This window comes from Molothrus aeneus, chromosome 22 (assembly GCF_037042795.1).
Source record: "Molothrus aeneus isolate 106 chromosome 22, BPBGC_Maene_1.0, whole genome shotgun sequence".
Classification (NCBI taxonomy): Eukaryota; Metazoa; Chordata; class Aves; order Passeriformes; family Icteridae; genus Molothrus; species Molothrus aeneus.
The window spans coordinates 6,689,878-6,747,234 of record NC_089667.1 but is presented as its reverse complement, the minus strand read 5'-3'; the positions used below and the strand labels follow the sequence as shown (position 1 = coordinate 6,747,234).

Here is a 57,357-nt window from a genome sequence, read left to right as displayed (position 1 = left end):
CGCGCTGGGGGCGGCCGAGCCCCTCCAGCCCCCCCGGCCCCGGCCCCGCGCTCCGCCCGGCGCTGTCCCGGAGCCGGGGCCGCATCCCCGGGGCTGGAGCCGCCCATCCCCGCCGGGGTGAGTCCGTGGGATTCGGGGGAGGAAACTTCGCCCCCTCCCCTCCCCTTCCCTCCCCTCCCCGCAGCAGCGGCAGCGGCAGCGGCGGGCGAGGCAGAGGGGGAAGCGCTGCGGGAATTCGCATCCCGCGGCCGGAGAAGGGAGCCGGAGTGGAAACAGGTTGTTGGGATCTGTCCGTGGGAGGAAGGGGCGGCTCTGCTCAGCCGCTAGCCAAGCCTGGGCTCCGGGAGATGGAGCCGGAGCTGCTGCCTCGCCAGCCGGCCGTGTGCTGAAGGGGATGGACAGCGAATTGCTGCGGGGGAGCCTGGCCCCGGGGAGCTGAGGCGCTTCCCAGGGGGCTGAGGAGCTTCCCAGGGGGCTGAGGAGCTTCCCAGAGAGCTGAGACGCTTCCCGAGCTCCCGAAGTTCCAGCAGTGCCCAGGCCGGGTTACCCACGGCGAGTTCCACCCGCCCCGCTCCCGGCTGGCAGGGGTCAGGCAGGTGATTGCCTTTCTTTTTGCTCCTCTGCTTTTTGTGTGAATGCTGAACAGCGAGAAATCTGCCTGAAAGCCTGGGAGAGCTTAGGAAAAGCCACGGTGGAGAGTTGTGGTGTTTTGGATTTACTTGGCACAAAGTACTCGCACCTCTGCTCGAGGGATTCGTATGGCTTGAAGGTAAGAGATTGGTGTTGTGCTTTTCTTCCAGAAACAGAGATGTCGTGAATATCCTGGTGAGGGAGCACAGACGGCAGTGGCTGCTGCGATCACCACTGCCTAGAGATGTAAATAAAGGCAGGAGAAAAGGGAAAATATTTGTCATTACACCAAAAGGATCCATTAAGCTGCTCCCTTCCGCGAGACAAGGAGGCGAGAGCGGGTTTTCAAACTGGAATTCAGGCTGTCTCATTTCTCCATCTAAACCATTCACTGCAAAGCAACAAACAATTGTTATTGTATGCTAAAGAGGCATTTGGAGTTGCTGAGAAGCTCTGCTCGTTTTTAGAAGTTTGATGTTTAACGTTGCTCTCACGCAGACACAATGGAGAGAGAGTGACAGGGAGAAGAGGAGGAGGAGGATGTGTGCAGAGGATATAATGTGGGTACATTCCAGCTCCCCAAGGAACAAGAGTGTTCAGTCAGATTATTTGAGGGAAAACACTCTTTTTTCCTCTTGCCACACTCATTCTTTCATATCTGGTAAGGCAGAACTGGCATCCTGTCAGACTTCGTGCTCAGCACCAGTCCTGACGCAGAACAATCCTCCCCAGTGGAGAACAGGGGATCCGCCACCCTTTCCTGAAGAACCCCTGGAAGGGAACCTCTCAGAAATTCTTCCCTGAATGCTGCAAGCAGATTTTGTGTTTACAATCACCTTTGTCTCGACCTTAATTCTTTTTTTTCCGTTCCCCCCAGTTCTAAGTTCCATCCAGCCTTTTGAAACCAGTGCAAAGTGTGGCTTTAGGGCAGGGAACCAAACTCCAGGCTGGCGCTGGGTCCTGCTCAGCCCTGGAGTATTTTTGGTCCAAGCTGTTGCCTGTGGGTTGTTTCTACCCCAGATCACGCTTCCCCACTCTGTAATTCTCAAGTCTCTCTCCCATCCCAGCTTTCCCACATGCCAGACGTGGAGCTGCACAGCTCCCAGCATGTGTGTGGAGCATGAATCACTGCTGCTCGAGTGGAGCTCCAAACTGAAAAGGAAAACAGCCTGGTTTGTTTTATAAATAAGCAGGTTATGGCAGGGCTGGTCAGATAGGTTACACACGCTAAACAGCGTGGGCTGGGTCTCCTACGTGCTCAGGCTTTCGTGGCGTTATTGTTCTTTACACACACTGTGGTATTAAAAATTCCAAGCCCTGGTTTTTATCTCTTTTGAAGTAATAGCTTGTAGTAATCTAGGAAAAAAACTCTTGGCAATATTTCTGACTCCATCAAGTAAAGACTGCTGTAGTTCTTGTTATTCCCCCCCTTAACTTCTATTCCATGCTGCAGAAATTCTGTGACGTTCAAGGCTTCCTTCCTTACTTCTGAACAGAGTTTTGTAAAAGAGTTTTCTACCGATTTATGAACCCCAGTGTAAAATCTGCTGTGCTTTCCACACTTCCACCTAACTTCCATGGGCACACACACACACTGTGTGTGGAAATGAGCTTCACTGCCACACTGGAGAAGAAAATGTGCAAGCTTCAGGCTTTAGAGAGAAGCCTGTGACCCCACAAAAGCGAGGAGCAGTCAGTGTGGGTATATTTAAGAGCTCCTTCCCTGTGAGATTCTGCCCCTGTGTCACTGCTACCCTGCAGGAAAGGCTTGGCCAGGGTCTGGGTGGGTCCAGGGGCCACACAGTGTCCCCCGTGCCCATCCTGACACTGCTCCCACGCCCCAAATCACCCTGAGCTGAGGGGGATCCCCCCTGAGCCTGCCTCCAAATTTGAGGGATTTGTGCCCACAGAGGGGTCAGAGAGGCACAGGTGACCCCTCTGTGCCCCTGTGCCAGGCAGGAGGACACGGGGTGCCCTTGGCGTGCTCAGCTCTGCTCAGGAGCCACCCCTGCCTGGCAGGGACACAGCTCTGCCCTCCTGGCACCTCATGGGTGGGCCTGGCATTGTCCCCTGCCCTGCCCAGGCTGCTCAGGCATGGCCACACTTCACATTTCACACTTCACAGGGGCATAAATAAACCCACGGAGCTGCCTGGGGAAAGGTAATCACGGAGTCACCTGAATAAAACCCTCTGCAGCCTCTGCTGGGCATCCTCCTGCTTTTGGAGCTCCTTTAATTTATCCCAAATCTCTCTGCAGCCTCGGCTGTTTGGGTGTGCCAGGGTCTGCAGGCACTCAGGGGCTGACAAACGCACACAAAAATACAAATACTGGATCCTGCTCTCTGCCCCAGGCTGCTGCAGGCTGCAGGGACCAGGCAGGGTTCACAGCAGGGACAAACCTGCTGGGAAATGCATCTGCAGCAGCAGAAAAATCTCACTGGGCAGCTCAGGGCAGGCACTGAGCAGCTCAGGGCAGGCAGGACCTGTGACAGAGCTGTTCCCCCTCTGTGGCACAGGCCTGGCGCATAAGGGCCATTCCCTGGGTGTTCTCCTCCTCAATCCCATCCTTTGCTCTAATTCAGCAAATCTCCACCCTCCCTGCTCTGGGAACTTCAGCTCTGGAGCTGCAGGTGAAGCTGATGGAACCAGGAATATCCTGAGCTGGGAGGCACCCACAAGGTTCGTTCTGTAACAATCACCAGACACAAATTCCCTAAAACAGCAGCCAAAAAAAAACAAACCAACAAACCCTTTGGAAAACATTCATCTTCAAGGTTTGGTAGCTCTCCAGTTATGAAGAGGATGGGTTTGGCTCACACCCCTCACAATCCTTTCAGGATAACTCGTTTTCAACTTCACCCTCTGTGCACAAATTCCTCGTGAGCACGGAGGAAATCTGGGACTCGGCTTGGGAATTCCCACGTGCCCAGAGCTGACATTCCCTGCCAGGAGGTGCGGGACAGCGAACACTGGGCTGGGAACCCTGGCACTGGTGTCTGGGTGCAGAACGTTCCCAAGTGCTGGGGACCCCGGGGAATTGCAATTCTGGGGGAGAGAAGTCCACAGATTGTTAATGAATGCACAGCAAGCAGTTGGGTGATGGGGGAGTGTTTGCAGAAACATCACAAACATTTCTCCATTCTCACACTCCTGCCCAGGCAAAGGCAGAATTGGATAAAAAGATCCCAGACTGGTGGAACTTCTGCCTCCCAGGGGTATTTTTCTAAGGCTAAGAGAAAATACAGTGGCCTGAAGGTTAAAATGTATTGAGGCTTGGAATATAGGTTTGGAAAGCTTTGTCTGGGATCAAACTTTGCTGCCTTTGACAAACAAAAACTTTGAGCAGCTCCTGAGGAGCAGGGACACTGAGCAGTGAGTGCCAGGCTCCTGAGATCCTTTGGGGAAGGGGGAGGCAATTGTTTAAGTCCTGTCAGATGCATCATCCCCTGTGCTGTTACAAAACCAACCTATATTCAATCTGAAGTGATTGCTAATAACTATTAACTCCTCTCCCAATTGTTCTGCTTCAATCATGTTTTCTCTCGCTGTCCTTCACCTGGGTATTTTTAGCATTGTAATTTTTTTTCTTTTTTTTTTCTTTTTTTTTTTTGGAGATGTGACTGTGTGTTCAGTTGCTGCTTCTCTGTACATCCCTCCCAATTATCCCGGTGGGTATTTTTCTCTCAACCCCCCAGAATGGGTTTATTTCTGGTTTACTCTTCCCTGTTGGTTTCCATGTGGTTATGTGGGAGGCTGCACTTTCTTTATCAAAGCAGAGAGCCATGATTAGTCCATTCAGAAAATGTAAATGCAGCTTTATGTGTTCTGGAGCGCTGGGGAGAGGGAGAGGCTGCAAGGAGCAATAAAAGCTGGGATAACAGAGCACAGCACGGGCCCTGCAGGGAGCTCAGGCACGGCCACACTTCACACTTCACAGGGGCATAAATAAACCCACGGAGCTGCCTGGGGAAAGGTAATCACGGAGTCACCTGAATAAAACCCTCTGCAGCCTCTGCTGGGCATCCTCCTGCTTTTGGAGCTCCTTTAATTTATCCCAAATCTCTCTGCAGCCTCGGCTGTTCGGGCGTGCCAGGGTCTGCAGGCACTCAGGGGCTGACAAACGCACACAAAAATACAAATACTGGATCCTGCTCTCTGCCCCAGGCTGGGGATGGATCAGCAAAATCAAGGCCATTGAGAGTGCTCTGTGCAATCTGCAGCTCCAGGGAGAGAAATGAACCCTTCAGCAGCAGCTCAGGTTTTTCAATCAGCTCCCCTGAATGCTGCAGCTGACACACTCCAGCAGAGAACTTAGAGCTATTACCTAAAATATGGCACCTTGCAAATTACTTGTCTAAACCCCCTCCTATTTTGGTATCTCAGGCAATCTGGAGCTCCAGCAAATTAAGATTCTCTGCAACAAGCACTCTCTGACCCCCAGCCCCTTTGTATCTGCTTATTTCAAGCTTCTGCATATTTGTATGACAGCCGAGAAAAATGTGATTGTCTCTGGGATTACTGGAGTCTGGAATTAGGTGTCCAACACTTGATCTGTTTCCTCTGAACACCTTTTAGTCCCAGCCTTGTCTCCATCCTTGGAGGCCACCCCAGAGAGGGGCCAGGACACCTCCAGCCTCCTGCTCTCCCTGAGACGTCCCCACGCAGATCTGGGAGGTGAATTTCAGTCACCCGGCTTTGAAAAGCCACAATTATGAAGAACTTGCTAATTTCAAATCCCTTAAAAATAGAAACACCCCCCCACATTCACATACATATTGTTGAACAGGAAGAATCACTCATGTCCCAGTACATGAATCATTCATCATCCCCATGAGGTTATGGATGCTCTAAAAATGTGTTTGTGAGTACTAAAATGGGGATTATAATAAATACTACAAGAATATTTCAGCCCACCGTGTCCAGGCATGTGTAAAGCTCCTTATTTGCACTTTGATGGCAAAACTGTAAGAATTAGAGGGAGTCTAACAAGGGGGTCAAAAAGTCAACATCAGAATTTCCATGTGAGTGGAGTCCCACACGTTGGTTTATTTTTATTTGTATAGCAGGCTGTGACCCATGCCTGGGGCCTGTGCTGTAAAACAGGAGCTAATTAAAGCATGACAGTTATTATTATAAAGAACTCCCATTATTATTGTTATTATTGTTATTATTATTTTGAAATGGCACATCAGGCACCAGTGAGATCCAGGCTGCTGCTCATCTCTCCTCTCTAGAAAACCAGACTGAAAGAGGAGCCTTTCCCTCTAGTTCAGCAATAGGGTGCAGAGCAGGATTTGATATTTCCAAGGGTAGCACTGAGGGAACAGGTCAGGGATCCCTGGCCCTGGGTTTGTTTCCTGAGTGAATTCCAGCCCATTTGGCCACAGCAGCTCCCACCCACAGGGATTCCCACCCAGGGATTTCTCCAGGGCTCCCTCCTGTCCTTACAATAAAACCACGTGGACACTCAGCTTGCTAAGGTGAAAAAGAGAGAGTTTAATTTCTGATTCTAACATTTACAGATTTCCAAGAGTGACAGTGGGTTGGAGGGTGACAGGGCCACCTCTCCAATGACACTGCACAAACCAACAGCCCATCACATTTCTCCTCCTCCATAAAAGAATGCAAAACAAGGAGTTATTTACATAAAGAATGTCAACATCAGAAGGCTTAGGAAAAATTACCATGCCCTGGTGTGGTGGTGTGTGAGGGTCTCCAGGACAAGATGAGCATCTTGACTCCATGTTTCAGAAGGCTGATTTATTATTTTATGATATATATTATATTAAAGATGCTATACTAAAACTATACTAAAGAAAGAGAAAGGAGACATCAGAAAGCTGGAAAGGAATGAAAAATAAAATCTTGTGACTGACCAGAGAGTCCAACACAGTTGTACCATGATTGGTCATTAATTAAAACCAATCCACACGAAACCAATCAAAGTTGCACCTGTTGGTGAACAACCTCCAAACCACATTCCAAGCAATCAGATAATTATTGTTTCCATTTTGTTTCTGAGGCCTCTCAGCTTCTCGGGAGAAAAATCCTGAGATTTTTCAAAAGGATTTTTATAAAACATCGTGGGGACACCCTGGTCCCCAGCTATGCTCTCTGGAGCCCAGCCTGCATTTCTGTGAGATGTTCCCCTAATGAAAGCAGAAATCCATGTGCAGGAACCCAGTTCTGTGGGAGGATGTTTGTCTACGTGTGATGTCTGGTGCTCTGCACTTCCCTTTGTCATCCTTTCCAAGTGTTATTTTTATTTATCTCAAGATTTATTTTTTTTGTCTCTCTCGGTGTGAAGGAAGAATCAATTAGGAAATCACAACCCTAATGGAAAATGACAAGGATGGATGATAACAATAACAATAACAATAACAATAACATTAATAATAATAATAATAATAATAATAATAATAATAATAATAATAATAATAATAATAATAATAATAATGATGTCCAATTTCTTTGGGTCTACACTTTGCAATTTAATTTTTATGACTGAATTTCTGATTCAGGAGGCCTCAGAATCACAACCATCAAAATTTAGCTTAAGAGGATCGTTTGTAGAGAGAATAACACATGTTAGAAAAAATTAATGAAAAAAAGAATAACAGGCAGAGCAATTACCAAAGAGGGAGTTCAATAACTTGCACCTGTCCATCAGCTTGCAGTGCTCCCATAAAAATATGATATTTAATGGGTCAGGTGGGACAAGACAGTGACCACTACGAGTGGGAATGATTGCTGGTGGCACGGAGAAAACAAAGCCACAGGTGCCTGAACTGCAACAGAGAATGTTTATTGCAGGATGACCAAGAGCAGTGTCTGCAGGAGGCTTTTCTTGGGATTCTGTGCCTGTTTCACCCTCAGCGAGTTGGGCACCTCTCTTCAGATTATGATTTTAGTCCCTGCACCCTGTGATTTTTATTTGCTGATGAATTAAACAGGCTTTAGTCCTGCCTGAACTTGCACAATAACTCGCACCCAGCACCTTAATTAAAAACATTACAGCTCCTTGTAATGCTTCATCTGAAAGGAAATCTGCTCCCTGCCAAGCAGGGGAAAATATTCATGGCTTTGTGGAGCCCTGCTAATGACTTTGTGGATTAAAGGGAAATGGAAATCATGTGCAATTCACTGTCCCAGCCACTGGATTTAGGAATTGGGTTCATAATGGATGGAGTGTGCACTTCCCAGCAGGCTGGAAACTTTGCTGACTGTGCAAAAGTCAAATAAAATTCAGGAGAGCAGCAGCTGAGCATGTGCAGTGATCCCAGGGACAGAGAGAGAGAAATTCCTCCAATCAGCCAAAAAATGCAGCACTGAAGGTTCACGTTTTTTCCCCCTGGCTGGGGATTTGTCAGTGATGCTCCCAACAAGTTTTGTGGAATATGGGAAGAAATTGTTTGTCTGTCCAAATTGTTTTTTTGGGTATGATCAGCCCAAAACCATGAAGTGAGCAAGGGATGCTCTGTCAGGAGGTTGGAGACACCTGGAAAGTCCAATTTGTTCTTGGGCTGTGCTCCACACCTGAGCTGTGGCTCCACTGCAGCACCTCAGGGTGTTTGCCTGAATTTTAGTGAGGTTTCAATGGGAGAAGTTCAGTTTGGTGGCTCCTGCTGGTGAAAACAAGAGAAAAACTTAAACCACTTTTGTAACAGGCAAAAGGCAAAATAGCCACGATTTCACCTGAAAATAGCCATGATTTCACATTGAAAATAACCATGATTTCACCTTGAAATAGCCATGATTTCACATTGAAAATAACCATGATTTTACCTGGAAAATAGTCACGATTTCACCTTAAAATAGCCATGATTTCACATTGAAAATAGCCATGATTTCACCTGAAAATAGCCACAATTTGACCTCGAAAATAGCCATGATTTCATCTGAAAATAGTCAGAATTTCACCTTGAAAATAGTCACAATTTCACCTGGAAAACAGGTGGTACCACACCTGATGGAAGCAAAATCCTTCCACTACCAGAATTCACTAAACATGAGAGAATTTAAAATGTGGTGTGGGACCCCTCTGCTCCTGGGAAGTTGGATTGACCAGGAAAAGATTTCCAAAGGCCAGGCAGGGAAAAATATTCCCCCAAAACGCACAGAAACACCCCCAGGCCGCCCAGCTGAGCATCTTTCTTAGGGAACCTGAACACCCTGCCTGGGAGCGATGATTTTCCCAAAAATGTGAGTTTTGTGGCAAAAAAAAGGAGCAGCAAAGACGAGAATTGGTGGCTCTGCGGGTGGGGCAAGCCGAGCAGAGAGGGGACACGATGATGCAGCAGCAGCAGGGTGGGGAGACACGGCGGGGAGGGATGGAAAATGGCAGATATCAAAGGGAATGGACCTTTCTGTGCGTCTGGGGAAGGTCAGAGCAAGGAGGGCGGGCAAACACTTGTGCTGGAGAGGCCCCAGGGCAGAGCAGGAGCTCCCCAGGAGAACAGATGCTGCTTCCCAGAGCTGCTGATCCAGCACAATTCCTGCACGGCTCAGCGCCCACAGCAGCTGGGAAAGGACGGATCCAGAGGGAGAGGTGGCTCCTCCTTGCGAAAAACGCCAATCAGTTGGTTTTCAAATGGTAAAAGTTTAATAGTAATAAAAGGGTTATGAAAATAGCAATGTAATTAGGGGAATAATAATTTGGACAGTTAGGATTAGGACAATACAAGACAATGAAAACAAAGAGTTAGGGACGGTCTGGGTACCTCTTTCTGGGCAAAATAGGCCTGAAAAAGGGCCCACATGAACAGAGGATTAACCCTTAAAAGCAACAGCCTGTTGCATATTCATACAGCTCATCCATGGTGCAGAAATTCCATTCAAACACAGGATTCTGGCTGGGCAGGGTCAGCTTCTTCCTCTGAATCCTGACAGCTCTTCAGGCTGAGCAAGGCAGGCAGAAGTTCATTTCTTCTGATAAGGGAGCAATAAATTCCCTTTCTCTGAAAGATTCAGGTGTCCTGTGGCTGCTATCTCAGTGTGAGTACCTCATTCCTCTCTTTAAAAAAGTATCTTACACAGCATAGCTTCTATTGTAACATTATAACCTAAAACTATATATAACCTAAAACTTATAACCTAATAATACCCAATAACCTTATAACCTTGTAAGATTAACTTATAACATAACGTTATAACCTAAAACTGTATTTAACGCACTACTTAAGAAAATTAATACAGCATCACTTTCTAACATAGTACACATAATATTCATTTGAATATTATATATATACATATAATATTAATTTAATATTTGCGAAAAGCCAATAAGAAAATACTCATTTTTCACCTCCTCCTCTCCTTTTGCCTGCAGAGATGACAGAGTGGGTGCTGGAAGTCAGGATTTGAATAGCTGAGCCGGTGTAGCCCAGGGATGAAATGATTAAGGATCATTAGGATTTGAAATTTGAGGAGAGCTGGATGGAGCAATGCTGGGAGCCTTCCCTCTGAGATGGGAGCTGGCTCTGCTCCTTGGCCACGAGGGACAGGCAATAATTAATTGTGTTTTCTTGGGGTTTTAAATGCAGGGAGGAGGCACTTGGAGCAAGGGCTGTGCTGATTGACACATCCCCATCAAGCTGCTGCATGGGACTGGGGGCAAATCTTAGTCATGGATGGTCTGGGGCAAACTCCCAGAAATCTGAGGAGAAGAGGAGGGGAGGGAAAGGAGAAACAAAGAGCTGTGCTCTGGAACTCGCTGCTTTTGGCAAACATTTCTGCACACAAGCTCAGGGGGAGGAGTGGCAATGCAAAGAGCAGATGTTCAACGAGTGCTCCCTGACATAAGTGGAGGGCAAATATTTGATGGCTTCAATCTGAATTATTATTATTTACTTTTAATAAAGTGTGGCTGAAGGACTCGAGAGCTCGCAGTATCCCTGTGCCAGGTGCTGCATAAACAGGGGAAGCAAAAAGGGTTTATTCAGCCAAGGAATTAACACAACCTATTTCTGCAATTAAATTGTTTTACACTTCAAATGCCAAGTACCAAAATGTGAACATTAGACAGACAAAAACAAATAATGGAAAAAAAATACCCCTTAAATATCTGCCACGTTTTTTTGCCAGCAAGTGCTTTGCCAACACTTAAAGAAAGTATTTTGTTCAAATTTCAGCCACTTTTGTACATAACTAAGGGGGGTGGGAAGTGAAGAGATTCAACCTTTCCAATTCCTCAAAATTAATACAATTGGCTGTGTGACTGATCAAGAGTTATTTGCAGACATTGGTGGATGATCTCAAACACAGCACAGATTCTAGAGGAACACAGATCCCCAGCATTCATGAAGCTGGGAATTTATTAGATTAGTCAGAGGCTCAGATCTCGTCAGAGAGATTTGGCATTAGGATACAGATAAAGGAATTATGAGCAGAAAAAAAGAGCTTTTGTGGAGAACAGGATGTTGGGTCTATAGCAATGCAATGTTTAATAAGAACCAATATCTTGCAGGCTGAAGAGCTGCCCCTGACAGAGACCATCCCTATGTGAGAGCACAGGGGAGGAATAAATCCTTCCCTTTAGCCACTGAAAATCGAGATGTGCCCAGTATTTCTGGCTGCGTGTCCAAAGCTGAAAGCACAGAGTCAGAAGTGGTTTTAAAAAAGCCTTTTCTGCCCATCCTCTCCACCCAGCTGAGAAGGGCTCAAGTGGGCTGTGTCTGGAGCAACTCCAGCTTGAGAAATTCCTCTGCCAAATGTTGCAGAGATCAAAGCTTGCCCTGCACCCACAGATTCTTAAACAGCAGCAGGAGCCCAAGGCTCTGCAGGCAGGCAGGACCCAAAGCTCTCCAGAATTCCAGGTGGGCAGGGGCAGTGCTGGGCTTTTCTGGGAGGAGATGGTGGCTGGAGGGAGCTTTTATACCCCCAAATGGTCCTAAAATGATTATTTCATGACAAAAACCCCAAAGCAAACAACACGAGCCAATCCACTACGACCTCTCCTTGCTGAAGTTTAACATGTTGGAGTGAGAAAATGTTAAAATTGGAGCATTTCTGATAAAAGCATATTTGGCTGCAAGCCTTGAATGAAGGCGAGGCCTTAATCTTTAATTTTAACGATTCCTTTGAAAATGGAACCTGCTCTTTATTAGCAGAAGGACAGGTTAAAGGAAGGTACAGGAGCATTCCTCCCCCTCCAGGGAAGATATCCCTGAATTCTTCCCTTCCATGAGGACTTGCTAAGAAACCTGGAAGGATGAGATGTTCAGAGGGCCTGAAAGCAGCAGGCAGTGAATCCCCAGAGAAATTGAGCCTCAGGACATCCTTCTGCAGGGCTCCAGCCTGATGTGTGCCCTGCATTTCAGCTGGGAGGGCAGAGCACAGTCCTGGGGAAGGTTCTGCTCCATCACAGGCGTGAAGGACAAATGCTCTGGGATGAAACCTCTTCCCTTTCCTTCCTGCAATACAAATTCAGGCAAAAAAATTCCATAGGGAAAGAGGGACGCTTGAAGGAGCAGCACCACGGATGGAGAAGTGAGAAATCTGCCTTAAAACCAGGGCTCAGCCTGGAAATTCTGGAGCCACCAGGCGCTGGGATTGTCCTGCCACCCTCTCCAGAGGCAGGAAACCCTCGCCGTGCTCCAGAGGAGGCTCCTGAGGGTCTCTGCTGCCTGGGAGGGGGTGAATCACAGCCTGGAATTGGTGCAGGGAGCTCTGAGCAATGGGATTGTGATCATTGGGGTTGGGAACAGAAAGCGCCGTGGTGGCATCAGCAAGGGTGGGTGACTCAGAGGCCGTGGTGGCAGCGGGGTGGTGTCACCCACAGGGCCCTCTCAGAGCTCTGCTGAGCACGAGGCAAAGCTGGCACCAGGTGCTCAGGGGGACTCTGAGCACCTTCCAGCAGGAGCACCCAGTTAGGGATTGTCATGGGTGGCATTTTCTAGCAAGAGCACCCAATTAAATATTATCTGTGGTATTTTCAGGGTTCCCCGTGGCAGGAAGGAAGTGATGAATCTGACTCCATGTTCTTAGAAGGCTAATTTATTATGATATGATATGATATGATATGATATGATATTTGTATTGTATTGTATTACATTACATTGTATTATATATATTATATCACATTATATCACATTATATCACATTCTATTACATTATAGCACATTATATCACATTATATTATATTACATTACATTACATTACATCACATCACATCATATCATACCATATTAAAGAATGCTATACCAAACTATACTAAAGAATACAGAAAGGGTACAGACAGAAGGCTAGAAGATAAAAATTAAAAACTCCTGAGTCCTGACACAGCTTGGCACTGATTGGTCATTAACTCAAAAAAATTCACCTGTTGGATAAACAATCTCCAAACCACATTCCAAAGCAGCAAAACACAGGAGAAGCAAATGAGATAATTATTGTTTTCCTTTTCCTCTGAGGCAGCTCAGCTCCTCAGGAGAGAAATCCTGGGCAAAGAGGGTTTTTCAGAAGATGTGATGGTGACAATTATGCAGAACCAGGAATGTTTCTGAATCAGAAGTGAGCAATAGCTGCAATCAACAAACCCTTGATATCTTGGATAGCAAAGGATCAGGGGAACAGGGAGCCAGGAGAGAGGCAGAGGAGGAAGATTTTCCAGAGGCTTTTGGAAGGAGCTGATGGCAGAACTGTTGGCTTGATCGATATAAAGGCTGCAGTGTTGGCATTAGAATTCAGCCCCCTGAAAACCCAGCCTGGGCAGGATTTTTGCAGGAACAGGTCTCCAAGAGCTCATAGGACCTGGCTTGAGGAGATCCCTGTGTCAGATTTTTGTCCCTAATTCTGCCCCTGTGTGTGCAGAGGCGCCCAAACCTCCTGCTCATGACCGGTTCCTGCAGACAGGGAGGGCAGGGGCAGGGTGGAAAGCAGAGCTGTGCCTCCCCCAAGCCGTGCTCAGAAGCACTCAGGTGTAATTACTGCCAGGCCTCAGTCACGGCTGTCACCTCCCCTGTCACCTCCCTGCTGCATTTGCATCAGCCACAGGGTGCCTGGGGGAGCTGTGTTTATTTAAAGCCACCAGGACCGTGCTGGGTGACCCTGTGCCAGCTGCTCCTGAGGAGCCCAGGGCAGGGCTTGGGCATTTTCAGCAGCATCAGCAGAGCTCTCAGGTCAAGGCAGGATTTACAATGTTTGCCTCATTCCTGGCCTCTCCTCCTCCTCCTCAGAGCCTGCAGAGCTGCCCCCTGAGCAGAAATGAGTAGGAAAAGGTTCTCACTCCGTGCCTGCTGCTCCACACCTTCCCTGCTCTCCAGGGAACCACGACCTGGAATCCACAGCAATTCTGGGCTTGCATGCAAAAGAAAAAACAGTGAAACTACTGCAGAAGATACCTTTTTTCCCTCTCCACAAAACCACTGAACAGGGAAACAAAGCAGCTCCTCAAGCACATTTTCCCCCTTCCCTTTTCTTCCACTTTCTCTCTGCTCCAAAGAAATGCTGCTTTTTCATTCGACTGGAATATTTTTGTCGCATTCTCAGCGAACACCTTGAGGACAGAAAGGATGTCAGTTTGACAGCTTCCCATGGCCCATTGATTCCAGAATTCCAGAGCAAAGTGACAACATCCAGGGAGGCAGTGTTCTGTGCAAATTCCACTTAGACATTGATTTCTGTGCCAGATCTTTGGAGAGGTTCTGCCTGGGAGTGATGGGCAGCTCTGGGCAGCAAAATTAGCAGGAAATTTTAACCTGGCAACACCTGCAGGCCCAAATGCCTTGGGGACAGCGGGTGGGGCCTGTTCTGAGTGGGACAGGGCCCTTGGGGATGCTCTAGAATTAGAATTAGAATTCATGGCTTTGGCTGCTCTTTCCCTCTTGGGTGCACCCTGAGTTAGGGCCCAAAATAATTTCTGGAGTCTAGAGGAAAGCTTGGGCCCTGAAATCTCACCCTGAGCTCCAGATTTTCTCTTAAATGGGCCATGACTGAGGCAAAATCACAGAGGGTTCCATGCAGGAGCAAGGGCTAGCTGAAGTTCTGGTCCATGGCCCCAAACCTTTCCCAGGATCAGCTCTGCCAGGGTTTTATTCCTGGAAGGGTTTGCAAGCAGGATGAAAACCAAAAGGAGAGTTGCACCTTTGCTGTTTCTGAGAGGAAGAATGTTCCAGAAGCTGCCAGAGACACAAAGGGTTCTTCTGGGCTGTGAACACCCCACATTTACCCTCTCGTGCTCTTTGCCACAATCCTGGTTAGAGGATCCATCACGAGGAGCCCTGGGGAAATAATGGCACAGCAAATGAACATTTTTCAGTTTGATCTCTGGAAAAGCAGGGGGAGCTGCCAGCAGAGGAGGGCAAAGCCCTGGCTCTGCACTGCAGCCCCTTCCTGGCTGCCTTGTCCCTGGGCAAGCAGATTCCAGCCTGCTCTAACACACACAGGACTCGCGATTTCTCTAGCAGAAAAGCTGAATCTTTATCATATATCTTATATTTTTATAGGGATATCAGAGGGCACTGCGTTAAATCAAATTGACTATTGATTTTTTTGCTACTTAATTTATTGGTTAGAAAATGTCTCTGTGTGTGTATGTGTTAAGACTTTTCTTTACTTAGGTGTTCACATAATATTTTTTTTTTTTGCAGATTCCTACGGGAAAGACTTTTTGTTTTTAGAGGTGTGAATGGTTTTCATACTAGAATAGACAGTTGTGTTAACTGGTTTTTATTTTCATTATCCTTTTACATGGGAACTTACCAACTAGCTGCTAGCTCAGCCAGGGTAGCAGGGCTTAAACTGTATTTTTAAACTGTATTTTAAAAATAACTGTATAACTGTATTTTAAAACTGTATTTAAAAAAAATTAAAATCTTATATAAAAATAAAAATTAATTATAAATAATATAATAAAATAATTATTATAATGATATTAAAAAAGGCCTTTTAGAAGGCTTCTTTTGTATGGTATTATTGAGATGTCCCACCCTCCAGCTGCTGGAGAGCTGCTTGCAGGGATGTTTTTCTGGAGCAGGGAGGATGATGAGGATGAGGAGCAGCAGGTGCTGCTGCACTGCTGCCATCAAACACGAGGCTGCAACCTTGCAGCCCTGTCCTGCCCTTGACCCTGCAGCTAATCCACGGCTGGATCAGCTCAGCCACCCTGGAAAGCTCTGGGGTGGGAATTAGAGTGGCTTTGCTGCCCTTAATTCTAAATAAGGGAATTTGTTCCTTTCTGGGCTCTTTCTCCCCCAAACCAAGGCTCTGTTTTATCTCTGTGCAGGAACTTCAACCAGGCCAGAGCCGGGTGCTGTTTGTGCCTTTCCCCTGTGGTTTTTGATCCCTTTTCCCCAGGAAAGTGCAGCTTTTGGATAGGGCAGGGAAAAGCCCTCCCTCTCCCAGCCAGCTCTTTAAGTGCTTCTTTTCTTTATTTCTTCTTTCTTTCCTCTTGCTGAGGAACTGTCAGCACTAAAATCAAAATTGCTCCTCAAAGCAGGACTGAGAGACTCACAAACCTCCCTAATGGCCACCAAGAATGCTGCCAGCTCTGGGGCTGGGGATGGGAAAAGAACGTTCATTTTAGCACTGAAAACTCAACTGAAAGTTCTTTTTAGCACTGAAAACTCAAACTTTCCAAAGCTGGGGATTAACAGAATTGTCCATGTAAGTGTAGTTTGTACCACAAGGATGTGTACTGGATACAGCCTTTGATTGTGTGATCACACAGTTTTAATTTCTAGGTTTTGGTGTTTAAGTTTCCCTATTCCATGCAAAATATTTGGAACTTTTCTTCTCTTTCATTCTCCCAAATTAAAACTTTTTTTTTTTTTAATAGAAACACTGAATCTTTTCCTTTGTACAATATTCAAACATTAACTTTCCCCATGGTGCATATAACGGCAAAAATTATTACTGTGAAAATAGTTCTATTTAAAGAAAAAAAAAAAAAACCTCTTGAGGATATAGAGAAGGAAATGAAAGGAAATGTTGATTTCTTTATCCAGGGATTTTTTACACGCTCCCTAAGCACCATTGAGGAAATTCCTGATGAATGGACATGAGATGAGCTATAAATGCCTCCTCCAATCCAGCAGGGAGCTGGAACAGCCTGGGAAGGGCTGGGATTGCTGAGCCCATCTCCATCTGTGGCCTTTCCTTTTCAAAGCCAATTTTCTTCCTGCACTCAGAGCTCAGCAAAACCAGCCCAGGCCCAAGTGATCCTGCCCATCTCCAACCCTTTTACACCTCAAGGACACTTCTCCATGCCCCTGCTTTTTTTTTAATTTTTTTTTTTTTTGTCCCACCCTGCATTTTCTGCATGGTTCTGCCTCCTCGAGATAGTTTTGCATTATGAAAGGGCAACAGGAGAGGAGAAAAAACTGTTGCTGTATTTAGCATTGATTTTTCCCCTTCACTCTGAGTCACAGAAGCTAACATTTAATTAATTTCTGACACTTTGACAGCTCCTAAGAAGACATTTGTAGAGCTATCAAGTGCTGCTGATAGCACTGTCAGACAGACACTTTTTGAATTATCAGCTATTAAGGACCCATATGCAACAAATTTCCAAGGATTATTATCCAAATTGTTCTCTGAATGAGAAAAGCACACAAAAGCTCAGTGAAACATAAAGAAACCATTGTTCCCAGGTGAATTTGATATTTGCAAATGTTTTGCTATTTTGATCACTTACGTGGTTTAATAAATCGAAGTCACTTTGTCTTTTTATTAAGGAAATTAAGTGGCCTTGGTTTGGGGTGTCTGAGAGCAGGGCCAGACCTCCCAGTGTGGTCTTGGTGGAGATGCAGCTTGGGAAACGTGGAATATTTGGTCAAAACTGGAATATTTGATCCTTCCCTCAAACATGGAATATTTGATCCTTCCGTTAAACATGAATATTTTATCCTTCCATTAAACATGGAATTTTTGGTTCTTCCATTTAAACGTGGAATATTTGATCCTTCCATTAAACACAGAATATTTGATCCTTCCACCAAATGTGGAATATTTGACCATTCCATCAAATGGAATATTTGATCCTTCTACTAAACATGGAATATTTGATCCTTCCACCAAACATGGAATATTTGACTCTTCCCTCAAATGGAATATTTGACCTTTCTCTCAAACATGGAATATTTGATCCTTCCATTAAACATGGAATATTTGGTCCTTTGGAATTTAGGGGTTTTTCTTCCCCATTGTTTCTTTCATCTCTCAGTGTCTAATTTCATTTCTCAGCAAACCTACAGTTTATCTGTAAAATCAAATCTCTTTTTCCCTTCATCAATCAGTGGAATTCTTCCCATTGTTTCTTTTCTCTCCCAGTGCTGGTTTTACCCACCAGCAGCCCCACAGCTGGTTTGGAAAGACAAATCCACCGTTCCTCTCACCAGGAAATCGTGTTCCCGGTGCCAGGAGCTGCTGAGGGCTGTGGGGTGGCAGCAGTGCTGTCCCCACCGTGTCCCCTTCACTGTCACCTCACTGGGGCAATGGCAGAGGCAGCACAGCCCAGCCCCGGCTGCAAAAGCTGCTGCTGTCAACTTCCATCATTGTCACTATTCAGGGTTTAAAATTTATTTATTTCGCTGCTGGAGGAAATAAAAAAAAAACAACCAACTTATAAGGAAAAGAAAAAAGAAAAAAAAAAAAAAAAGAAAGGAATACAGCCCAAAGCCCCACGAAGCACATGGAGAATAAACAAAGTGGGTCATGGCACTTGTGCCCTGAACTGTGCACACCTAACAGGGAGCAGGGAATGGCAGGGACAGAACAGCCCAGGCACTCTGAACCAGCTGTAGCACAGAGGAGCTGCCACAGAAACCTGGGGCTGAGCTGGAAATAAAAACCAACTTCTGCAACCCCTGCCTGGGCCAGCAGCTCTGCATCCATCCCATCTCCAGCCAAACCTTTCACCAGGGTGGGGAGGACAGGCTCCAGGGAATTCACAGAATCACAGAATGACCAGGTTGGGAGAGAGCTCAAAGATTATCAAATCCAACCCCAACACCTCATCTAAACCCTGGCACCCAGAGCCACATCCAGGCTTTGTTAAACACACCCAGGGATGGGGACTCCACCATTCCCATTCCCTGGGAATTCCCAAAATTCACAGAATCACAGAATCACTGGGTTGGAAGAGACCTTCAAGACTGAGTCCAACCCAGCCCCAACACCTCATCTAAACCCTGAGCTTTGTTAAAGAGAGAGCTTTGTTAAACACCCCCAGGGATGGGGACTGCACCACCTCCCCGGGCAGACCACGAGCGAGGCAGCAAAACCTGATTTTCTTTTTTTTTTCCATTTTCATTTTTCCCCCACTGCCCCAAGGGCCTGTCCAACACCTGTGTGGCAGGGTGGAGCTGGCAGCTGGCACTCGGGCCCCCATGGATCCCCTCAACCTCTCGTGGTACGACGGGGACAGGAACTGGAGCAGGGCCCTGAACGCCTCGGAGGCGGCGCAGAAGCCACACTACAACTACTACGCCGTGCTGCTGGCCCTCCTCATCTTCATCATCGTCTTTGGCAACGTCCTGGTGTGCATGGCAGTGTCCAGGGAGAGGGCCCTGCAGACCACCACCAACTACCTGATCGTCAGCCTGGCCGTGGCGGACCTGCTGGTGGCCACGCTCTGCATGCCCTGGGTGGTCTACATGGAGGTAAGGGCAGCCAACAGGCCTGGGGGACGATGGGGAGGGTGTAGCAGCCTGGAAATCGGCCTCCTGAATTCCCCACAAGTGATTTGCACGCCCTAAATACAGGATTTTTCGTTCCCTGAAGTGCAGGTTTTTCATTCCCGAAATGGAATATTTTTTTCATTCCTGAAATTGCATTTTTTTTCCATTCCTGAAATTGTAGCTTTTTCATTCCCGAAATTGCATTTTTTTCCATTCCTGAAATTGTAGCTTCTTCATTCCCAAAATTCCTTTTTTTAACTGTTCCTGAAATTGTACCTTTCTCATCCCCAAAACTGCTGGTTTTTTTTTCCAGGAGAAAATGAGATGAGAGAGCAGGTAGTTTATAACCCCACTGCTGCTCAGAGTGCTAAATGACAGCCCAATGGCACCAGAAGTTCGGGGTCAAGAGGGAAAGAATCCCAATTTTGTGTTCAAAACTCCACCATGGGTATCACACTGAAACCACAGGAAATTTGTGGAGGTGGAAGGGACCCACAAGGATCATTGAATCCAGCAATCAAAAAAACCCCAAAAAACCCCCAAAAACCCAACAACAACAAAAAAATTTGCAATCAAGGCCCTGTTTCTGAAGGGCGGCAGGAAGGCAATTGTGGAAGTGGAAGCAGGATGGGAATCCACAGTTTTATGTCCCAATATAGGGGGAAAAATCACTTTTCACAGCTCAAACCGTACTGAGTTTCCAGGCACTCACCCATGGGAGGGATGATAACACAGGGAGGAGAGCAGGGGAAGGAGGGATCATCAATGCATCGATGAGCCCAGTGAGTCCTGATGCAAAGCAAAACAAAGCCAGCGATGTGGCACGGGCTGTGGGAGAGCACAGTGCTAATTATCACTGCGTTAATGATTGTTTTCGTGGCAATGCAGAAGCTCATTAAGTGGCCACGGGCTGGTGAAGGCAGGCTCTGCCTCTGGGGCTCCATCTTCTTCTCTTCTGCTCCTTCCTGTTCCACCAATCTGAAGCAGAGGCTGCTGCTGGGAGAAGCTCCTGCTCCCTCAGGTCCAGCCACAAGAACCTCTCAGACCCTTTTTAATTTTAAGGCAGAAGAATAAAGCACAAATGATGCAAAATTCTCTCCCTTGTCTGGGCTCACATGCAGGGGTTGGTCAGGAACCACGGCTGCCTGCACCTACCAGCTGGAACAGTTTCCTCCAGGTTTTGTGAGACAAACTTGGCCTAAAACTCAAAATGAAACACTTGAAAAAACCCCAGCCTTGGTGCACACAGATCTTTTACCCCCAAATTTTGGAGGTTTCTCCAGCACAAATGAAAACACCAAGAGAAAGAACTGCTGCAGTTCCCAGCTTCCCCCAAACCATGCCCGCAGGAAATCGGTTTCACAGAGGTTTGGATCTGGCTGGAAACCTTTGCCTTTGGGCAAATTCTCCTCAAAGTTCTTGATGTAACTGTCTCTTAAGTGCTTTTTTAATCACTGAGTATTCATCTGTCACTCAGGCTTCAATGCAGTCATTCTCCCTTCTTTATGCTGCCTATGGTTATGTATATCAGAGCAGAAATAACTGAAGAATAGATATCTTATTCATTCTATTTTCAAATGCAGTAGGGCTCTATTTTTGTTAGAGGGAAATATACTTTTTTTTCATCACATGTCAAACACAGCAGTCCGAATAATTGCTATTAAACTTAATTGGCAAAGTTCAGCTTCAACAGCAAGAGAAGTGAAGAGAAAAAAGGCTACTGGTGCCTGGAAGTGTTATCATTAGTTCTTTGTCTTTAGCACTTCCTGTGGAGTGTTAAAGGCTTTTCACTCTGAATTAAACTCATTTTGTTCACCAAAAATAAAAAAGATAAAGGTGAGGATTGCCTACCCCAATTTTTTTAACTAAGAAATGAAGGGAAGCTCTTGCTTGTCTGCTGCTGACCTTTGCTGGGTGCAATTGGAAAAACTGTCTGGGAAAAAGCTGTGAGTAAAATTAGAGGTGCTTGGGAGTGAAAATGAATGTGTGTCCCCCCTCATTCTGCCTTGAAATCCTTCAAGGAGATGTTTAAACTCCTTTATCTTCCCTTGTGAGCCCAGGTTTGTGCTGGGGCTGCCCAAACCCACAGAGAGCAGCGGGGTGGAAGCACAGCAGCCCCTTGGAAGGGGCAGAGCTCTGCCTTGACCCAGCACAGCCCCAACCACCCACCAGCCTCTCCATCTTCGTGCCAGACTCTCATTTTGTGCCCTGCCAGCAGCCCAGCCCCAGGGATTGCTCACTAACCCCAGGGATTGTTCATCAGCCCCAAGGATTGCTCTCTAACCCCAGGGATTGCTCTCTAACCCCAGGGATTGTTCATCAGCCCCAAGGATTGCTCTCTAACCCCAGGGATTGCTCTCCAGCCCCAGGGATTGCTCTCTAACCCCAGGGATTGCTCTCCAGCTGCAGAGTTTCCTCACTAACCCCAAGGAATTGCTCACTAACCCAAGGAATTGCTCTCTAACCCAAGGAATTGCTCACCACCCATCCTCTCTCTGCAGGTGGTTGGGGAGTGGCGGTTCAGCCGCATCCACTGCGATATCTTTGTCACCCTGGATGTCATGATGTGCACTGCCAGCATCCTCAACCTCTGTGCCATCAGCATTGACAGGTGAGGGCTCCGTGCCACCAGGCTGTGCCAAACCCAGGCTGGCAAGGCCCAGCCATCCCTGTGGAACTCAGAGGCTGGAAAACTGTGGGAGTGTTTGAAGAGCATCCTAGAGGATCCTGATGAGCTGTGAGCAGGCAGATCTGTCAGGAGGCACAGAAACTCTGCTCCTGGGGGTGCAGATGGAATTGCTCTGTGCTCCATGGCTCTGGCCCTTCTCTTTGTACTCTGGGATGGTGCAGTGGCGTTGGTGGGAAGGGTGGGAAGAGAACACCACGAGCTGACCCAGCCTCACCCTCCTGGCGTGGCTGCAGCCCCCCTGGCACCCATGGCCCGTGCTTGGCGGGCAGGGCTGGGCAGTGGCAGCCCTGGCAGGGTGACAGCAGCCTGGGGGATGTGTCCCCTGCAGGTACACGGCCGTGGCCATGCCCATGCTCTACAACACCCGCTACAGCTCCAAGCGCAGGGTCACCGTCATGATTGCCGTGGTCTGGGTGCTCTCCTTTGCCATCTCCTGCCCGCTCCTCTTCGGCCTCAACAACACAGGTGAGGGCTCTGACACCTGCAGCTGCCTCCTGCTGTCCCCCCAGGTAGCCAGGAACAAGGGTGGGGTCAGGTCTGAAGTATATTGCAAGTGTTCTTTCCCTCTGCAGCTGGCTCCTTCTGTCCTCCCAGATAGCCAGGAATAAAGGTGGGATCAGGTCTGAGTTGTATTGGAAGTGTTCTCTGCCACCTGCAGCTGGTTCCTGCTGTCCTCCTGGCTCCCAGATAGGCAGGAATAAAGGTGGGATCAGGTCTGAAGTATATTGGAACTGTTCTGTCCCTCTGCAGCTCCCTCCTGCTGTCCTCCCAGGTAGCCAGGAATAAAGGTGGGATCAGGTCTGAGGTCTGTTTGAGGTGTTCTTTCCCTCTGCCACCTGCAGCTGGCTCCTGCTGTCCTCCCAGACAGGCAGGAATAAAGGTGGGATCAGGTCTGGGGTGCATTTGAAATGTTCTCTCCCTCTGCCATGCCTCACTGTTTGCACGCTGATTCTGGGTCTGTTTCATCTCCAGAGCAGGGTTTCAGTCTCACCAGAACTGAGGTGATGTAGAAGTTCAGACAACACCAATCTGTGTTACCTTAACATTTGTTCACTACAAATTCAAAATCCTCCTTCTATTAAAACACACAAAAAGGGAAGCCATGGGAAAAACCTTCCCTGAGGCAGCAGAGAAAAGGACTGGCAGTCCAGGCAGCAGTTTCCTGGGAATGTTGGGCTGGATCCAGCATGGGATCAGCAGTGCTGAGCTGCAAGGCAAGGAGCAGCCAGGACTTTGGGGGTGATGTGACCCCCTCCAGCCCGAGGGACACCAACCCTGAGAGGTTTTCTCTTGCAGATGAGAAGGAGTGCATCATTGGCAACCCTGCCTTCGTGGTGTACTCGTCCATCGTGTCCTTCTACGTGCCCTTCATGGTGACGCTGCTGGTGTACGTGCAGATCTACATCGTGCTGCGGCGGCGCAGGAAGCGCGTCAGCACCAAGCGCAGCAGCCACGTGCTGGACTCGGACACGCAGGCCCCCCTGAAGGTAGCCAGCCTCAACATCCTCCCCCTGCCCTGCTCCCCTGCCCCGCGCCGCCCTGCCTGGGGCAGAGCTCCCACAGCTGCGTGCTGTGGTCAGTTCGGGCTCCCGGCTGCACTCCCTGGGCTCCCGGCTCGCTGGCTGGGGCTCCTCGGGCTTCCCTGGAGCTCAGGGCTGTTCCAGCAGCAGATCTGCACCAGGAGCTGCTGCAGCGACCCCCAGCATTGCCTTGGGCTGGGCTGGGGTAGCCAAGAACAGAGGCTGCACCATTGTGTGAGTCGGTCCTGCAGAATCACAGAATCAAGGAATGGTTTGGGTCAGGAGGGACACTGAAGCCCATGGGCAGAGACACATTCCACTGTCCCAGGCTGCTCCAAACCCCATCCAACCTGGCCTTGAACACTCCCAGGGATCCAGGGGCAGCCACAGCTGCACTGAGCACCCTGTGCCAGGGCCTCCCCATGCTCCCAGGGAGGAATTTCTCCCTAATATCCAATCTAAACCTACCTTCCTTTAGCTCAAGGCCATTCCCTCGTACCCCACCACTCCAAGCCCCTCTCCAGCTCTCCTGGAACCCCCCTTTGGGGGCTGTCAGGTGTCCCCAGAGCTCGGTGGCAGTGCCTGGGGTGCACAGCTCCTCTCTGGGAAGGACAGCTCTGCAGGACCAGCCTGTCCCTGCAGGAGCTGTGTGTGAGGGAGCCCAGCTGGGCGGGCTGGCTGTGAACCCACTTGTCAAAGCAGGGCTTTGGCAGCACAGGCAGCACAGCCTGGGGGATGCTGCAGCTCCAAACCGTGCTGCCTGCAGAGGAGGCAGCCACACAGGGACACACAAACACAGCAGAGCTCCGTGGCCTCCTTCCCCTGGTGCACAGCACAGGGCCAGCAGCCTCCATCCCTGCTCCATCCACTTCTCCATCCTGCTCGGCTCCTGAGCCGCGCTGGTGAACTCCTGATTCGTCCCTTTGTGTTCCCACGTGCCTCCCTTACCAGCTTCCCTTCCCAACCCCTCTCTGCCTGTGTAACCTCTGAGCTGGTGCTTGCCCCTTAGGACAAATGCACTCATCCAGAAGACGTCAAGCTCTGCACAGTTATTGTGAAGTCCAATGGGAGCTTCCAAGTTAATAAGCGCAAAGTGGTGAGTGTTAAAGAGAAGTGGGAGCTTTCCAGAGCCTTCAGCCTTCCCCTTCTCCCTCAGGACACGAGGTTCATTTATGTAGGGTGGGAGAAAAATAAACCTAAGAGCAAAGGTTACCATTCAATCTCAAAATTTAAATAGTCTTCCCATTCCTTGGAGTGAAGCAGGGGGTTTAAGCTCACAGAGCTCACAAAGCCAGATTAAGCTCACCGAAAGATCAGCTCTAAAAGCCATGGCATTTGAACATTTTTGTGCCTTTGAGTTCCTTCTCCTCTCTGTTATTTAAATCTTGGACTGCATTGGCTTTGTTGGGTTTTGGTTGCCGATTCCATTTTTATTTATTTGCATTCTGAAAACCTGAACAAAATCTGTAGAGAGTGGAGACAGCGTCTCCCCCATTTCTGAGCCTCTTTGTGCCAAAAAGGAGAATCCTCCAGTGCAGCCCTGTCCATCCCATCTGCCCAGAATACCCCAGCACAGCACAGCCCTTTCTCCAGGCAGGGAGGGAGAAGAGGGACTGACTGTTCTCCAGCATCATCCAGCTTCACTCTGTAAGGAATGCTCGTTGCTCCTCTCTGTGTATTTACCTGTCATTATGTTGTGGACATTTGATTCTTGTCCAGGAGGCAGAGAGTCACATAGAAGAGATGGAAATGGAGATGGTGTCCAGTACCAGTCCCCCTGAGAAAACGGCCCTCAAACCCACAGCACCAAGTAACCACCAGTTGATTGTGCCAGTTGCTTCTAATCGGGGCAACAACTCTACCCTGCAGGCACCCCTGAGCAGCCCTGGGAAGGTGGAGAAGAATGGCCATGCCAAAGATTCCCACCACACAGCCAAGGTCTTCGAGATCCACTCCCTGCCCAACGGCAAGACGAGGAACTTGCTCAAGGCCGTGATCAGGAGGAAACTGTCCCAGCAGAAGGAGAAGAAAGCCACGCAGATGCTGGCCATCGTGCTCGGTGAGAGCGTGCCCTGGCTGCCCTGGGCTCCCTGCAGAAACCCCTGTCCCGTGCAGGCTGATTTTCCAACCCCCCCAGATCTCATTTCCCTTCACACAGTAGAGGATGGCAGGCAAAGCGTGCTGGTGTTCACAGGGGTCTGAGGATGAGGGAAGAGATGAGAATGTTGACTCCATGTTTCAGACAGCTTGATTTATTATTTTATGATATATATTATATTAAAACTGTACTAAAAGAATAGAAGAAAGCATTTCATCAGAAGGCTGGCTAAGAATAGAAAAAGAAGGAATGATAACAAAGGCTTGTGGCTCAGACAGAGAGTCTGAGACAGCTGGGCTGTGATTGGCCATTAATTAGAAACAACCACATGAGACCAATCCCAGATGAACCTGTTGCATTCCACAGCAGCAGATAACCATTGTTTGCATTTTGTTCCTGAGGCCTCTCAGCTCCTCAGGAGGAAAAAAATCCCAAGGAAAGGATTTTTCATAAAAGATGCCTGTGACAGGCAAAGGGCTGCCCACAGGAGGGGTCCCTCCTCCCCAGCCACACACAGCTGGCACCAAGGGTGCACAGTGCACTAAGCTGGCACAGTGCTGCACTAAGGGTGCCCAAATCTGCCCCTCCCTGCACAGCTGTCAGTGCTGCACTAAAGGTGCCCAAAGCTGTCCCTCCACACTGCACCAAGAGTGCCCAAAGCTGCCCCTCCACAGCCATGCACAGCTGGCACAGTGCTGCACTAAGGGTGCTCGAAGCTGCCCCTCCACAGCCATGCACAACTGGCAGGGCTGCACTAAAGGTGCCAAAGCTGCCCCTCCACACTGCACTAAAGGTGCCCAAAGCTGCCCCTCTCGGGGGCATCTGAGCTCCCAAACCCAGGGAAGAGCTCCTGGGCTTTCTGGAACAAAAGGCAGCAGAGCTCAGCAGAGCTGGCACCTCTGAAGAGCAGAGTTTCTGCTGTGTCTGGGCTCATTCCTAGAGCAGAGGAGTTCCTTAGGGCCAGGGCAGGACGCAGACCAGGACACTGAGCACACAAACACAAATCCCATTCCTCTGTGAAATAAATTCCCTTTCCACCAAAGAGAACCTTGCTGTTCCCCCAGCCCGAGAACCCGCCCAGCTTTCAGCCATCAAACTCCTCCTCTCTCTTTTTCCCCCCCAGGTGTTTTCATCATCTGCTGGCTCCCCTTCTTCATCACTCACATCCTGAACATGCACTGCGACTGCAACATCCCGCCGGCCATGTACAGCGCCTTCACGTGGCTCGGCTACGTCAACAGCGCTGTCAACCCCATTATCTACACCACCTTCAACATCGAGTTTCGCAAGGCTTTCATGAAGATCCTCCACTGCTAAAGCCACAAACAGCGCCCGCTTTTTTTTAGGGACGGAGGGGGAAGAGGAAGCGATGCCATCCGTGCCGGGGAGGGGGCTGGAGCTCTGGAGCTGGGCACTGCGCAGTGCCCGGGCGCCTGGTGGGGCTGGAATGAGGTGGGAGGGTGTCTCACCCCGCTGGGTGACCTCTGGACCGGCCCCAAGGGCGCTTTTCAGAGCCAGCCTCACGCTGTGTTGGAAGTGGAGGTGCAGGAACCAAGGAGCTCTCGCTCGGTTCTCGCCCGTGGCCACCCGGCCTGGAGGGCACTGTGGACACGGGGTGGCAACGGGGCAGCAGGAGGTAGCGCTGGGTCACAGTGGTCCAACTCTCACCAAAGACAAGGCCATGCTTCCCCCTGGCAGCAGGAGCCAGCCAGGGCCTCTGCAAGCTCCGTGCAATAGCTTTGCCTTCACCTCGAGCTGACTCACCCGGTGTTTAACTGCTGAAGCCTTCAGAAATTCCATAGAAAAACCAACCCAAGAACTTTCAGAGGTCCCCAGGCGGGTCGAGAAGGTTCTGCCACCCCCAGACCCTGCAGCAGCGGGAGCCCACGAGCCATGGGTGGAAGGGAGAAGGGGGCATCAGTCTCACATCAAACCATCGGTGTAAATAGGAATGAACAGGATGGATTGTGGAGCCCCAAGCCAAAAAAAAAAAAAAGAGATGGAGAGAGAGGAACTCAAGGAGTGGAACCTTGTCTTGCATGGTGTACATCCAACAGGACCCCCTCACCTCCCATCAGCGATTTCTGCCCACCAGCATCTCATCTCCAGGCTCTGCCCAGGTGACAGCAGGGGAGGGTGGCAGCGTGGTGAATGTACAGACACGAGGACACTGTGCCAGGGGAGGCACCCTGAGCACCCAGCCAGGCCAGAGCTGCTTCTTCTCACCCAAATCAGGGGCCCCAAGGAGCGCCTCAGGTCTGATTTGCCTCTGTCTCTCCCCAGAGAGTGCAGAATAACATTGTGCCTAATTTAAATCAACAGTCAAGGAGATAAAACTGTGCATTTTGGAAAAAGCCAGAATAAAAACCCAAGAAAGCCCCTGCCTGGACCAGCTCCTGTGTCCAAGCTGGACTCTGGGAAGGTCTGGATGTTTCCAGCATCCTTTACTCTCTGCTGTCTATTTTTCCATGGATTCTAGGAATGGAAACCCCACAAGAGCATCATCTCACCACGCTGAATCTGGCACTGCCAAACCCACGCTCTACGTGCTATTTGTACTCAGTTCACATGATATTTTGCAATATCTCTGTAAATAAAACACAGCAAGGTGAATAAAACAACGTGGAAATAGGTCTGGCTAGAAATTCCTGCAGGATGTGGAGCAGCAGAGGGTTGCAATAGCCATAAACAGGGGCAGACTCCCAGGGTGCAGTTTCCTGCTGTTTTCTAAAGGAGTAAAATCACAATTGGGAGAGCAATAGAATCCCTTTTTTTTCCTCTATGCAGTTTGTGGAATATTCACTCAGTTTCTGCTTCAGATGAGGTGAAGCTCTGCCAAGGTTTCCTTTAATTCCCTGGATTTGCTGTGTTGCTAGCAGAGCACCCTCCTGTGCTGGTAGGAGATGTTCCAGCCCTGGTTCAGGAGGAGATTGCACCAAGCAGCTCTAGCACATAATCTCAGCTGCTTTCTGAAATGGAAGCAGCAGTCCCACCTTAATCCCCAGGTTTCTGTTCCAAACCCGGCATTCCTGGAACGGGCTGGAACCCAGGGCTTTGATTTTCAGCCCACAGCCTTGTGTAACATTTGAACCTGGCTCTTCAGAGCTAAAAGCTGCAAAACTGGGAACTCCAACTCGAGGGATCTCAGGCGCACGTGAGCTCTTCTTTCTTCCCCTCAGTTTCAACCAACCAAATTCACTCAGTGGTGGGAATCCACTCAGACTTGTACCCCAATATCCACAGAATGGTGCAAAGGCAGGAGGTTTTGGGGCAGAAAAATAGCAACAAGCAACTGGTCCATCTTTTAATGTATTTACAAGCAGAAAGATCCATTTGACTTGGGGAATTAACAGGCGGGGAGCTGAACAAAAATAGCAAATATGACATATATAGACCAAAAAAAGCTTTAAAGCATTTGGAAGTTGCCATAGGTGATGTTTGCCCTATACTAAAGTCTGGCGTGAGCCCTCAGGATAAGTGGAATAATAACAGGATAAATGGAATAATAATATCCCTCAGGATAATGTGGATAATATCTTCCCTTTGAGCCATAATTTTACTTTGTGTCCAGTTTTAAAACCCCCATCTCCAGTGCTGTGCACCTCGCTCCCAAATTTTTTTTTTTTCTGAATCTAGAAGCAGAACCTCAGAGCTCAACCCACCTGAAAAACTCTTCCAAAATGCCATGGAGGGAAGAAAGCTGCAGGGAAAGGCAGTGTTCTTCATGTGGAGCAAGCCCCCAGGTGTGATTTCCAGAGCTGCAATATTGGCTGTGAGGAATCACCTGCAGCCTTCATCCCCGGAACACTTGAAGCTGCTCCTTCCCACCACTCCAGGCTGAACTGTGGGAGTGTGAAGGTCCCCAGTGCCCTTGGGAGGGTGGCAGTGCCAGGCCTGCCCATCTCTGCAGCAGCTTTTCCTCCCCCAGACAACTCCTGCACTTGCAGACAGCAAACAAAGCACTTTGAAAGCCAGGACTGGGCCTTCCCCTCTTGGAGACAGCACCAAAGTCATCCTCAGCTCTGGCTGTCCAAGGAGTGAAGCAGTGCCAGGAGCAGGGGCAGGGGGTGCTGGCACCAGGAGACCACTGGGAGCTCCTCAGAGCCCAGCCCAAGGGATTTGGGAGCCTCCCCTCATCTCTGAGCCTGCCAAACCCAGACCTCACTGTTCCTTTCACCCTGGAAAAATCAACCCCTGCTTCCCCAAGGACCTCTGCTGCTGATGGGAAGGGCACTGAGCTGGTTTTTAAAACCACCTTAACCAGAAGATTTCATTTCTTTGTTCCTCCAGACCTTCAGAGCCTTGCTCTAGCCCCTCTTCTGGGATTCATTATTTATAATTGAAGCTTTTGTTCTGCTTATTGAGTCTTCCTGGTCCTGCTTTCCCTCCCTGTGGTTCCCAGCTTGCTGAAGCCCTGGGTGGGGATCTCTGCACCCCCAAACAGGTTTGAATTAAAAGCCAGTGAATTCTGCCTGCACTGTATTTGCTGCTTGCCTGCTTGCTCCCACTCCACAGAACTGTTTATCTTCCTGGCTGAAGAGTAAATGAACTCCAGTAGGTCCAACCAGCTTATCCAATCCTGCTGAAATAATAATAATAATAATGATAATAAAAAAAAGGAAAACAGGAAAAATAAAGCCACTACCTCTTGTGGTGAAAATCTCCAGTGCAAACACGGCTCCCCTGGGAGTCAGGAATGTATAAAATGCCCATCACAGGTACATGTGACACCAACAATGTCTTCATGCAGCTCTGTCATTAAATAGAGACTTGCACAAGCCACCCTGATGTCCATCTGCTTGTTTTGTTCTGCTTTACTCTGGGCTCTGAGGAGTCCTGGTTCCGCTGCACAGCTCAAACCCACAGAGCAAAAGCTGCCCTCGCATGAAATTTGCCTTTTTTCTGACTTGCTTTTCCTTTTTCCTCCCTTACCCCAGTCTGCCCCTGAGAATCCTGGTGTTTGTCTTGCCTGCAGCCACGAGAATCAGACATGGGAGAGGAAAGCTGCAGAAGGGCACAGCCAGAAGGGAAATGGTCTGAAATGTCTCCCCTCTGCCAGGCAGGAGAGGGCTGGGCAGGATGGGAGGAGGAAGGGGAGGAAGGCAGAGGTGCCCAGCTGGATTCATGCTGGAGGACTGAAGGATTTTATTTTGGAATATTTTAATTTATGTTGCGCTGTTTTCTCAAGCTGCACAGTCAGGTTTGTTGTTTGTGCAGGTGGACCCTCAGGCAGGCTTAATCAGCACTTTCAAAATAAAGATTATTTTCTTTATATAAAAGAAGAAGAAAAAATAATGCAAAGAAAATCCTTCCCACTGCTGGGAAAGAAAGCTGCTGTCCATCTCCAAGAACTAACAGGCTAAAATTTCAGTTTAATGGCATTTCAGATCCAAAGGTCTGAGCCAACACAGAATAATCCCTGCCCCAACGCCCTCAGTTTATGCAGAACCCAGAATCTGCAGAACTGCAGGGTTCAGATGAGGCTGAATTCCCCCGTTGGATGATTCACCTCAGTGCCACCGTGACAGAGGGAAAATGAGGAGCTCCAGGCCCCCTCCCCTCCCAAACTCAGCAGAATAAATGATATTTTCAGATCAAACAGGACACACCAGGCTGTTTGCAGCCAGTCTGGCCTGAGCCTGGCAGGATCAAAGGCAGCTGCTCTGAGCTTCACCCTCACAGCCAAATTTCATTTCTAAGCCTGTGGACAAAAGCCACTCACAGCACCCAAAAGAGATAAAAGGGATGCTCTGCCCATCTCCTGGGGCATCTGAGTGAGCCCTGCTGCTCCAGGTGAGCCCTGACACATCCCTGGCTGTGCTTTGTTCTGCACAAAATAAAAAGAGAGAGAAAACCAGTTACTCTTGTTAAATTAACTCCCTGTCTTTAATCAAAGCTTCTTTTAATAATTCCAACTGCTCCCCCAAGCCTTTCTGACAAGATACCAGCCTGTCTGCTTCATAAAGAGCTTTTGACTCACAAATAACAACTTTCTTCACCAAAGAAAGAGTGATCACAGTGGACTAAACATAATTACAGCATCATGAATAATTAACAGGCCTAGAAATGCCTTTAAAGAGACTTAAGAAGCAAAGAAAAAAAAACCCTTTTAAAGGAGAGGAGAGCACTGTGCCTCCCCAAGCTGCCATGCTGGGCTGGGGAAGAAGGAGAGGCTGATGAGAGTGAGTGAGCACATTTAGCAGCTCTGCCTCCCTGCTGCCAGCCTGCCTGGCATGCAATCAACTGCACTGCAGCCCTGATGAGCCTGCCAGGGCCAGGGCAGCCCCAGCTCGGCGCTGCCAGCCCCGGGGAAGGGAGGGACAGCACAGGTCTGACCCTGCCCTGCGTGAAAAGCAGTTTCTGTGGTTTTACCCAAGCCCTTCCCTGCCAGGGGAGCTGGTGGCACATGGAGAAAAGCAAATTTTTTGTGATTTTACCCAAGCTCCTGCTTGCCAGGGCAGTTGGTAGCATATGGTGAAAAGCAGTTTTTTTGCTGGTTTTACCCAAGCTCCTGCTTGCCAGGGCAGTTGGTGGTGAAAACCAGGTTTTTGTGGTTTTATCCAAGCTCCTGCCTGCCAGGGCAGTTGGTGGCACATGGTGAAAAGCAATTTTTTATGATTTTACCCAAACCCCTGCCTGCCAGGGGAGCTGGTGGCACATGGTGAAAAGCAATTTTTATGGTTTACTCAAGCTCCTGCCTGCCAGGGCAGTTGGTAGCACATGGTGAAAAGCAATTTTTGTGGTTTTACCCTCCCCCTGCCAAGGGAGCTGGTGGCACATGGAGAAAAGCAATTTTTTATGATTTGACCCAAACCCTTCCCTGCCAGGGGAGCTGGTGGCACACAGCAGGGGCACCAGGAGTGGCACAGCAGCAGAACAGGCACAAAGTGGAGCTGGGGAAAAGGGGCTCTGCAGCGGGATGGGGCTCAGCTGCTGCCCCTGCACTGGGCAGGCTCAGCTCAGAACAGAGGGGGGAAATCAGCCCCAGATAAATCAGGTAAATCTGGGGGAAATCAGCCCCAGATAAATCAGGTAAATCTGGGGAAATCAGCCCCAGATAAATCAGGTAAATCTGGGGGAATCAGCCCCAGATAAATCAGGTAAATCTGGGGGAATCAGCCCCAGGTAAATCAGGTAAATCTGGGGGAATCAGCCCCCAGAGCTCCTGGCTGGGAGGGGACACACTCGTCTGTGGCTGCTGCCTTTGGGGGCAGAGGGAGGCTGACTCTGCAGGAACAGGAGCCTTCATCCCCTCCCCTCCATCACCCCTCACATCTCTCCATCCCAGAGGATTCCCTGCTGCCCCTCTGGGGCTGGAGCGGCCTCAGCTCCTCACCTGCAGCCTGGGAGCCTTGGGATGGGGAGTTTGTCAGGATATGAAGGGGAATTTTTAAGGATATGAAAGGTGAGCAGTTCCTGGCCACAGGCTGCCCCATCAGCCTCTGCCCCTGAGCTCAGGACAGAGCAGCAGGCAGCACCCAGATCCTCCTTCCCATGGCTGATCTTGTGGGGTTTTAATGCTGGGAAAAGACAAACCAGCAGAATTCAAGGGTCCTCATGGCTGTTTCTGCTTCCTGGCTGTATCCAGCTGTTCATAAATCCTTCTGAGCTGGGTGCAGGGCAGATGGAAAGGGCTGCAAACCTCACCTGGCAGAAAACCAGGTCATAACCTCAGCCCTTGTCACTGCATGAAATGTTTCCTGACTGCCATCATTAATATTTACTGCACAGTGCAGCCACAGAGCTGATTGTTTTTATTCAGGCCGTGTGAAAAAAGCAGGAAAAGCCCAAACTGACATCAGCCAGAAATGTAATCTCATCTCCAAGTGCTAACAGCAAGACAGAGAATCTCTGAGCAGCTCCTGAGTTCAGAGAGCTCTGTCAAATCACCAGCTGGAAAATGTACAAAGCTTCAGAGGGAAACCCAGGAGCTGCAAATCTGATTGAACAAGACAGGTTATGAGCTGGGAGCTCGTCTGTGTGAAGAAATGGGCAGTCAGTGCCAGTCTAAACAAATATGTACAGCTCCTCTGAGCACCTCCCTCCCCCTGGGACAGCTCCTGGCAAACACTGAAGTGGCTTTGAGCTGGCACCGTTCTCTGAGTTTGCTGGGGAAAAAACCCAGCAAAGATGGCAAAGCAGCTGCTGTGGCTCCTGCAGAGGGATGTGACGCAGGGGGATGTGCTCACAGCAGGGCCAGCTCTGGGGTGACAGCAGGTGTGTGACAAATTCGGGGTGACACCATGTGTGTGACAAATGTGGGGTGACACCATGTGTGTGACGAGCTCTGCTGAGGGGGGAGCACACCCTGGATGAAATCCACGGCGTGAGATGATGCCATGGCATGAAGCAGTGACAATTCTGTGACATTCAAGAGCTGAGCTCCTGCCTCTGCCTCCCTCTGGGCCGTGGGCTGCGTTCCCTGCCACGGAACTGCTGGGGGAATGATGAAAATGGGAGGGTTTGACCCAGAACTGAGCTGGGGATGGGCCCCAGAACCTGCTGAGGGGGGCTGGGAGCAGAACATGGGTGTAAGAGATGAAATGAGGGATGTGGGACTCCAGGCAGATCTCCAAAATGCAGTTTATTACAAAATGCAGTTCATTACAAAATGCAGTCTATTGTATCCAAGGTGTCACAGCAGTCCAGGGTCGTGGGTGACAGAGCTGTGCCTACAGCTGTCAGCTTTCTTTTGATTACAAATGCATTCTATACTTTTCTTTTGGTTACATTGCATTATACACTTTTCTTTGCTGAGCATCTTCATACAGTAGAACCAATCTATACCTTCACTTTTATCTCTAGCCTATCATAACTCCTGTAATTTCCATATTCATGTTACTGTTCTCCAATCACTCAAAGTCAGTACATTACAGTTTAAGCCAGAAGTTGGTTTTCAGTTTTCTTGCAGTAGAAAATTCTTTTTTTCTACTTGCAACATTTGCTGCCTGGTTTGCAAATGTGCTTTTGCAAATTTGTGTGTGCAAATTTGCCTGTGCTTTCTGCTTGGTAAAAACATCTTCTTGTTTGGGGTGGGTTTATCCTTTGCTCTAAGCCATAAAAACCCCTTCTAACTCACACACCCTTTGCCTCCTTGGTTAGCCAGCAAGACTGGCTCAGCAATTCTTTTCTTCTATATCAAAACTTGCTTTCATTTCTATTCCTTCTTCAGATCACAGAATCCCAGAATCCCAGAATCACAGAATCCCAGAATGATGAGGTTGGAAGAGACCTCTAAGATCATCGAGTCCAACCTGTGCCCTCACACCTCAACCAGACCATAGCACCAAGATTATACATTGAAAAATCTTCCTTCCACACACATATCTGTGAGACTTTCATCTTCTAACCCTGGCACTGCCCTGCCCCACTGCCAGGCCAGCAGCAGGGGCTCAGCTCCTGGAGGCTGCAGCCAGCGCCAAAGTCACACCAAATTAACCTTGGGGATGCAGATTTATGTCTGAATTATCGGGGCTGGCAATTTCCTGCTGCAGTAATTGAGTTTGTGCCTGTTCCCAGCTGGTGGCAGATGCTCCAGGTCACATTCCTGCATCGTGTTTACATTGAAATGCCCACCTGGAGCTGGCTGGGAGGGCAGGGCTGGGCTCAGGTAGTGCCAGGTAACCTGGTTAGCTCTGCCTTTGTGTCTGAGCCCCCCCAGCTAAGGGAACACTCAGCTCCCTGGCAGTTCCAGGGTGTCTGGGAAGGAGCATGTCTGATTGCCTCTGTGATAAACAAGCCCTAAATCACTTCAAAGCTGAGGCCAGAATGGCTGGGGAAGATTGCAGACAGTGAAATAGCAGGGCCTGGGATGTGATTCAGAGATACCAGGGAAAACCACAGTCAATTCTGCCTCCTTCTTAATTACAAAAATAAAAAAAGCAAAAGGAAGTGTTCCATGAGCAGAGTGACTGAGACACTCTGCTTCACCCAGCCAGGCTGGCAGAGCTGGGAACTGGCATTTAAACCCCAGGCCCTGGGGAAAGCTGTTCCCCTGTGGGTGACATCCCAGGGGCTGCACAGCTCACTGACATCTTTAACTCACTGCCAAAAAGCTTTTTCTGCAGCCAGGCTCATCCTCCAGCTGTCCAAGCCTCCAAAATCCCCAAATCCATGCTTGTGTTTCAGGCACAATTTGGAATTTCCCCCCTCAGCCCACAAACCCAGTGAGGCCAGGTGAATTTTCCAGGTGAATTCCAAGGCTGGGCACCAGCCCTTCCCTGCTGGGATGTAAAAAAGGTTGGGAAATATGATTTTAGAGGCCTTTCCCAGCACCAGGGATTCTGTGGGGCCAAGGAGATGCAGCAGGAAGCCCCAGGAGCTGCTCCAGGCTCCTAAAATTTCTCAAAAGCAGCATTTTCCAAGCTCAGGGCATTTCAGACAAATTCCACCTCTTCTCTGGTTTTCCCTCTCTCTCTTGTTGATTTTCCCCTGCCCCTTTTTAATGTCTGAGTGGGCTCATGGTCCTGTGGCATTTTCCAGCATTCCCTGGAGCAGAACATGACCCCGCTCAGCCAAAAGGAGCAGCACATTGGGCAGCAAAGAGCCCAGCTCAGCTCTCCTGGGAGAAATCCTGCGAGAAATCCTTACAAAACAAAGACTTGAACCAAATAACAGCAGGGCAGCCTCAGCAAAACCTTTTGGTGGAGTGCAGTCTTTTCCAAGGCAAGAAAATGAATTCCCTGAACGCCTTGTAAGGATTTTTTTTTCTGCTTGGAGCAGATATTAAGGATTTGCCCAAAGAACAGCAATAAAACCTTGCTGGTGATAAGAAGGCAGCTGTGCCTTGCTGAGGAGCAGTGGCAGTGCCATGGAACCAGGCCAGAAATGCCCCAAGCCTCAATTCTGTCCAAGCTGAATTTTCTCAGTGGCTGTAACATTTCCCTTTTCTTTCTGAAGCCAAGGCCTTGTAGGCCAGCAGCAAACAAAGGCTCATTCCAGCCCTTCTTGCAGCTAATTACTGCACCTCCTGATTGCTGACCTGGCCTAATGCTCCGCTCTGTAATTGCTCCAGATGGACCTGGAGTCTTTAATAGGACATTTGCTATCCAGAAAGGCTGCTGGGGATTATTATTTATTTATTTTTGCTCAGAAGAAGTTCCCTCCAGGATGGGGAGTTCAGCCGTGTTCTCTGGATTTTCTCCTGGTTCATTTGGAGTTGATCTCTGTACCTGATTATTTTTTTAAAGGGAAATTCAGAGCAGGGATGCTCCAGGGGTGGTGCTCTGTTCCTCCCAGCACACTGCTGTGGGTAGCACCAATCCTGGCCACAGAAAAAAGCTGTTTAGACTCACAAATTCCATGGTCCCATGACCCCCCAGACCCAGGCTGGGCAGCACATTTAGGGCTCTGCAGCTTTGAGGGATATAAATCTTTTCCTGGGCTTTATTTGGGTACAAAAGATTCTTCCCAAGGCCACAGAGGGTGTGAGGAGCTCTGACTTGCCAAAATGAGAGCCTGAACTGTGATATCTCCTCCCCAAACTGTCCCCACAGTGCTGAACTCCACCCCTCACTGCCAAGAACCTCAGGCTTTAAAAACAATCATTTTTGGGCTCGGGTTTGTGGGGTTATTTTGATTTTTTTTCCCAAAGAGGAGAAGGAGGCCAGCAGCAAATTGCACAGGAGAAGAGTTCCCTGCTGTGCTCTGAGGCAGAGGAGAGGAAAGCAGCAGCTGATCAAAAGATGTTGAACTTGCTGGGGATGAGCTGCCTGCTAGGAGCAAACAGCAAGAGCTCCTTGATTCCCAGCCAGGCCCTTTGCCATTATTCTAATGGAAGTGCAGCTCACACCTGCACTGATGGAGCTGGCTGGGGAACAGCTTTTGGAGGGGATAACGTGGTTTTATTGCAAAGGAAGGGACAGGTTGGGGAAGATGAAACAGGAAAGCCTTATCAATATGATTTCCTGGCAGAAGATTTGGAGAATATGGAAACTATAAGCGAGATTGAAATGAAAGCAAGCTTTGAGATCCCTCAGTTACTGAACAACTGGAAAACAATGGTGTGGCTGATGAAGGTGATCCCCTTTTGATGGAACAACACCCTCTGCTTGCAGACAGGCCCAAGGGGCAGAGCAGACCCTGCAGCTTGGCAGAAGGGCCCAAAGAGGAGTTTATAGGGTTTAAAATGTAACACAGGATGGTGATGTAATGTGGTTTAACTCTCCTTAAAAGGTTAAATATAAAGTTTGTGCACAAACAAATTGGAGACAATGGCAAGCAAGTGGTTTTCAGAGCCCTGGATGAGGGAGACACAGAGGTTCTGGGGCTCTGAGCAGGCTCCAGGCTTGGCCTTGCTTTCCAAGGCTTGGAGAGGAAAGAGCTTGTTTAGAATGTGACACAGGATGGTGATGTAATGATTCTTATAGGCTGCATGGAAATGCTGTAGGATTTGTGTGTTGTACTAGATTGGTTAGTGAGAATTAGAATATTCAACACACAAGAAGATTTATGGTGCTGTAATGGAAACCTCGCTCTCTCTTTACCTTTTTATGCTCTTACCTTTTTTACTCTCTCACCCTCTCATCCTCTCTCCCCTCTCTCCCCTCAGCCCTGCTCTGAGCTGTGCCTGGCAGCTCCCAGCAGGGCCCTGCACTTGGCCCTTTGCAATAAACCCCAAATTCCAAGACCAGAAGAAGATTTATTGTATTGTAATGGGAACCTCACTCTCTCATCCTCTTTACCACTCTCCTGCCTTCTCTTTACCACTCTCTTTATCTCTCTCTCCCTCTCTCGGGCCTGCTCTGAGCTGTGCCTGGCAGCTCCCAGCAGGGCCCTGCACCCAGGCCCTTTGCAATAAACCCCAAATTCCAGCCCTGGCTGCAGAGATCTCTGGTCCCCTCCCTGGGGCTGGGAGGGCACAGGGAAGTGCTGGAGGGCCTGGGGAGGGAGCAGGAGGAATCCTGCCAGGCCAGGGAGAGGCTGAGCAGAGCCAGGCACGTCTCTCACTGACGTCTGCCACAGCACAGAGCCTACAACCACCTCCTTGCAAGAAAAAGAAACACAGAGAATTCACTATTCCTTCTTACATTAAAATCACTGCCTCCTACATTCACATCACTGCTGTCAGAAACATCTTGATTTTCCACACCTAAGGGGCTATGGAAAAAAACAAGCATTTCTGCTAAAAATAAGGGTTTTTTCCCCCCCACAAGCTGTATTTATTCAGATCTCTTTTCCTCTAAAACGCAGCATTATTTTAATTTTAATTTAATCCCATATCTGCATAATTGCAGCACTGCCAAACAAACAAATCACAGTCTCTGGGAAGCAGGAGCAATGCAAAACGTGGATTTAACCAAATTCAATTCCAAGCATTTTCCTGTGAGCATTCCCTCACAGAAGAGCCACACTTCTGACTGAAACGTCCACATTTTCATCACTTCAAGCATCTCCCCTTCAAACCAATTTTACATCAGAGGATTGATATTACAGTCAGATCCAGCTCTGAGAGAGCACTTAGGAAATCAGTGCCAGCCCCTCCTGAAACCATCCCCTGCTCTGCTGATTGATTTGCTCTGAGTTTCTTGGTGTGCTGCTTGTGGGGGAGCAGGGATGGGGTCCTGACAGTCCCATCCCTTACCCAAAGGTGTTGTGGATGGAGGTGATGCAGAGGGAGTGCAGGCAGCCTGTTAGGAAAATGAACCCACAAACACCAGAGGTTTGTGTCCAAGCAGGAGACAGAGGAGTCCTTTGGCTTTATTCCAGTCAAGGGAGAGGCCATGGGGCATTTCCTGGGGTCTCTCCAAGTTTTGGAGGATGCAGCCTCCTTTTTATCCCAATTTCCAGCCACATTTCCCTTCTCTCTTTCCCCATTTCTGAGGCACTTGAGAGGTTCAGACTTCCTGACATACCTGATACTAGAGATTCCCCTCTAATGTACAGAGATTTCCCTCCCTTTTAATTTTGAATTCTTGAGGAATTTAGGGGGTTTTCCTCATTGGCTGAGGAACTTGAGAGGTTCAGACTTCCCTGAACACCTGATCCCAAAGATTTCCCTCTAATGTATAACCCTCCCTTTTAATTCTGAATTCTTATGGAATTTAGGGGTTTTTCTTCCCCATTGTTTCTTTCATCTTTCAATGTCTAATTTCGTTTCTCAGCAAACCTAAAGTTTTATTTGTAAAATCAAATCCCTTTTTCCATTCATCAATCAGTGGAATCCTTCCCATTGTTTCTTTTCTCTCCCAGTTCTGGTTTTATCCACCAGCAGAGCCACAGCTGGTTTGGAAAGACAAATCCACCATTCCTCTCAAGCCCAAAGCACACCCAGGATTTACAGAGCTCGGGATGACTCCTGCAGGGAGCAGGGCTGCAACAAGATCAGCTTTAGAGGACCTTAAATTTCCCTGCTCTGGTTTTCTGTCTTTGTCACCCCAAACCATGCTGGGATTCTGTGAGGGATTTGAAGAGCAATTGGTTTGGAAATCTCCGTGTGCTTTGGAAATCTCCCTGTGGTTCAGGATGTCTGGAGCTGCTGCAGCCCAGGGATGCTCAGAGTCATTCCACAACTCCCTGCCAACATCAGAACACCACCCTGCTCACCCAGGCAGCTCTGGGTACCTTAAAACCATAATTTTTGAGGCATAACAACAATTTTGATCTTTTGGAATCTAAACGAGCTGTTTAGGAGGCTCCTGTCCTGCTGCTGCTGCCATGCCCTGCCAGGAGCTGCCTGGGCTGTGAACTTTGGGTAAGAACGTGAGATAATCAGCTGCAGATTTATCAGCAGGGACAAAAGACTGAAATGGAGTTGAAAAAGGCAAAAGAAAAAAAAAAAAGAAAGGGGAGGGGGGATGGAGATCCACGAATAATTTTAGAAATAAGCTGCAAGTTGCACAGTCACAAAGCGGAGGCTGGAATGCACTTTTCCAGAGTTTGTAAAGACTCATTTAATTTCTATAGAAACTGAGCAGCAAACAGGTAATTTTCTCTGCAAATTGCTTCTATCACCTCTGGAATGCTCTGCAAGAGCAATGTATTTCCCTCGTGTCTTCTTAATCCCCTGTTATTTTCATTATAAATTTAATTAAGCTCTTGTAGAGAACATTCCATGACATACGAGCTGAGTTTTGTTTTTCTGCTGGAGCGGGGACAGAAAGGAGCTGCTGAATAAGTGGCAATTGGATTTCTTCTTTTCTGGGTAAATATTTCAAATTACACCAAGCAGGGGAGACATTTGCTGAATCAATACAGCTGAAGCTGAGGGAAGGAGCTGCACAGGAAGGTCTGAGCTTCCCAAGAATTCCTTCAGCCAGGCCTTTCCTCCTTGGAGAAAATTAGGGAATATCAAAAGCAGGTAATTCAGGGAAATGCCAAGATTTTTGGGGGTTTTTTTGATGGTTGCAATAAAAAAAGTCAATTTTTTACACTCGCTGCAACCCAAAATGTCACCAGCATTTCATTTCATAACCTGCCCATCTCCCCACTTCACCAACAGCAAATGTTAAAAATGAATCATTTAATTACAATTTATTTAAAATGATATCTAAAGGCTCTGGTGCCAAAGCATAGTGAAAAACTGGGTTTGAATACAATACACATCAATACCCACTTAAGTTAATATAAAATGAAAACTGCATTAGTAGAGGTTTGGCTTTTTAACCCTCTTTTTAACCCATTTAATCTCATGTTATCAGGCAACAACAGCTCCCCTGCAGAGCTGGGGTTGTTTGTTTCTATTTCAGCCTCTTCCCAGCTGAGGGCCATGACAAGTCACCCTCCCAGCAGGCACGTTTGGGGACTCAGGAGTCACAGCAGGGCTGTCAGAGCTGCACACCAGGGCTCTCACTGTCACCAGGGAATCAAATCCAGCAAGAAGATGTTTTTCACAGGACTGATCGAGCTCTGGAACATCTTCCTGAAGGAAACCAGGAATTATTTCCCCCCAGAGACACGACTCAAACCTTGACCTGCAAGCAGCCAGATCTCATGTGTGATTATTCTGGAATTTCTGTTCCCCCAGCTGCATCCATTTCAATACTCTCTAGCAGTGATTTTTCCTCCCTGCCTTGTTTTATTTCATTCTTGTTACAGAAAGGAGATGTCAGGAAATCTGACACATTGCTGTGCCAGCAGCAGGTGAGAATCTCACGATTCAATTCCCACCTGTGCCAGGGCCATTTTACACCAATTTTCTCTGTAGGAAAACATGGAATGAAAGCAATAAAAGCTGTGTGTGCTGTGCACAGCTTCAGCACTGCCTGCATGAACAGGGGGTGCATAAATCCCTGCTCAGGAAGGATTCAGTAGGAAAGCACTGCCTAAAGTATCACCAAGCCAAAACGTTCTACAAGCTTGGAAAAAAACTTGTCATCAAATAACTTCATTTTCCTTTACTCTGTGAGCATTCACGCTTAAAAACTTCCATTTAAAAAGGGCAAACATTTTCCTGCAATCAGCAGGGGACAGGACAAGGTGCTTTGAGGCATCACAGCTGATGTGGGAAAGCTCAAGCTGCAGATTTTAGAGCTGGTGAATTTACAGATCTGTCCTTCCTGGGATAAGCCTGGGGATCTTCACCTCGTTCAGAGTCCTGTTGCCAGCTTTGCTCCCGGAGGCCTCCTTGCCCTGGAGCAGGGTGATGATGTTCTCCCGCTGGTGCCTCACGGCCAGCTGCAGGGCCGTGCACCCCGTGATGTCCTCCACGTCCAGCAGGGCCCCTGCCTTCAGCAGGGTCTTGACGATGGCCATGTTGCCCTTGAGCACGGCCAGGTGCAGCGGGGTCCGGCCCACCTTGTTCCTGGCGTTGACGTCGGCCCGGCACTCCAGGAGGTTGATGACGCTGAGGAAGGAGCCCCTGAGCACGGCGAAGTGCAGGGGGGCCCAGCGGGACCTCTCGGCCGTGTTGGGGTCGGCCCCGCAGCGCAGCAGCTCGCTGACCACGGGCTCGTCCCCGTAGCGCGTGGCCAGGTGCAGCGGCGTCCAGTCCATGCCGCCCTTGGCGTCCAGCCGGGCGCGGCTGCCCTTCAGCAGCCGGATGATCTCGATGTGCCCCTTGAAGGAGGCCAGGTGCAGGGGGGTCCAGCCTTTGTCCGTCCTCAGCTCCACGTTGGCCCCGTACTTGATGAGTTTCTCGCAGATCAGGTACTTGCCCCTGGCCACAGCCAGGTGCAGGGCGCTGTAGTGGTTCTGGTCCAGGCTGTTGACGGAGATGCCATTCTTCAGCAGGTACTGCACCACCCTGAACTTGCCCCTCTCCACGGCCACGTGCAGCGGCGTCCTGAGGTTCTTCTGCTTCCTCTCCAGGTCGGCCCCCTGGCTGGCCAGCAGCTTGACCAGGCCGACGTGCCCGAAGCCCGCGGCCACGTGCAGGGCGGTCTTGCCGTCCACCTCCTGCGCGTTGGGGTCGGCCTGGCGGGACAGCAGAACCCGGGCCACATTCTCAAAGTTGTTCTGGGCCGCCAGGTGCAGCGGGGTCCACCCATCGCGCTCCTGGGCGTCGGCGCGGGCCCGGTGGTCCAGCAGCAGCCGCGCCGTGCGGTCGTCGCCGTGCTGGGCCGCGAAGTGCAGTGGGCTCCAGCCGTCCTCGTCGGCCGCGTCCACGTCGGCGCCGTGCTCGATGAGGAGGGCGCAGATGTCGGGGAGCCGGCGCTGCACGGCCAGCAGCAGCGGGGTGCAGCCACCGCCAGCCGCAGCGTTGGTGCCGGCCCCGCGGCCCAGCAGCGAGCGCACCTTGGCCGCGTGGCCCTGCAGCACCAGCAGGTGCAGCGGGGTCAGGCCGTTCTCCTGCACCCTGCCCAGCTCCTCGGAGCACAGCTCCTCAGGGCTGCCCACCTCCCCCTGTGGAGGTGGGAGAGGAACCTCCTGCGGGTCCTTTCCTAAAGGCAGGGATGCAAAATGGGAGGAAAAGAGTGAAAAATGCCCAGGAAGGGAGGGAGAGCTTGTGGCTCTTGGTAGGATGACATGAAATGAAGTCATTTGAGAGATAAGGAATGGAAAATAAGGCCAGACATGCCCTGGGACATTTGGCCTCTCTCTCACAGTACCTATTTCCTGAATAGCTCATTTTTCTTAACTTAAACTTTTCTTTAACTTTAAAATTTTCCTTACTTTAAAATGTCCCCCGCATGGAAAACCTTATGAGCCACATCCTTCTACAACAAAATAAACAACTTTTATAGCTTCCCCTTCTTTCATTTTCAATTCTAAAGCTGGTCCCCTACTTACCCCCACTTCTGGTGTCTCGAGGGAAGGTGAACTCCTCTTTGTCACCCTGGTTTTCAGAAAGGAGGAAAGGAAAAGGATAAAACAGAGTGTTTATTTGCATTCTGTAATGTTTTCACAAAGTCCTTTGCTGCTGCTCTGCAGTTTTGTGTCATCATTTGAGAGTTTTTTATCCAATCCTGTTTTTGCACCCAAAACTCAGCTAAACCAGTCATGACAGAGCAGGAATGGGGGAGCCTGAAGATGATCTCTGGATATCCATGAGCTTTTCCTCCTTGTGCTCATTTGCTCCCAAACACACACATATTCTGCTTCCTGACTGCATGGCAGCATCCCGAAGTGATTTCCGTTGTTGTTTAGGGACCCCCAAGCCCCTACTTCTTCAGGCCTCTGGTTTCTTGCACAGCTTGGCAAAACCCTCTAAATACCAATAATTCTCAGCTCCTATCTCTCCCTGTTTTCTAGGCATAATTACTTCAGTTGCTGGGATTACATCGTGACTATCCAGGAGCCTGATTTTTTTCTTAGCCAGAGAAACATTGGGATTTCAAACTATTTAAAAAAAAATTCTGTAAGAATTGTTCAAAGGGGAACATCCTCAGTTTTGTGCACAGAGAACCCTGTGATTCTGTGTTTGCTTGAGTTTCTTTTAGTGACTGAGGTCACCATGATAAACCCACTTCACCTGAGCAGGTCCAGAAAAGGGTTTTCCTCTTGGACTATTTATCATTCAGTGCATTTGTTAATTAATTTGCAAGTGTCTCATCCCCATAAATGAATTACAGAGGCACAGCCTGTACAGACACCCTGTGAAGGTGCTGAGGGGCACCTTAGGGAGGGGAAAGAGCCTCAAGGTCTGGTCAGAACAAGGAGCAGGCTCAGAGGAGTTTCCTGAGAGGCTTGGTGGGTTCTGCTCACCTGCTGGCTCCTGGAGATGGCTGGTTTGTGGGACATCTTCCTGACCAGGCGCTCGTTCTCCGGGTCCTGCACCAGGCTCTGGATCAGAGCCAGCAGCACGTCTGTCTCCACAGGGATATCTGCCAGGGCAGAGCAGCTCAGCTGTGCAGGCTGCCCCAGCTCCAGAGCCAGGCAGGACCCACGTGGGAAGGGAGGGAGAAGGGATGAGGGGATGTGGGACAGCAAAAGGGCACCCAGCTGTTAAACCTCAGAGGTGGAACTGGGAAAATTGACACAAACCCTGCTTTTGTCAACCCATGGGGCTCACCCTTGGCTGATCCATGTCAGAACCCAGGAAATTCCTCTGGCTGCCCTGGAGGACTTGAGACCCTGGCAGGGGGCTCAGAGACCTTGGCATGGAGTCAAAGACACCTGTGCCTTCGATTTTAGCCCATGGAAACAATTACCAGCTTTGTGAGGAGTTACAAGCCACAAGGGTTTGAATAGAATGATAGTGAATTTATCACAGGGTGAAAATGTAGAATTTTGGGGGTTTTAGAATGGGGGTTCAGGGGGCAAGATGGAGGAATCTGGGTGTTTCCAGTCTTTCTCCTTCTTCTTCTTGGCCTCCATCTTCTGCTGGGATGGTGTCACTTTGGGATTGGTTTAGAGTAGAGATAGACTGTCTAACATAGGTGATAGGTATTGGGAAGTTATGGTAAATAATGAACACGTAGTTTTTAGTATAAAAAGATAACAATGCCCTGAGGGCTGTCAGAGTGCCATGAACCAACATGCTGGACAGATCTCAGCAGGTCAGAGAAAGAATGATAGAGGTAACAGAAAAGCAACAACCTTGAGAACAAGAGCCAAGGAATTCTGCCTTCTTCTTTGGTTTCAGGGCTGGGAAAAAGAGACTTTCCAACACCAGAGACCCCATCAGATCCACACCCCAGTCCCACCTGCAAAGCTGGGCCTTTGCTTGGGGTCCTGGTCCCAGCACCTCTTCATCAGGTCCACCATCTGGTGGCACTCCCCGGGCCAGTCGTCCCTGACGAGCTCCAGCCCTGGCCTCTTCCCCGCTGCCACCTTCACGATGATGGCCATCATGTTGGCCCCTGGAAAAATCCAGCACCTCTGGGTGTTCTGCCTGGGAAAAGGGCTGGGATGGACATTCCACGGGTGCAGGGTTTGTGTTTACCTGTGTAAGGCTTTTTCTGCATGAGCACCTCCCAGATGACGATGCCGAAGCTGCGGGAGAGGAGAGACTGTGAGCACTTGGACATGAAATGCTCTTATTGCTTCTGCCTTCTGGAGAAATGGGGAGGTCAGGAGGGAGGTTGTTCAGGAGGGAAGGATTTCATCTCCCAGAGCAAAAGGATTTCATCCCCCAGGCCAAAAGGATCAGGCCTTGTGGTTCTGCCTCACGCATCTCCTTTAGAGTGGGGTCATCGCCCTCCAAAGGGTCTGAGCAGGCACTTGGAGCCTCTGCTGCCAAAGTCAGTCTCTCAGTGCCTTTTTTCCTCTTTATTCGCACTGATGTTTCAAGCCCTTGGCTCCTGCAAGTTCCTGTGGCCATGCAAACCCTCCTTTCCCTCTTCCCTCTACCCTCTCTGCTGCAAAGGCCAAGGAGCTGAAGAATTTCCAGACATGGGCTTGGGGCTCATGTGAATGTGCTGCAAAGCTCCTCGCCCAAAAGGACAAAAGCCAAGCTGAAATCTCTTCTCTGCCTGCTCCTGACCAAAATGAAGCTGAAGACTGAGGCAGATAAGCCAATATTGGAATTGTTTTAAAAGCAATTTGAGCAGGGACTGTGATGAAAGAGCAGCACTGGCTGTTTGGGCTCTGCTGCCACTCATTTTTGGGAACAGGGTGTGATGGCACCTGGGGCAGAGGGTGCATTGGGATGATGATTATCCACAGAGAACCCCCTCCCTGTCAGTCTCACCCCTGAGGTCGGGTACCCCAGTGTGTTCCCCACCTTCTAAGAGGCAGAAAAGCAGAATTTAAACAAACTGAGGCAGTGTCCAGCCCCCCTTGCTGGGAGTCACAGCCCAGGGACACGGCTGGGTGCCCTGGGCCAGCCCTCACCTGTACACATCGTACTTGATCCCCGGGGGTTTGCTGTTCTGCAGGAACATTTCGGGGGGGATGTAGCTCAGGGTGCCCCTCAGAGCTGAGCTCTCGATGTACTGCATCCTGCTGGACTGCTCCATCCACTTGGACAGCCCAAAGTCGGAGATCTGCAAGCAGGAAGAGGGAAGCTGCCCTAAAATGCTCACGCTCTCCCCTCCTGCTGTCACCCAGACATCCCCATCTTTGGGATCAGGGGCAGCAGGAGGGGAGAGCAGCTGGAGCTTGACAAAACCCTGAGAACCTGCAGCCACTGAGTCCAGCTGGAGCCCTAAATCCCCAGAGCTGGCCCAGAGTCGCCGTGTGATGCTGAGAGCAGCGCGTGATTTGCTCAAAGCAGCTGCTTGTTAAACACCCCACAGGCCACTCTTTCACGGGCTGCTCCTGCAGAACCTGATTTACTGGGGTAATTCTGTCTGGCAGGAATTGCCTGGCTCTGGTGTGAGCCGTGGCCGTACCTTGACGTGCATGTTCCCATCCAGGAGGACATTCCCTGGCTTCAGATCCAAGTGCAGCAGGGGAGGGCTCATGCTGTGCAGGAAATTCATGGCCAAGCCCATCTCATGGATCACCCTGAATTTCAGCTGCCAGGACATTCTGTGGGTGGGGAGGATTCTCTCCAAGGAGCCCCTGGCCATGTACTCCATCACTATCCCCAGGGGGCTGTTGCACACCCCGTAGATGGTGACAATGTGCTGGAATTTGATTTTCTCCATCTTGCTGGCCTCCTCCATTAGACAGTTCATGCTGGTCCTGGAAAATGGAAAATAAAATAGAAATTAAAATCTAAAATTAAAATTAAAAATTAAAAAAATATTAATAAATAAAAATAAAAATATAAATAAAAATAATAAAAAATAAAAATAAAAAATAAAAATTTCAAAGAAAAAATACAAAAAAAATACAGTGGGAGCAAGAAATTTTGTCAGTTGATTCACGGCTCAGTAACTCTGTAGTAACTTAGTGACACCCAGCCTTTCTGAGCACTGCCTACCCCAAAAAGATTCGTCCCAAATTCCCCATTGAGTTGATGGTAATGCTGCCACACAGGGATCTTTTGCAGATTAAAATCTGACATGGATGCTGTTGTGACTTCTCCAAATGAACTGAGGTTTATTTGGTGGTTCATTCAGCCACCACAAAGAAAAGATGAAAAGCTTGCACTTGTTTCAATCCTTAGCAGTGAGGACAGAGAGCCTGTACTTGTCCCACTGCTGAAATGGCTTTAAACTGCCCTGGGGCAGGGTTAGATGGGGAGGAATCCTTCCCTGTGAGAGCGGGGAGGGGCTGGCATGGGATTCCCAGAGGCTGCCCCATCCCTGGAAGTGTCCAAGGCCAGGCTGGAGCAGCCTGGGACAGTGGAAGGCGCCCCTGGCCACGGCAGAGAGGATTCAGATGGGTTTTAGGGCTGCTCCCAGCCCAAAGCACTCTGTGGTGCCATGACATTCCCGGTGTTCCCTGGCAGCAGGATGCCAGGAGCAGGCAGGGAGGATGGAGATGAGCTTTAGAGCTCCTCCCAAAGCACTCTGTGGTGCCATGACATTCCCAGTGTTCCCTGGCCAGGGGCAGGCAGGGAGGATTCAGATGGGTTTTAGGGCTGCTCCCAGCCCAAAGCACTCTGTGGTGCCATGACATTCCCGGTGTTCCCTGGCAGCAGGATGCCAGGGGCAGGCACAGCTCTGTGCCACACCCTGGCCACTCCTGCAGCTCCTCCTGTGCCTGCAGCTCTGTCCCTGGGCACGGTGACTGCTCCCAGGGGAGCTCTGGCATGGCTGCTGCTGGCTGCCAGCTCTGGCAGACCTGTTCCTCCAAATTCTCCCAAGGCTCACCCCTCCCGACCTGCTGAACAAGTTTGGGGGAGCAGCCAAGCAGCAAAGTGCCAGGAGTGCCTTTAAAAAGCACACCCTGGGAATGGAGCTGAGCTGCCAGCAATTGGGCCAGGCCATTCATTCATTGATCTAAAATGGTTCAGCCAAGCAAAATCTCCTCACAGTAAGACCCACCCGTGGGTTGAGGAATCTGGGGTATTTTACTACAATTGATAAGACACAGAATTAAAACTGATTATTTGACTCTTTTTTTCCCCGCCACAAACAAGAACAAAATGCAAATGTAGAATCTACAGAGCAAACTGAGGACAGTCAGTGCTCAGCCTGAACTCAGTTGTTGTCTGTAACAAGAAATCACAAGAGTGAGATTTTTATCCTGGCAGGATCCTTCCAAATTTGAGGGAATAAAATTTTAAATTAAATAAGTCCATCAACTCTGCTGTTTTTCCATCAGCTCTGCCTGTATTGGATGTGTTATCAGCAGTGGTTGTGATTACCTGGCCCTGCTCCATCTCCAGACTCAAGGTGGGCACCAGAAGAGTCTCTGCAGGTGAGAGACAGAGCAAGAAGCAGAGAGGAGCTGCAGGTGCCCCACGGAGAGGAAGGAGATGTCTGGAGGCTACAGGAGCAGGGCAGCAAGACCAGCTGTAAATCCTCTGCCCCTCATCTTTAAACCTGGTGATGAATTCAGTTTGATGGATACAGCTCAGCCCCAGCGTCCAGTGGCAGCTGTAAATAACCCACCAGGCTGCTTTAGTCTGTGTGTGAGGTGCTGAGCTCAGCCCCAGGCTTCAGCCCTGCTCTGTTTCCCATGTCCCTGTGCATCCACACAGGACAAGGAAAGGCAGAACTCCTATTCCCCGCTCCCTCTGGGTACCCAGCCCTTCCCAAGGAGCTCCTTCTGCAGAGTTTTATCCCCCAATCCCTCCAGCTGGGACGGCCAGAGCTGCTCAGGGGTTACCTGTCCACGCTGGAGTCCTGCAGCAGGTACGGGGAGCACTTCACGGCATAGACCGTCCTCCACCTCCTGTGCTTCACCTGGTACACGTGGCCAAAGCCCCCGCTGGCCACTCGCAGCCACTCATCCTCGAAATCCTCCTTGCTGAACACGGTCAGGCTGCCCAGCCTGCCCCGCTCCGTGCCCATGGCACAGCTGGCTCTGCCTGCCTGCTGGGGAGGCACAGGAGCTCCTCCTGCCCTGCCTGCCCTGCCCTGCCCTGCCCTGCCCGGGGAGGTGGGGATCCACCCCAGGCAGCCCCGGCAGCCCCTGCCAAGAGGTGGATCCTCAGTGGGGCTGCTCACATATTCTGCTCTTCACTCAGGCTCAGCTCCAGCCTGGCAGCGTGGCTCTGCCCGCTCATGTCCAGCACTGGGTGGGCAAATCCTCCAGGAATTCCAGGTGGGAAATGGTGCAGAGGACAAGCCTGCAGTGAGTTCAACAAGCCTGTGTGAATTCTACATATTCACACGTGGCTCAGCTCCAGCCTGGCAGTGTGGCTCTGCTGTCCCATATCCAGCCCTGGGTGGGCAAATCCTCCAAGAATTCCAGATGCAAAGGACAAGCCTTCAGTGCAAAGGACAAGCCTTCAGTGAGTGCTCTGTGCTGAGGGTGGGATTCCTCACCTGGGGCACCGGCACAGCCTGGGGGAAAGGGAGCTGGGGACTGGGGCAGGGTGAGGCTCGGAGGGAGCAGAGAAATCCACTAGGCAGAATTGTACATGAGAGATGTGGAAAACACTCCAGAGAGAATAGAAGGGGAAAAAAAAAAACAGAAACAGCTGGATGGAGAGGTGGAAAACACTCCAGAAAGAAGAAAAGCTGATTTTAAAAAACCCCAGAAGCAGCTGGATGGAAAGGTGGAAAACACACCAGAAAGATAAGAAACTGAGTTATAAAACACCTCTAGAAGTAGCTGGATGGAGAGGTGGAAGACACTCCAGAAAGATAAAAAACTGAGTTTAAAAAACACCCCAGAAGTAGAGAGGTAGAAAAAAACCACTCTAGAAAGATAAAGAACAGGAAAACCCCCCAACAACCAGAACTGGCACATGAGTGCATGAGGCTGAGAAAAAAACCTCAGCAGAAATACCAGAAATGTGGCAAACCAGAGCAGTTCCCTCGGGGATAAAATAAAATAAAATCTCCCTGGAAGTGGGTGTTTGGAGGAGCACAGACTGGTCAGAGCAGTTTAACCCTCACCACGTGAGCCCAGGGGCAGCACACACACCTTCAGCTGAAAAGGGGTTAAAAATTCTCATCTGGATCTTGTGCATTTGTGTCTTTAATGCCTCAGCTCTCTCTGGAGGTAGCTCAGTGGCAAATACAAGGTGGTGCTGATTTCCTCAGAGCTACTGCAATTCAAATAATAATTAGCACTGCTGCAGGGTCATTGTCTCACTGCCAGCAAGCCTTGACCTGGGGTTTTTAGTTCTGTGGCAGAATGTTGAGGAAATCCTTGGGGGAAGCCTGGCCCAGGTGGAAATGTGAGTTACTTGTGTTAGGGGTGTGTGTGAGGGGTTCTGGCAGTCCCTTCTTCGAAGGAAAGAAGGGGGAAATAAAAGAGGGGAAAAGGCTCTGCAGCCTTTTAGGGAGGAAAAACCCCAATTAGAAGGTGATTGCTGCCAATGCCCTGGCACTGCCCACCCGGAGCAATGCCCTGCTCCCCTCCACTCCCAGCTGCCAGCGCAGTTCTGGAGCCGGGGACAAGGACACGGGGCCCCATTCCCTCCCCTGCAGGCACAGACCAGACCAACACTGCAGGCTCAGGTTTATTGCAGAGCTCAAGGGGAGGGGAACGCTCAGCCCACGGCTGCAGAGGGGCAGCAGCTGCTGCTTCTCTCCCTCCCCACACCTTCCAGGGGCAATTCTGGGCCAACAGCTCGGGAGCTGCAGCTCCGAGGGCAGGAGGAGCAGGAGCTGAGGTCCTGCTGTCATCCCCAGCACAGGCACATCCCTCCCTCCATCCCCAGGGCTGTTTCCTTGCTCACTCTCCCTGGGTTGCAGCTGCTGCAGGAGGCCCTGGACAGGATGAGGCAGCCCCAGCTCCTCTGGGACAGGGGGATGTGGGGCTGGAGGGGCTCTCCACAGCCCCCAGGAGAGCCCAGTTTGTGTCCCCCATCCCATGGATGCCTTTCCCCAGTGCCTTCCAGCAGATTCTGGAATTCTACTACTAGTGGGGTTCTCTGACCATTAGTGGGGAGTTGGAGAAAACAGCAGCAGGGCTAAAGGGCAAGGAGGAAGGCACTTGGCTCCTGGGAGGTGAGAGAAGCTTTAAATCCTAGGGGACACATCTCTGGGGCTCTGGATCCTGTCCAAACACCCAATTCCTTCCTTTTCCTCACCACCACTCCCTGGTGGCAGTGAGAGCACAGTGCTGTGCTTCCATCCCTCCCTGGTGCCATCTCCAGGGCACAGTGCTGCATTTCCCTGGTGCCATCTCCAGGGCACAGTGCTGTGTTCCCATCCCTCCCTGGTGCCATCTCCAGGGCACAGTGCTGTTTCCCTGGTGGCATCTCCAGGGCACAGTGCTGTTTCCCTGGTGCCATCTCCAGGGCACAGTGCTGTGTTCCCATCCCTCCCTGGTGCCATCTCCAGGGCACAGTGCTGTTTCCCTGGTGGCATCTCCAGGGCACAGTGCTGCATTTCCCTGGTGCCATCTCCAGGGCACAGTGCTGTGTTCCCATCCCTCCCTGGTGCCATCTCCAGGGCACAGTGCTGCATTTCCCTGGTGCCATCTCCAGGGCACAGTGCTGTGTTCCCATCCCTCCCTGGTGCCATCTCCAGGGCACAGTGCTGCATTTCCCTGGTGCCATCTCCAGGGCACAGTGCTGCATTTCCCTGGCTCTCCTGCCCCCTGCTCTCCCCTCTGCTGCCCCTTGCTGTGCCCAGCCTGGCCCTGGCAGCCGGGGCCCTGCAGCCATCCCTGCTCTGCCCTGCAGTCTGTGGGCTCTGGTGCACAAGGGAAGGGAAGGGGGAGAGGCAGGCTCGGGGCAGAGGTGGCATCTCCTGATCCCTGCTCAGCAGGAGCTCTACAGAAGCAAAGCAAACTCAGCTGCTTCTCTGGTGGCCGGGGGAGCTGCAGGAGCAGTTCAGCTGCTGGGATCACAGCCCGGGGAGTTCTCCAGGCAGGGGATGACGGCTGGGCTTGGCTCTCTGCCGCCGGTGCAGCCACAGCCCCATGAAAGCAGCGCCCAGGACAGCACAGCCCGCCAGGGCCCCCAGCAGGATGGGCAGCAGCGTGGCAGCAGCAGCACCTGGACACACAGAGAGGCAATGGAGCAGTGAGAAATGGTCTTTGCACAAACAAGCACAGCCACAAGGAGTCAGGGATGGTGCCAGCGGGTTTTGAGAAGTCTCTCATATTTTACCAGCTCTTTTCTAATAGCTACAAACATCTAATGAACATCAGCCAGCTTCTGTGTTTCACCTATGAACACTCCTGTCCCATGGCCGCCCTCATTCTGCACCAAAATGCTGCAATTCCTCACAGACAGAACATTCTGCCTCATTTTTTCCCCTTCCCTCCTCCTAAAGCTGGAGTTCCCTCACAGGGTGCCTTTGGAGCTCTGTTGGATGTGGCACTGATTAATCCTCACGTCTGGGATCCAGGGAGGCCAAAGCAAAGTCAGGAGTTGTTGGGATATAACCTAACCAAGAAAGTGATTAAAAATGTCCTGGTTTTCCTACAGCAGGAAAAGCTGAGCAAAAACCTCTGTGAGAGAAGTGAAACCAGGAGAGCCCCACCTTCCTCTGGCTTGTACAGAAACCTGTTGTTCATCCTCCAAACGGGCCCGAGGGAGACCAGCCTGTGCAGGTTTCCGTGGCTGGTCCTGTCACTGGGCTGGGCAAGGGGCTCCACACTTTCCAAGCAGTCCTGGGAAAGAGATGGAAACACCTGGGAGTGCCCTGGACAGAACCTCCTGCCCCAGGCCCTCCTCAGTCTTTTCCACTTCTGTTACTGGTGAATTTCCGATCCTTGGACCAGCACATGTGTAAATCTTTATTCCCTGATTTCCTTTTCTCAGGGATTACCAACTATTGCCACCCTTCCACACCATGAACTCCTCTCCCAGACTCTAACCAGGGATTGCCCATGGGGTGACCTTGGTGTGGAGGCTCTGGAAGCACCGAGTGCCTCCTGATCTGGTGGGATCCCCGCTGTTCCTGTGCGAGCAGATCCCCCCTCAGTACCTGCTCACATCCTGGCTGGCCTGGCAGGCAGACCCTGAGCTCGCAGTGCAGGTAGGCCACGGAGTGGTTCAGCATCTGGAACAGCTGGATGGAGAAGCTGGTGGCCCTGGAGCTGCCACCCTCCAGCAGCTGGATGTGTCTGCACTCCAAGGGCAGCCTGGCAGGGGCAAACAGCAAACAGCTCCAGATCCCAGCACAAACTGCACAGCCCAGCCCTGCAGCCCTGCCTGAGGGGCAGGAAAATCCAGCAACAGCAGCGTTCCCTGCTGGAGCTGCCCTGCTCAGAGCCCAGAGCAGCAGAGCTGTTTTGGGATGTTGGTTTTGCTGTGGTTTGTCCAGCACCCCCTGAGGGTTCACAAACCCTGGGCAATGGCCCTCCCGTGTCCCTGGGGGCTGAAATAAATGGGATTTGAGGTTCCAAATGGCTGGCACCCCTGGGTGTGCCTCCCCAGCAGGAAGGGGATGCTGCACCCCTGTGACAGCCCCTGGCGGGAGCGGGGTGGGTTATTTCCACAAACCCTACACAAAGGGAGGAGTTCCCCATTCCCACCTGCGGAACAGGCAGCACTGAGCCCCCGCAGCCCCGGGGCTGGCCGAGGGGGTCACGCAGCACGAGTGGAGCTGCAGCAGGGCCCGGCTGCTGTCGCTCTGCAGGGCCACCAGAGCCACGAAGGTGTCGTGGGGCTGCTCCGAGCGCGGCTCCCCGGGGGCTGCGGGGCTCAGGCTCAGCCGCACCGAGTGGTTCCCGACGCCGCACGAGTCGCTCACGACGGCGAGCCTGGGGACAAAGGGGAAAAGGGAATAGGACGAAAGGGAATAGCATGGAAAAGGGAATAGGATGAAAGGCAGGAAGGCAGCAGCAGCAGCAGCAGCAGGCAAAGGGAGCCAGCCCGGGTACTTGCCCGTCCAGCGCGGTCGCATCCGAGCGCAGCCCCCTGCTCTGGTGCCAGTCGCTCCGCAGCGCTCCGGGCTCCGGGGTCACCGCTGTCCCCAAGGCTTCAGCTGCTCCGTCTGTCACCTCCCTGGTCCTGCCCTCCTCCTCCTCCTCCGCCTGCTCCGTGCCCGCCGCCCCCAGCCCGGGCTGCCCCGGCACGGTCCGAGCGCCGCTCCCGGCCCGGGGGCTCTGCGGGCCCGGCGACACCGGGAGGGGCTCCGGGCCCCTGTCCCTGTCCCTGCCGGGGCCAGCAGGGCCCTCGGTAACGAGACTGTCAGCAGGGACTGCTGGGGGTGGGACTGCCCGGGCCGCAGTGCCAGGGATGGAGGGACCAGTGACAGCTTCCATGGCACCCTGCTCCAGAGAGGGGGACACCTCGTCCGGAGGGGGGGACACCTCGTCCGGAGGGTGGAACATCTCCTCCAGAGGGTGGGATATGTTCTCCAGAGGGTGGGACACCTCCAGAGGGTGGGAAACCTCCTCCAGAGTGTGGAACATCTCCTCCAGAGGGTGGAACACCTTCTCCAGAGGCTGGGATACGTTATTCTGAGGGTGGAACATCTCCTCCAGAGGGTAGGATACATTCTCCAGAGGCTGGGACACCTTGTCCACAGGGTGGGATAGGTTCTCCTGAGGGTGGAACATCTCCTCCAGGGAGTGGGATATGTTCTTCAGAAGATGGGACACCTTCTCCAGAGGCTGAGACACATTCTCCAGTGGGTGGAACATCTCCTCCAGAGGATGGGATACATTCTTCTGAGGGTGGAACATCTCCAGAGGGTGGGATACATTCTCCAGAGGGTGGAACACCTTGTCCAGAGGGTGGGATATGTTCTCCAGAGGGTGGGACACCTTCTCCAGCAGGAGCCTGGTTGATGCCAGCGGTGCAGCTGGCACGGGTGCCTGGGTGGGCAGCTGCCTGGTGGGGGCTGAATCTCCTCCTGCTGCCCCCTCAGGGCTCCCCAGTGCCACAGGAAGCTGCCCTGAGGGCTCCAGCACCACCCTGGGCTCGGGCTGCCCAGCTGGGGCTGGCAGCAGGAGCAGCTCTGTGCCTGTGAGCGGGGACAGTGCCACCTGGGCTGCAGGGACAGCAGTGCCCACTGCCTGTGTGGCTCTGGGGTGTGCCCCCAGGGCAGGGACAGGGCCCGGCTGGGCTGCAGTTAAACCCAGCTGGTGTCCCAGGGCTGCTGAGGGTGGCTGAGCTGTGCTGGGGCCAGCCATGGCCGATGGGGACATGCTGGTGCCCAGGGAGCCAGCAGCTCCTGCTGCCCCTGCCCCGCTGCTGGCTGCAGCTGGCCCTGGGCTGGGCTGGGGGGACAGCTCAGGAGCTGGGGCAGGAGGGCTGGCAGCCATCCCTGCAGGGCTCAGCACAGCCAGAGCCTCCCCAGAAATGGCTGGTTTGGTTTGGGTCTCTGTGGGGAGCAGAGCTTGTTCTGTGGGGAGCAGACCCTGCACTGTGGGGAGCACAGCCTGCTCTATGGGGAGCAGACCCTGCCCTGTGGGGAACAGAGCTTGTTCTGTGGGGAGCAGACCCTGCCCTGTGGGGAGCAGACCCTGCCTTGTGGGGAACACACCCTGCCCTGTGGGGAACACACCCTGCCCTGTGGGGAACACACCCTGCCCTGTTGGGAACACACCCTGCCCTGGTGCTGCTGCTGGGCTCTGTGTGGTTGTCAAGGGCTCAGGCACAGCAGGGCTCAATTCCAGCTCCAAACCTGGGGTGGGACCAGGTGTCCCAGCAGTGATGGGCGCTGGAGCTGCCGTGGCAGGGGCAGGCACTGCCGCCCGGGCTGTGCTGCCCACTGTGGGCTCCCTGTGCCCCTGCCCAGCTGGGAGCGCTGAGGACATGCTGGGAGCTGCTGGAGATGGCAGCAGCTCGGGGCCTGGCAGCCTCTGAGGATGGGCCTGCAGGGCTTTGGTGCTGGGGGGTGCCCTGGGAGGGGGTTTGGAAGGCAAACAGCCCGGGCAGGGGGCATGGGCTGGGCTGGGGGTGGGCACTGAGCCCCCCTGCCCTGCAGCCCCCGTGCTGCCCCCAGGCTCTGGGGAGCCCCGGGGTCCCTTTGCTGCCAGGAAAGCAGCTCCAGGTGAAGACTGTGGCCTTTCAGTGGAGAAATACCCTCTGGAAGGGGAAGATTGGGGGCTCTGGGTGGGCACAGGGGAGGTGCCAGGCTCTGCTGCCAGGGAAAGCAGAGCAGTGCCCGTGGCCTGCTGGGGATGGGGAGCAGCAATCTGCACCTCCTCGGGCAGCCTGGGCAGGGTCTGCAGCGTGGGGCTCACCCTTGGCTCCAGCACACGGACTGGGGCTGAGGGCACAGCTGGGGATGGGGCTGCAGGGACAGGATTAGCTGGCACTGGCTCAGAACTGACTTCTGCTCTCCCTGCTTGCTGCCTGGCCACAGTGGGCAGAGCAGTTCCAGCTCCCACAGACTTCCCAGCATAGGCATAGGAGGGACCGGTGTTCACTGGGGTGCCCTGGCTGCTGGCAGGTGTCCCCACGCTGGTGGCCAGGGGGGCCATTCCGAGGCCACCCTGAGGAGGGGGCAGCCCCTGTGCCCTGTCCCTGGGCAGCAGGACAAACACAGGCCTGACCAGGACCAGGCTGGAGGGGCTCAGCTGGGAGTGTGCCAGGCCCAGCACTGAAGAGTTGGGTGCTG

At 50.8% G+C, this 57,357-nt stretch overlaps 2 protein-coding genes across 6 annotated transcripts; one reads left to right on the top strand and one right to left on the bottom strand.

The window, feature by feature from the left end:
- Nucleotides 1–212: 212 nt before the first annotated feature.
- On the top strand, nucleotides 213–30,337 carry DRD2 (dopamine receptor D2). Of its 5 annotated transcripts, none has more exons than XM_066564435.1 (8): nucleotides 213–769; nucleotides 18,902–19,230; nucleotides 21,750–21,859; nucleotides 22,266–22,402; nucleotides 23,234–23,424; nucleotides 24,467–24,553; nucleotides 25,327–25,516; nucleotides 26,679–30,337. In XM_066564435.1, the coding sequence occupies exons 2-8, from the start codon at nucleotides 18,958–18,960 to the stop codon at nucleotides 26,870–26,872; spliced, it is 1,182 nt and encodes a 393-aa protein (XP_066420532.1). In that variant the 5' UTR covers nucleotides 213–769; nucleotides 18,902–18,957; the 3' UTR covers nucleotides 26,873–30,337. The 5 variants fall into 5 exon arrangements, with proteins under 5 accessions (XP_066420532.1, XP_066420529.1, XP_066420534.1 ...); XM_066564432.1 differs by having other exon boundaries at nucleotides 25,177–25,516; XM_066564437.1 differs by lacking the exon at nucleotides 24,467–24,553.
- Nucleotides 30,338–42,034: 11,697 nt separating this feature from the next.
- On the bottom strand, nucleotides 42,035–49,725 carry ANKK1 (ankyrin repeat and kinase domain containing 1). Its single transcript, XM_066564550.1, has 8 exons — nucleotides 49,541–49,725; nucleotides 47,209–47,503; nucleotides 46,709–46,860; nucleotides 45,819–45,868; nucleotides 45,580–45,735; nucleotides 44,639–44,757; nucleotides 43,724–43,769; nucleotides 42,035–43,374 (listed from the first exon to the last, which is right to left on the bottom strand). The coding sequence occupies exons 1-8, from the start codon at nucleotides 49,723–49,725 to the stop codon at nucleotides 42,035–42,037; spliced, it is 2,343 nt and encodes a 780-aa protein (XP_066420647.1).
- Nucleotides 49,726–57,357: the final 7,632 nt, after the last annotated feature.

Coding starts and splice junctions, on each gene's coding strand:
- DRD2 (XM_066564432.1), top strand. CDS start 18,958: ATGGATCCCCTCAACCTCTCGTGGTACGACGGGGACAGGAACTGGAGC. Junction 21,860..22,265: donor TGTGCCATCAGCATTGACAG/GTGAGGGCTCCG, acceptor TGTCCCCTGCAG/GTACACGGCCGTGGCCATGC. Junction 22,403..23,233: donor CTTCGGCCTCAACAACACAG/GTGAGGGCTCTG, acceptor TTTCTCTTGCAG/ATGAGAAGGAGTGCATCATT.
- ANKK1 (XM_066564550.1), bottom strand. CDS start 49,725: ATGGGCACGGAGCGGGGCAGGCTGGGCAGCCTGACCGTGTTCAGCAAG. Junction 46,861..47,208: donor ATGGGAACATGCACGTCAAG/GTACGGCCACGG, acceptor TCCTGCTTGCAG/ATCTCCGACTTTGGGCTGTC. Junction 45,869..46,708: donor ATCAAGTACGATGTGTACAG/GTGAGGGCTGGC, acceptor CCTCTCCCGCAG/CTTCGGCATCGTCATCTGGG.